At 31.0% G+C, this 54,584-nt stretch overlaps 2 protein-coding genes across 4 annotated transcripts; one reads left to right on the top strand and one right to left on the bottom strand.

Annotated features, from left to right (window-relative positions):
* Positions 1-5,964: 5,964 nt before the first annotated feature.
* On the bottom strand, positions 5,965-39,005 carry LOC118186823 (protein regulator of cytokinesis 1-like). Of its 3 annotated transcripts, XM_085822209.1 has the most exons (4): positions 38,870-39,005; positions 24,489-24,565; positions 15,253-15,714; positions 5,965-8,190 (listed from the first exon to the last, which is right to left on the bottom strand). In XM_085822209.1, exon 4 carries the CDS (start codon positions 8,137-8,139, stop codon positions 6,205-6,207), a length of 1,935 nt encoding a protein of 644 aa, XP_085678335.1. In that variant the 5' UTR covers positions 8,140-8,190; positions 15,253-15,714; positions 24,489-24,565; positions 38,870-39,005; the 3' UTR covers positions 5,965-6,204. The 3 variants fall into 3 exon arrangements, with proteins under 3 accessions (XP_085678335.1, XP_035212870.1, XP_035212871.1); XM_035356979.2 differs by lacking the exon at positions 15,253-15,714; XM_035356980.2 differs by lacking the exons at positions 15,253-15,714; positions 24,489-24,565; positions 38,870-39,005 and adding an exon at positions 10,176-10,671.
* A 320-nt stretch (positions 39,006-39,325) lies between these two features.
* Positions 39,326-41,749, top strand: LOC118186824 (leucine carboxyl methyltransferase 1). The gene has a single exon (XM_035356982.2). It carries the CDS (start codon positions 39,548-39,550, stop codon positions 40,481-40,483), a length of 936 nt encoding a protein of 311 aa, XP_035212873.1. The 5' UTR covers positions 39,326-39,547; the 3' UTR covers positions 40,484-41,749.
* Positions 41,750-54,584: the final 12,835 nt, after the last annotated feature.

The raw sequence follows: 54,584 nt of genomic DNA, 5'->3' as shown, positions 1-54,584 counted from the left end.
TCATCTTTTTAAAATTCAGATCAGAACCAAATTTTCCTCTATGATTCAAAATTTGAATTACAAAAATGTTTATTTGGTTAATTATGGTTGCCGCATTTAGCATATTTAGCTTATATTTTGGGAAAGTTAAATGAATTAAATTTAAGATCACAAGGACAAAGTGTTAATTTGTTTATCATTAGATATAAAATAAATGCAATGATTAAAATAATAACTCGAGCTAATAATCAAAGAATTGAACAATAATATTTTAGGCTTTTTACCACTTTTAGAAAGTTTTCTAACCAAAAATAATTTGAAGCTAAAAGAATTTACACCTGACATTAAAAATCATTGTTTTTCATTAATAAATAATTTCGACATGTATTTTCCCTAGAATTATGAAAAAGAAAATTGGATTAGAAATCCATTTTATTCAAATGTACCTGAAATTTTATCTCGTGAAGAAAAAGAACAATTGATAGAAATTTCCTGCGATCGAACTCTAACTGAAATTAAAAAAAAAAAAAAAAAAGAACACTTTTTAACTTTTGGTTGAACCGCAAAAAAGAATTTAAAGGCATTTCTAATAAAGCTATTAAATTTTTATCGCCTTTTTGCGCAACCTATTTGTGTGAACAAGGATTTTCTTCCATATTGAAAAATAAATACGTAAAAAAATTTTAAGTGGATCCTAATTTACGGTTGAAATAAGGCCAGACCCCCCCCCCTAAAAAAAAATCTTAAATAGGACTAATTTTTACACTAAATATTAGAATTAAAATATTACAACTTAGGTTTTGATAATTAAAATGGTAGCCAATTTTAACCCAATATTTTTATGTGTGCATGTTTAATGCATACAGCCAATAAGGTTGTGCAAATGACAAAACACATTTTTTTTTAATATTTCTATTGAAAAATTGAGAAATAATCATTGTAAAATGTAGTGGTGGTACTAAAGTTTTTCATTTTTTGTTTAGATGGCACACGTTGGTCAAAAGGTTGTGAACAGCTGCTCTAGAGAAACTGGAAACAAGTTCTTTGATTATAAATGACTGTTTCCTAGGACCGAAGGCTAGAAGATACTTAAATGAACGCTGTTACCCTTTCTCGAACACCAGATGATAGGGAATGGAAGTGCGTACACACATTAATTTGCAAGGTATTCTCAGAAAACATCATGAAATGCTTCCTTGCATTATCAGTCTTTGACTGGAAAAGGGAAGCAATCATTAGAGGCTGAAGAAAGAAAGAAAAAGCATTGATTATGCCTATAATAACCATGAAGTAAAAGGTCGACTAGACAGACGAAGGTGTAATCTTCCTGCTAGAAAGAAATAGGAATTCTGGATTTGAACAAATGACTGTAAGAAACATGTTTTTTACTTGCTGTACACGTGACTTGTAACATGTTGAAAATGCCTAAACAAAATTATGTAAGCCTGAAAGAAAAGAACGATTTGCTGAAATATTATGATACATTTGGTAAATGCAGCCAAAGAGAAGCAGCTTTTAAAATCGAGATTTCTCAAACAGCATTACACAATTTACTTAAACAAAGAAATAAAACTGATAAAGAATTAGTAAAAAATGCAAATGTCTCAAGAAAGCCCAAAAGGGATGGAAAATCGAGAGGTTGAAACCGCTCTTCTAGAATGGTTTCAAACTATGAGAGCAAAATTGTTCTAATTTCTAGAGCTCCTTTTGACGACAAAAGCTGTAGAATTTGCTAATATGCTATAAGAAAATTTTGTGCCAATTGATGGAAAGAGAGAAATAACATTTTTTATCAGAAATTGCATGGTGAGAAGCAAGAGGCAGGGCATCATTCGGCTGAGAACTGATTAACAGATGTTTTACCGAACTTCTGAATGAATACAAGCCACACGAAATTTATAACACACATGAAACTGCATGTTTTACAAAGCATTTACATATAACACGTTGATGTTCAAAAGTGAAAGAGCAGCTGATTTTAAGAAATTAAAAGAACGAGTTACTGTGTTATTAATGTGCAATATAAAAGCAACGATTAAGAAGACGCCATTGGTTGTTGGAAAAAGAAGAAAACCTCATTGTTTAAAAAGAGTTAAGAATTTACCTTTAACTTAAATGATAATAAGAACTCACGGATGACAAGCAATATTTTGGCTGATTTGCTTTTGAAATGGAACTTAGAACTGAAAAACAAAAAAATAGCTTTACTGTTAGATAACTGTGCTGCGCATCCCTATTAAACGTTATATTAGTGTTTCTTCCCGCAAATACGACTTCTATCGTTCAGCCATTATACCACGGTATTATAAAATCTTTAAAATGTAATTACAAAAAAAGTATTGTTCAGAAAAAAATTAAAATTAAATCTTGTAAAAATGTGAGCATTTTAGAGGAGATAATATGTGGCCCAAGAGGCGCATTAGTAAGTTAGATAATAAAAAATTAATCCTCTGCGAGCACGACTTTAAAACTTCATCAGGAATGTAATTATAAATAAAAAATAAACTTCCAAATTTTGCGATAGTTTAATTTTAGCATTAGTTTTTAATTAATAATTTAGATAATAATAATTATTAGATTAACTGTTAGTTACTATCTTACTAAATAAGTTCAAAATTGATACAGTTAATTTGCAACATTAAAATTACCATTTATTAAACTAGCCCCTTAATAAATTTAAATACGCTTGTAACGGAGATTTTAATAAGCAGGCATACTGTATTATTGTTTTTTCCATGCGAATTTCATGCCCTGACAAAACAAAGTTGTGGTCATTTCATTTATAGTCGATATCTGTTGCAGGCAATGCACTGAAAAACAATGCGTAGTTATGGCACTTGGTTTTGGATAAAATTCTGCTTCACTAAATGAGTGCAAAAGCTCCTAATAGCTTTTTCTTACAATGAAAAGTTTCAGAAGTTTTTAAGGCTCATTTTTAAAAGCAATTCATTAATGATAGCTTGTAAAGGAAGATATAATTCGAATTTGGACTTTTAGATGGTGTTGCTATTGCATTTATTTTCAAAAAATATGAAAGGAATCTAAAGTTTTGTCTAACAATAGTTAGTAAAAAAAAAAAAGCAACAAGTTAAATTATCTCCACATTTAATCAATACTTAGAATTCATTCCTTTTAGACTGAGCCAACTTGAATAAAATGTACAATTTCCTTTTTGTATATTAATTCCTTTCTCAGAAGTAACACACATATATAAAATTAAGCAAAAAAAACCAACCTTTTACTGGAGTTATTTCAACCAATTTTGAAGGAGAAATGAAAGTTGAGAATTTGTTGAAATAAGCTAGTATATATAACAACTTAAGATATACGGGGTATAATTTATTCACTAGATAGATATATGTTTCAAATAAACCAAAATAAGAGATGGGGAAAAAACACTAACTGAATTTTATTTAGCACTTCAAAGAATTTATATTAATACATTTCAACATCAGCACCATGCGTTGCCCAAAGAATATCAAGTCTGTTCTCAATTTCTCTCCAGATATTATTAAGCATTTGCAGTCATGGTAGTTGTTTCTCTGGTAATTTAATTTTTTTAATTATTCGATGGTACAAATCTTTGTAGCACAAACTCAGTTCTTTAGGTATCCCCAAGAAAAAGATGTCGAGTGGTATGTATTCAAAGAACAGGTTGACCACGACATTGGTCCACCTTTACCAATAAAATAACCCAGGAATGTTTCATCAAGGAAATCATGCACATGTGTAACTCAATGATAAAGGGCCTCCATCCTGCTACAAAAAAAAGTTTAACTGCATAAAGTCTGGGTGCCTTGCATTGGCATTTGCAAGCATTAATACAAGATTATCTAACATCTTATTTAGAAATTGGGGAGGAATGAGAGATCAAAAGAAAATCTCTCTTTAAAACAAAAGAACGCATTGATGATGAAGATTAATGATTTCATTCAAACATTTCTTGATGTACAAATTTAATCTAATTTAAAATAACAAGGAAAGAAAATGGTTATTTCAGTGACCATACCCAAGTTCTCAAAGATACTGCTTTATATTTTAGGTAAAAAAATAAAAGAAGCTTAAAACTGTTCTGTTACAACTATAAAAATAATCTATTCTGTTCTTTGATTAAATAACATTTCCCCCATTTCTTAATATTGAAAACACACATATAATTAGGCTCAGCCATATGATGTTAAAAATAGCTTTTATTGAACCTCAGTGATATTTTTCATTTTCAAACACACATGTAAAATAAATAAAATTTTCAGATTTATTATCAAAATGCTACACCTAGCCACTTAATCAGAATGCAGAAAAGTTTGTTTTCAGCCTAACAAAACAAATAAAGTAATCATAAAAGAACATAAGTTGACATATTTTTTAAACATAAAAAAATTTGACTTAAATACTCTATTATAATTACAATCATGCATTCTATATTTATAAAAATTAGGTCTTTATGTGGGCTTTTATTAGCATAGATTTATATCAATGCAAATTTTTATCCATGTGCGCTATTTATCACATGAGCAGTAATTAGTTTTTTTTTTGGGGGGGGGAGCTTTTCTCACCTGCACTTTCAAAGAGTGGGCTTTTATCAGGGAACCCCTTCTTCCTGAGGCAGTAAACAGTCATGCTATCTCCATAACTGATTAACTAACAAATAGCTAAATATTTTTAGACCATCAGACACCGTGTGACTAGAACTGTAAAACAATAATTGCTCATAAAATTTCCAGATAAAAAAATAGAACTAGATAACTTTCAAGACTTACCTCATTTGTAATGCAATATCAGTCAGTTATTCGTAGAAAATTCTCTAAGAGACATTTCTGTCTTTATGCAGATGAGACAATATATTTTGCATAATTAACAAATATAATTTAATATACAATCTATCTAAGCTGAGATAATATCAGGATTCCTGAATTTGTAATATGTTTAATTATTTCAACACACACAAAAAAAGCACTTATCTTCATTATTTTTATGCATTGTTTAAATGTGACCAAAGCATATATTTTATGCATGAAAATTCACTGAAACAAAACTTGAACAAAGCTGTTTTAACTTGACTGTATAATGCAATACAATCAGCTAATGTAAAATTATTTATTACTTTTAATTCATTGAAATTTTTTAAATTCAGATTACAGTTTTTGCCTGTTTGAAGTATTTATTTGTGGCAATTAACTTGTTTTAATGTTAAAATTCTGGAATAAACTGCAATTATAATCTCAGATACAATTAAAAAAGTTTCCATTCTGATAAAATTACAACCTGTATAGGTAACACAGTATTTACATATTATCCCACTGACTGTGAATGTTAGCTATCATCGAAACATGAAAAGTGATGAAAATCTCGCTAAAAGTGCACCAATCATACTTGCAGAATCTTGAAGCCCCTTTATTTAATAAACAATACGTATTCAACTTGTTAAGTTTTTGTGCTTCATAAAAAGGCTTTTGCAGATTTCTACTATTTTGTTAGGTCCTTTAATTTTACCAGATGCTCTGTTTAGAAAGCTATGAATACAAACTTCCCATAGTCAGTTGTTCCTATATATCACTATTTTGTAGGTTACATTCAGCTCACTATATCTTGTCCATTAATGCAGACATTTTTTCATGGTAGGATTCCATACCTTTGTTGTAAATAAGCCACTGCTTACTCTATGTAGAAGACAGGTCACAAATTTTTATCATTTTTTCAAAAGGTAAGTAAAAATACAGTAATAACAATTTATAGCCCTGTTCATAAAAATATGTGTTTTATGAATTTAAATTCTTTGAAATGAAGCTCAAACATATCTGTTTTAACCTGATTGTATAATGAAATACAGTCAGCAAATGTATAAATGATTAATTACTTTTAATTCATTGAAATCTTTTAATTTCAGTTTAAAGTGTTTACTTTAGTGCAAGTAAATATTTATTTGTAGCAAATAACTTGCTTTAATGTTTAAACTATAAAGTCAATTGTAATTATAATCTCAAATACTATAAAAAGTGCTTTTATTCTGACAAAATTACAGCCTTTATTCATACTAAATATTTTACATAATAAAAACATATTTCAAATTTTTAAAAACAAACACCAGGTTAATCAGCTGAAAGTTCAGTAGGTCCTAAGTATTATGAATTAAAATTTGTCAGTTATTATAAACTATTCTATAATTAATTTCTTTTACAGACATTTCAAAATAGTGCGTTTCCTCTAAACATTTAGTCACACATTTTATATCAAAAATGGTAAACCTAACTTTCCCCTGGCTGGGGTAAGTTTTGCAGATGTTCTTGTGGTATTTCTTAATGACATACCAAAAGATTTTGCAGCACTTTTTTTTTTGCTGCGTCGCTGGCTGTTGTTCTGAGATATACGAGTTCCACCAAGCTTTCTTGAAGATAATACAGAACTACGATGCTTATTTCTTGATGACTTGTTTAACTCAGCAGCAAACTGGGTGTATGTGGTATCATTCGAAGAACCAGACACTGCTGTTTTATCATGCTGGTTTTTTCCTTTCTGTATTTTTTTCTGGCATTTGGCTTGGACAATACTATTTTGAGATTTTTTATTATTAGCAAGTCTATCCGTTCTGGAATGTAGTTTTCCAACTGTGTTTGGAGTTGTTTTTAAAACTTTCACATTTGGGGTACGGAATACTGATACACCAACTCCTGACTTAAACAATTTACTGGGTGCAGATTTTGGAGTGCCAGGCAAAAGTCTCTTTCCAGGTGTTCTTAAAGTGGTTTCATTGCCAATCTGTGAACGCATTTTGTGCCTCATGATCTTTTCATTCTCTTTTTGATTTATTCTGTCTTCCCACTGCCTGTTAATAAACTCTCGAAAATCTAGTCCAAAATATAGAAATGGTTTGCCTTTCTGAGCTTCATACTCTTCTATGTCATTAAATATTTCATTTTCTAAAGCTGGGAGATCTCTCTGCAACCTTCTTCGCTCTTTTTCTTCCTGTAAAAGATTTCCCCCTCTATTTTTGTATCGGTTGGGATCTGATGACTTATTTTCAAAAGCTATCAGTAAATCCCATAACTTCTGCCTTTTTGCAATTTTATTCACAATATTTTCAGTGTCTTTATAAAAGCTTCTCCATTTCTCCACTTCCATATCATGTGCCTCTAAGATTTCATCATTAAATTCCATTGTAGTAAAAGGATGAAATTGCTGTCTTTGTGTTTCAGAAACAAAACATCTATCCCATAAGCCTTCCAGCTCTTTTCGAAGATTTTCAACGTAACTTTGTATGTTTTGTTTTTTTATTTCTTCATATTTTTGCACTTCCTTTTCAATAGATTCAATTGTTTTGACACGACAGTCTGCATGCTGTGAAAGAAACAGCTCTTTTTCATACTCATTTACATTTAATCTCTGCCAGAGAGTGGTTAATTTGTCCATCAATTCTTTTTTCCTAGCTTCTAGGCCAGCTTTTTTATTTTGGACTTTGCATACAATATCTTCCAGGGCCTTCATAGTTTCATCTGACAGTAAGATGCTATCTTCTTTACCAGAGATAATATTTTTTTCAAGGGATGTTTCAGGTGACATTTCAGTTGTCTCTAAAATGGTAGTCAATTCCTTTCTGAAAGAGTAGTACTTTTTAAGACGCTTATCCTTTTCTAATATCAGCATAGTTATGTGCTGCTGAAGTTCATGCATATCTTTTTCAGATGCAAGGCCAGAAGCTGTAGAAATATTTAGAGGTGGTAAACCCAATCTTTTGCAATATTTTGACTCCTCGGAGCGAAGATCCTTAAAAGCTTTTATCCTTTTATGTTTTAATTTAAATAAATTTTCCACTTCAATACGTAAACGCTCTTCTGTTTGAATTAAAGATCCTTCTACTACATCATTTGCTGGTATATTTAATAATTGTGCAAGCTCCAATATTTGCTTCTTATAATTTTGTATGCGCTGCTTTATATCTTCATAGAAACCATTTTCCTCCTCTATTATATCCCGTAATAAATTCTGAATGTGGTCACTTACTACTTTAGCACGTTGTGATTTCTGCTCACCATCAATACCAAATTCGTTCCAAATAAAGGACAATTTATTGAAAGAAGATTCTATTTTTAAGCAGAGATCATTTTTTATTTTTTCCAGTATTGTTTCCTCAGAGGCACTTCCAGCTACGGATGTACGATTCATATTTCCGAGTTCTAAGCATTAAACCTTGAATGTTGCTAAATCAAAATCCACCTTTAAAAGAAAGATTTATTTAAATAACAAATTAGGAAATCTCAAACGCAGGTGTATGAAAGGCAAAGAAAAGTCATGAAAAACTTTACATGAGAATAAATCATACATTCTAAAATTTACAACATTAATCCATAAACGAAAAGAAAAGCAATACATTGGGGGGGGGAAGTTATGAATTTAACACTAAAGATAATTATAATCAGTTATGAATATTAGACAGGGTTGCCACTCAAACAGGAGAATGAAATTCCCTGACTTTTCCAGGTTTTCCAGGTGCGTTTCAAGAAAATTCCAGTCTATCCGCGTTATGTACGTTGGCTACGCTAAGAGGTAAATTATGGTATTACTTGTATTGTGTAGCAAATTCACTTAATTATTCAATAAATCCCAGAGGACATTTATTCTTAATTATTCTTGGTATACTTTGTTTGATAATTTTGTTTACTTTTCCACTTAAGAAACTTAATAAAATTTAAGATATATACATTGGATAACAAATGTATGTTTTATTTAATTATTACTCATGATCATCACCAGTTCAACACAAGGCTAATCCGGTCCTTATAAATCACAACGCAATGCTAAATAGTTAGGTTAGATTTTAGGTAAATTTAATTTGTGTGAAGTATGTTCTTAAAAAGCACCTTAACACTGGAAAACACAAATATAATTATAATAGTTTTTGTTTTCTCCATTGAAGATTGAGATTAGAATCCTCCCAATCTGCAATAAAATAAGGCTTTTTTTTTTTTTTGCAGACATTCTGCAGCTAAACGAAACAAAGAAATCTATTTTAATAAATTGAGGTATTTTATATTTAGTTCGCAGCATACATAAGAAAAAAATATGTGAATTAAATTTCGTGATGGTATGTCATCATACTGCTAGAATTAATTTCAAGATTATGCCAGAGAAAATTTCCTGAAATTTAGAAATATTATTTACTAATAATTAATAAATTTAGAGGGAAGAAGCATCATTAAATTATACGAATAACATAAAAATAAAGATAATTACTTAAAAATTGAATTAGAATAATCAACGATATTTTAGCGAATATAGTTATATTACATGGTTAGCCTAGATGACAGATTACTACTTTTTATTTTACTGCAAAATGGCAAGGTATTTATTAAAAAGAAAAGTTTAAAAAGATTTTGCGGTAAAATTCTAGTATACGGTAAGGCTTTGGCACGATTCTGAAAATTGTCGCCAAGACCAAAATGACCCGTTTACTGCGCATCATCATGTCGCCAAATCCATACATGGAGATTATTTTAACCAAAAAACGTCTATGCAAAGAATCTCTAATTCTTTGGTCTATGTAAAGAAGAAAATTTTCCATACAAGTAAAATGCTATTACGCCGCTAGAATGCGGAGGGAAAATTTGCCAAGGGATTTGGCGACGGAACCTGGCGGCTAGAATTTCCCTCTCCGCGATGTGTACCTGAAATTGAGAAACGTGTTAAGAAGAAACGTTCTTTGACAAAAAGAAAGCTACGAAAATCCGTTTTTAAATTATTGCGAAAAATCCAAGAAGAAACGTTTTATCAAAGGACGTTTCTTCTTGGATTTTTCGCAATAATTTTAAAAACGGATTTTCGTAGTTTCCCCCTCCCCTGAAAATTACTAACCTAGGAATTAATTTACTTGCGCCAAAAAATATTTTCTTTTAATTTAGAGTTTAACTACTTGCGCTAAGACTAAACTTCACGGTTGCGGTGCCGTGCGCTACAATATAGCAAGTGGTAAAGTGTCTCATTTACGCCGCTCCGCATCTGCGAGTGCAATCCAGAGCTGTAACTCGAGAAATAAACAATCTCGTTGTTAGGCGACGTGTGCACCATGTTATTTTCATTTTTGCGATAAATGCTTATCGACGTGGTGTTCACGTCGCTCGCAGTTTGAGACAAAAACATCTCGAGCGCAAGTGGTTAAAGAAATTTTAAAGGATATTCATTTAATGAACTCTTGACAACGTGACCTTCGAACTTCGACACCGGTTTCCAGCTTTGGCGGCAGATACATCACGCATGCACAGCTGTTTCCCTCTATGATGGAACGGAGCCATGTCTGTTGCAGAGAGGTTTTCCTTCTTTACAATACATATTCTTTGATTCTAACCTCCATGGTACCGTATACTAAGATTAAACCCATTTTGTTTTATACGAGAACAGGTACTTTCTTTAGTTCATGCACTGCACATGCGATTCTCGAGAATACTGGAAACCAAAAGTTGCGGGAAACTTGCTAATTGGCTCTATGCCAGCAGACACTCACGTGATACGAAATTCGCCAAAAAAGTTATCTCTTCCGACGTCGGCGCAAAAATCGCTTTTTTTGGCGGGATCATTGTATGAACTTCCCTGACTTTTCCAGATTTTGACAAAAATACTTAAATTCCCTGACTTTTCCCTGAATTTTTTGGTCAATTTTCGAATTCCCTGACTTTTCCCGGTTTTCCAGGTAGCGTGGCAACCCTGATTAGAACAGCAAATTGTTAACAGTTCGAATTCAGCAATAATGAAGGTCAGCAGTTAAATGAAATACAGAGAAGTCTCTAAAGTTCTTAAATGTTACAGTAGATATTTAGTAAGACTTATAATAAAAACAAATATTTGTTTCAACATTACAAGGAATCATTTACTTATCGCCTCCTCCAGCATATAATATTTAAGAAAATTTAGATTGATTGATGTTATCTTCATTAATGCCTAATATACTTGAAAAAACTGCCCTTTTTACCCCTATGAAGAAACTTTTTTTTTTCATATATCAAAAAAAAAAGTATATTTTATTAGCAAATATTTTTAAGATGTTTATCAAAGATTCATAATATGCTGAATTATATTTCAATAAGCATAGAAATATGACCAAAAAAGGATATGGAAAACTTTTCGTAACTATGTTTTCAGTGTGATACTATGTGTTTTCAGTGTATACTATATGTTAGATAAATTTAAATTTAGACCTATGAAATTATTACTAAATATCTACGAAACAACATATGATGGAGTATTTACAAAGTTACAGGATCTTGGCACCAAGAAAAGTATAAAGTAAAGGGCACAATATGCAACTTTTTGAAACTGAATAAACAATGGTGATCAAAGTGACACATTCCTCTTTCATGTAAAATTTAATTAATTGCAGGTATAAGAATAAAGGAAAATGGTACATTTTTATTTTAGTGGCACCCAACCATATATGGCAATTTTAGATTTGTGCCAAGATCTGTTATAATTTCGCCAAGTTTGTGAAGCGCAAATGTGAAAATAAAGAATACTCACATCATTTTCTAAGAACATATTTAAGAATTATTATACTTATAATTTTATCGCATGAAACTGTTTCAGTCAACTGTAGCCCTTTCACACATATTAAGCTATTTGTTACACCATTTCATGGACGCCAACGCCTCTGCCCAAGAATATATAAATCTAATGGCAATGACAAACAATATTTTGGAACAAATGAACAAATTTCCAACATGGAGATTCTTCTTCTTTTTGCAATTTTTAAGAAAGCATCTCCAAATGGTTTTGCCGTTACATGTTGCGGCCATTTTTCTATACTTGTTCGTCAGGTAAAAAACATCTTTCTTGAAAAAAATTATACGGCATCTGCCTATCTGCCTCACTCCTTGGTAAATTAAAGATCATTAACGTCATACTCACCCCCCCCAAAAAAAACTGAAAGTTTTCAGATTTTACATTAGTACAAAAAGGGACCTTTTTTTAACCTGTGTATTACCCTTATTTATTAAATGTTCTTTTTGCAATTTTTAAAAAAGCATCTCCAAATGGTTTTGCCGTTACATGTTGCGGCCATTTTTCCATACTTGTTCGTCAGGTAAAACATCTTTCTTGAAAAAAATTATACGGCATCTGCCTCACTCCTTGGTAAATTAAAGATCATTAACGTCATACTCACCCCCCCCTGTGTGTATTACCCTTATTTATTAAATGTTCTGTGTATTACCCTTATTATTTACCCTTCTGTGTATTACCCTTATTTATTAAATGTTCTTTTTGCAATTTTTAAGAAAGCATCTCCAAATGGTTTTGCCGTTACATGTTGCGGCCATTTTTCCATACTTGTTCGTCAGATAAAAAACACCTTTCTTGAAAAAAATTATACAGCATCTGCCTATCTGCCTCACTCCTTGGTAAATTAAAGATCATTAACGTCATACTCATCCCCTACCCCCGAAAAAAAAACTGAAAGTTTTCAGATTTTACATTAGTACAAAAAGGGACCTTTTTTTAATCTTCTGTGTATTACCTTTATTTATTAAATGTTCTTTGCACTTAAACTATAAAATTCAATTTAACAGCAATATCGCAAAATAATTTTAAAACGAGCATAACTTTAGAATTTCTGATATACAGTCCTGCGCGCTCAGTTCTAGATCTCCCGTTCTACTGATTCGTTGATGAAATTCAACTTGCATTTGTCATGTCTCGAACGATAGATCTAGGATATATATTAGATTTATATAAAGCACTGTTCTAATATAGGTATTTTGACACAAAATCAGACTTTCTGAAATGACAAGCCAATTTTTTTTTCCATCTTTCAATCTACAGCTCATATTATGTCAAACTGCTAAGTTTTGTAAAAAATCGCACAAGTAGTTTTTAAAAAAATTAGCTTTCAAAATTTTAGCTCCTCAATCTTAATTGAATTTGGTATATATTTGTTAATATCTCTTTTTTTTATTAAACTTATTTGATTCTTCCTTTCACATTTCAAAATTTAAGTTAATTCTAAATAAAATTCGCCCATTTTTTATGATTTATTTTTAAAATTAGTGTTTTAAAATAATTTTTATAAATTAAAAAAAAAATTGAATTATAACCTACACACTTTTTAATATCATCTTAATATAGATGTATTTCTAGACACACCTGCAAAAAAATTTTTTTATTCAAAATTTTTTAAGATATACGAGAATTTACATACCGGAGCATTTTGAAATTTGGCATATTTTTTATAAGCAATAACAATGCCAAATGTGGTTTACGTACTTTGTTAAAATTATTTGAAAGTATAAACGATGACTTTTTTTTGGCTCATCTGCAATGAAAAAAAAAAGGAAAGGAAAATAGGTTATTATAAATTAAAAAGTTCATCAAGTGAATTATTCTTGGCGCAAACTGAAAAAAAAAATGCACGAGGTAAATTTTTTTATTTCTCCGTAAATTTTGCACTAAATTTTACAAAATTTAATATTTAGGCATAATTTGAGTCGTAGAATCGAAATGTGAAAAAAAATTGGCAAGTCATGTCAGAAAAGTCTGATTTTGTGTCAAAATACCTATGTTAGAAAAATGCTATATATAAATCTAATATATATCCTGCTGTGCTTTCGAGATACGAAAAATGCAGTTTGAATTTCGTCAATCGACCCAGTAGAACGGGAAATATAGAAGTGACCCACCCTTTTTTTGTGTGCAGTGTACGTTATTCAAAATTTGATGGCTCTAGGTACTGTTGTTTTATCACAATGCAAGAAACATACATACATTTATAGAGATTCTTCACTACTTAATTTCTTTAAATATAATACAGGGCTCTAATATTTGGTGGCAACAATTTAAAAAGTGATTCGCCATTTATAGTGAATCAACGCAAAATTCCAAAATGAAATTAATAGCCCTTTGGGCTAAAAAGCAATAAATATATTTTTAAATTACCAATGCAAATTTGAAACCTAACCAAAAATAAATAATAAAAGAACACATGGCGTGTGCAAAAATACAACATGAGGCTAACATACAATTATATGGTGAGGTGTAAGAACATGCAGCCAGTGCTAGTATATGATCATGTGGCAAGGTATAAGAACACACAGCCAGATTTTGGTGAGATATCTTGGTTGATTCCCGATTCAATCTCAGTGGTCACTATAACAAAGAAGTACCAGAAAAGATTTAGAAATGATGTATTTTAAGCATGATTGACAAGTTTCTTCCATGGCCTGTCGATAGCTCAGTTGGCAGAGCAAGGACTGTAGGGATAATGAATCTTCTTCCATGGTGGAAAAATTCAGTAGGAAGATATGTTTTATTTCTTATTCCATATTAATATATTTATATTTTAGTCATATATAAATCTGCTATATTACAAATCAATTTAACTATTTTATTATAAGCATATTTAACTTTATTTGTACGCTTTCTCCTTTCTTGGTAGCATGTATGTGATCCTAAATACTTTAATCCTATGAATTTCAATTTTTTTGCATTGTTGTAGTATTTTGTTTTGTTCCATTTTTTTATGGTTTTTAAAATGAAACTTTTATGATTTATTTTGTGTTTAATCTAATTTGTGGCCACATGTCTTGCATTTAAGTGCTTATTTGTTGCACAGAATTATAGATCTTTTAATTGAATGCAAAGACTTTGAAAGAAGACGAGATATACACAGTTTCATTCCTAACTGGCTTTGACAACATTTAATCATTTTTCACCAACTTGGCAAGTTTCTGGAAAATTCGTGAAAATACATTTTCAAAAAACTGCAAACAGTTTTTCCAGAACCCATGCTGTGCAGTAAAAATATGGATTAGAGCTCGAGAGTTCAGTCATGAATGAGTTGTAAATCAGCTGTGAAATTTAACAGTTAACCGAATTACAAATTAGGATTTACCCTGAGAGTGATCTGAGGAACTTTATGATTTATTTCATGTGTTAAGAAGGAATTGATAAATAGCTGCAATCTCCTTGAATTATTTCCAGCTATTATTAGGGTGCATGTGTGCCAGTGATTTTGCAAATTTTCCAAAAAAATTACGTTATTTTTTCCTGCTTATTTGGACTCATTACTTAATGAAACATCAACGATCCTGTCCCTCGTAACAATACATATGTATATACTATTTAGCTTTTCCTAACAGATTTGCATTTATACCAGTGAGTTTGGATAGATTTTGAAAATGAATTCCAGTTCATAACTGCAAAAAAATTGGAAATCAACATATTTATCATATACAGAACATATAATCTACATACAGAAAAAGAGACAAAATTTGAATTATTTATTAAAAAACTACATACCATATACGCTTTCGTAATGTTAGGGCTCATGTAATGTCCACACTCTAACTTTGCAGATAAAATTCATGTAAAAAAAACTAAAGAATTTCTTACTTTAAAATATATTTTTCTTAACATCACCCTTTTTCTCTTCAGTCAATAATATTAGTCAGTAAACATTTTTAAAGAAAGAATATATGCATTTGTTTTGTCTTTGGTTGATGCCAGGATGGAAAACAGAGACTTTCCTTGCATTCTGGTGCAGCTGTTATTCAGTCATAACATCAACATCAGCAATCCACTCGGCAGACACGATAATAATAAATGAAGGCAGTCCAAAGAGGTTTTCAATACATTGGCTTCCAGAAAATACTGTTTTGTAATGAAATTACTTTCTCCTCCTTGGAGCATTCACATATTTCAAGCTTTCTCTTTTCATTCATAGTATCATTTGGAATTTGTAGTAGCTAGCAAGTAGCATGTCTGAAATGGGAAAATACAGCAGCTATAAAGCGGCTTTTAAACTGAAAGGTTATAGAATTTGTGCAGGAAAACAGAAAAAGAACAGCAGCAAGAGCATATAAGGTGGATGAAACGTGTGTGTACAGTTGGAGCAAACAGCAAGAACAACTGGTGGCAGCGAACAAAACAAAATGTGCATTTTGTGGTTTGAAATGCAAGTTTCCAAACTTAGGAAAAAAAGTAGCTGCGTATGCTCGTGATACGCGTGCTTAGGGGTACGCAGTACACGGGAAATGCGCTAAATAAAATAAGAGTGCTTGCTGTAGCACAAGAAGACATTCTTACATTGCAATTCAAGGCGAGTGAAGGCTGGTTGCAGCGAATGATGAAACAAAATGAATTTTTATTTCACCAGTGTACGACAATGTGTCAAAAAATGCCCAGTGACTATGAAGATAAGTTGATGTCCTTTTATCACCTCATTATCGCAAAGCGAATCATTATTTAGCTTCACAAATTGTGAATGCCAATCAGACGCCAGTTTATTTTGATGCTCCAGACAATTACACTGTAAATGAACGTGGTGCAAGATCTGTACCAATACTCACATGCAGATATGAAAAACAAAGAGCAACTGTTGTGTTATCAGTTACTGATGACGGCAAAGAACTTCCGCCGTACGTGTTTTTTATGCAAAAAACAATGCCAAAAGAAAAACTGCCACCAGGATTTGTTTTACGAGTTCAAGAGAAGGGGTGGATGGACGATACTTTTGTTCAGGACTGGCTACAGAGTGTGTTGTATAAACGACTTGGAGCTCTATTGCAGCTACCTTCCCTTCTCATGTTGGAGAGCTTCAAAGCGCATCTTAGAGGCGCAGTGAAACAAAATCTTGAAACTCAAGAACTGATCTTGCTGTGATTCCAGGAGGTCTAACTTCCATTCTTCAGCATCTTTATGTTTGTATAAACAAGCCAATTAAAATGGTATTCAAACGGAGCTACCGTAATTGGATGACTTCCAGGGAAGGAGAGACCACAGCAGCTGGACATCTGAGAAGAGCATCCATCTCAGAAGTATGTGCATGGATTATTGCTGTATGGAAAAGTATATCTGACGATGTGATTGTGAAAAGTTTTGAAGTAACTGGTATATTAAATGCTTTCGATGGAACAGAAGACTATGTCCTTTGGAAGGATAACATGAATGAGGAGAACGAGAAAAATGACATGAATGAAGAAAATGAGGAAGATGTGAGCAAAGAAGGGGGATGACGATGATAACTAATACGTGGAAAAAAGAACAAAAGTGCTGGTACTACGTGTGTGTTGAAAATTGTTCGTGATAAGTTTCCAAAAACTGCTAAGAATTCAAAGTTTAGTATTTAATGTGTATACATTGTGTTTGTGTTAACAATTAGTGTGTGCTGATGCAATTGAAAATGATTTGCAAGGACAAAATAAAGGTGAGGTAAAAAAATGTTACTGATTAATTTATTTTCACTCATATAACTGAGTATTGTTCACGGTGCTTTTTCTTTCTTTCTTGCAGTAGCTTGAAATTAGAAATAATACCGCTCACTGATTCTCCACTATGTGGCTTCCACTAAATTGCCTGCACTGCCATCTTATGTATTTTTATGCTACTGTTTGCAGCAGAAAGATTTTACATCCGCACACATAGACATAACAACCAAACTTTTCATACACTGCATCAGAACAGATTAAAAAATAATGTGTGAAAGATAAAAAAAAAACAACATTTGTTTAATTTGTGTGAAAGTAAATATTAAAATTGCAAGTGTTGGTTAATTTGTGACTCTATATTGTGCTCCTGTGCAAAATAATACACGTCAACTGTTGATAACGTAAATGGGTAAATTATACGAGGGCCATCCAGGAAGTAGATTACGTTTCCGTCTGTGTCCGCTAGGGGCGGGGCTAGCGCGGCCATCTTGGGGTCAGAGCGTTGCGCAGCTCAGTCTGCATCTAGCCGTGCTAGTGAGAGGTTCGTGCTGTGCTCCGTTCAGATACTGTGACGGTTTGAAATGTCTGCGTTAATTGAAAATCCCGCGAGCTGCGAGGTGCGCTCAGTAATAAGGTTTCTGACTGCAAAAAACTGTAAACCGATAGAAATCTATCGGCAGCTTCGTGAAGTGTATGGGGACAACATTATCACTGAAGGTGGAGTGCGTCAGTGGGTCATAAGATTTCAAAATGGCCGAACCAATGTTCACGACGAAGATCGAAGTGGGAGACCCAGCATAGTGACCGCCGAACTTCTCGAAAAAGTCGATGCTAAAGTCCGTGAAAATCGAAATTTCACAATAACGGAACTTTCTTTGAGTTTTCCACAAATTTCGCGAAGTTTGTTGCACGAAATCATCAGCGAAAAGCTTGGTTACCACAAGTTTTGTGCAAGATGGAAGGCAAGAAGAGGTAACGAAGTGGTTGAAGGTGCAGGCGGCCGAATTTTTCGACGAAGGAATTTCCAAGCTCGTACATCGCTACGATAAATGCCTTAATTTGTATGGTGACTATGTAGAAAAGTAGTATTTGAGTGTGGCTTTCATCTGTATATAATAAAATTTGTTTCCTATACTTTGTTTATTTTTTTATTCCAAAACGTAATCTACTTTCTGGATAGCCCTCGTATTATATATGTGGATGGGAGAAAGTGAATTTGTAAATTTTAGATAGCGATTAGACAACTTTAAATTTGATACTTTTATTACTTATGCCATTTTTTTCCACTTAGAACTTAACTTGGCTGTTAGAAATGAAATTTAAACCCAAAATTACTCACGAGAAAAACCACGACATTTGAATGACCTGTGTAATGTCCGCACCTGCATTTTAGTGATGCAATTTTAGTAAAAAAAATTGTGGAACTTAGTAGAAAAAAAGTGTGGTTAAGTTTCACTAATTCAATACATTTCATTAACAAAGGTTGCTAGGCAACCGCAGACGATTCCAATCAAAAGTTTGATATTTTTAACCATAACTTTTTCAGAATATTTTGCCATTTCAGCATGATTTGTGTTGTTTACAGTAAATTGAAAAATTAATCTCGAGGGGGGGGGAATGGTATTGATTTGTGAACATTTTCATGCAGTTATTTTTCATAACTTTCGAAGTGGATTATCAAGATAAGAGTGCTTCGATGGACTTAATTCTTTATAAAGCGATAAAGCACCATCCTACAGCCCTGTAAAAAACTGGTATAATGAATTCAATTGTAGTTGATGTTCGCTCCAGGATGAATTCTGTGAAGGTCATCCATGTTGGGCAAGAAAATATTGATGCTGTGCGTGAACTGATAAAGCAAGATCACCATGTGACATATCCTAAGATCGAGGCATTTTAGGCATTATGACAAGCATCAATAAGATATTACATGAACGTTTGGCCGTAAAAAAAAGATTTGTTCGCACTGGATCCCACATAATCTGACAAACGCTCAAAAGAAGGCTTGAGTCAATTGGTGCAAGGAAATGTTAAAAAAATAAGTTCAAGGTGCATGAAAGGCTGTGTATAACATCTATACAGGTGACGAATCATGGATCTATATGTATGAACCTAAAACAAAACAGCAGTCAACTGCATGGGTCTTCGAAGACAAGCTAAATCCAACAAAAGTTGTTCACATAAGAAGCACACAGAAGCAAATGGTTGCCTGTATCTTCAGTATTACCGATTACGTGGCGACAGTGGTGTTAGAGCAACACAGGATGGTCAATTCTGAGTGGTATACAACCATTTGTTTGCTAGAAGTCATTGAAGGAATTCGAAAACAGTAGAAGAGACGAATCATTCTTCATCATGACAATGCGAGCTCTCGGACATCAGCTCAAACAAAGGAATTTTTGACGGACCAAAACATCAAATTGATAGATCATCCACCAATACAGCCCTGATTTGGCAAAGCAATGACGTTTTTTAAATTCCTGCACATCAAAAGTAAATTACGTGGTAAGCAATTTGCGACACCCAAAGAAGCGGTTAATGCATTCAAAATGCATGTTTTGGAGTTACCTCAATCGGAGTGAAAAAAGTGTTTCGAAAATTCGTTCAAATGCATGCAGAAGAGTACAAATCTTCATGGAGAACATTTTGAAAAACAATAAAACCAATTTTGATGATAAAATTTGTTTTTTCATTATTAGACCAGAAATATAAATAGCAACCTTTGTACTCCTGGGAAATATTTTCTTAATAAAAAGTGAAAATTTTAAACTGGCAGATTTAGTGATCTACTCAAAGATGAGAAGAAAAGCTGGGTTATATGGCAACTGTTAACATATTCTAAACGCTTAATAGTTCTAATATAATTTTAACTGGCTTTTTTAGAGAAAACTTTTTTATAGCAGAAATAATTAAACATTTACTTTTACACGAGTTAAACTGTTATTAGTAAATTTATTCTCTTTAGCAGTCCTACAGAGCATAATAATTTATTTCTTCTTATCTCTCTCTCTCTTTCTTTCCCCCGTCCTGGAAGAAACTGAACCCTGATATGAGAAAAGCAAAAATATTTATAAATGTTGGCTAAAATTAAAGACTTTTAATGACCATGCAAATCTTAATTAACCACATATTTTTTAGTGTCGAGATCCCATAACTTTGAAAGTACTCTACATGCTGTTTCATAGAAAGCAGGCCTTAAATTTTAATCATTTTCGAAAATGTGATGGGAAAACCTATAAACAGCCGTTAACTTGCATCCTCTTGTATAAAAACTAAACTGGCTTATCAAAATTAGTTGGATTTATATAAAACCACTGCAAAGATCTTATTATTTTTATGTAATATTACGTTTATCACGCAGACAAGCAGATTTTGCTTTCTGAAAAAGCATCATGATTTTGCTTATAGGAAGACCTGTTTCTGCAAGTAAAAGTTTCAAACTAGTTGAAGATAAGCAGTGTGTACACATATTTCAAAAGTTTCATTTCAGTATAAAGCAGCTATTCAATTTGTTTCAGTTCCGCACCCCTTTAAGTTTAGAACTTTTGCAAGAACAGTAATAAACATCAGGAAAATCATATGTATTTATTGGTGAAGAAGGTATACATTTTTCAACAGTTAAGTTTAAAAAATTGTGCTAAAAAAAGTACACTCCATAATCAATGTAATTTTTTTTAATACCTGCAACACTATTGTTCAATCCTACCATTACTAATGCAATGTCTGCACAAAGAGCTATACAGTTAACCAGAGGAACTCTATTTTCCTTCCCAGTTTTAATAATTGGCTGTTATATAAAAAGCCTTTAGAATTTCCTTCCAAAGTGTGAACACAAAAGGTAAATTTTAACCACTTTCTGAAGCCAGAAGATTAAAAAAACAATTAACTATAATTGAAACCAGTTCTGTATTTATACTACTGCTTCCACCTGCAGAAAAGCAAGAAGGAGCTGTTTCAATGCAAGCAAAAAACTGAAAATTACTTTTCATACCAACTTCTTTCATAACTGAAGTCACATTTATCCTTACACTTGAATATTTCTAATTTTTTCTAGCAATTTCAATATTAGAAAACATTTTTCTAAATAAAACTGCAGCATGATCAGAGACAATCAAACACCAGACTGCACACAAATAGACAGAAAACAGGCAATCTAATTGGTTCTTTATTTCTACAGAAAAATTTAATTTCCTTTTTCAATGTAACGTATGTTGTCCTTGTGTTTTAGTGTATATACATATTTTAGTGCATTTTCCAGTATGCAAAATTAAAAAAACACAAAGATAAATGGCGCACATTACAAGCATATTACATTTTCTCAACAGGAATTTCAGGAAAGAAATGATTTCAGGAAAATCATTTGCATACATTTTGTGAAAAGTACATGAGTAATATTTTAATTAATAACTAAGACAACTAATGATAACAAATTTTTAAACAATTCCAACAAGCATGTGAACCTTACACCATTTACCAAATTCAGAAATGCAAATGACTGTTTTACGCTTGCATACTCACTAGCTGATATTCTCCAGATGACATGCAACTGAGCATGATAAGCCCTGTAGAATTGGATAATAATGTTTTCAGTCACATCTGCAACATTATGCATAGGAAAAGCAACTTATAAAACTTTATATATATATAGGCAATGAAAAGAAAATGCAAATGTTTTCAGATACCAGAAATTGCATTTTGGCGTGAAAATAACAAAATATCAAGCCATTTTCAGGAACAAGGAAAAATTGTGAGAAGAAATGTCATAAAATTAGTGAGAGTGAAGTCAAAAAACAAGAATCTCCCACCTAAACTGGAAGAGTATGTAGAATAGCAATTATTTCTCCAGACTGCTCTAGACAACATAAAACTTTTAATTCTTATTCTATTTTATGTTAGAAATATTTTTGCCAGTGTTATGCCAAAAAGTCCATTTCAGAACATTAGAAAGCAATAAAAAAAATCATATGTAATGAACGAATGAATTGAAACTTTCTCATTGGAATACTTTACTTTAAAATTATAATTAAGACTATTATAAAAATCAAAAATATTTGACAGTATCTCAGTGTCAAATTTTCTTTTCTGTCCTCCTTTAAGAACCAAAACTGCCCCACAAAAAAATATCTAAAAATCAAACTTCATCAAAACCATCAATATTCAAGATAAGAATGCTAGCCACAAAATGAATAATCCTAGAAATCCTCCTCCTGACAAGAAAAAAATAGCTTTTTTCTAACAGAACCAATTCCAAATTTAACCTTAAACCTTACAGTCAAAATCCGATTCCGAAACAGTTAATACTAGTGCCCAGAAAAATTTCAGGAAATTTTTTTTGCACAATGAGGGATATTGAAAACATCTTCAGATACACTAAATTATCCTAATTAACATATCTTATTAATAACAGCTAAGAAGTGTTGAAATCCTAATGAAGAAAATGTACATTTGATTCCTAATCTTTAAAAAGTGAGTACATAGCAAAATATTTAAACCTATACAATCAAAAATGTGGCCAACATTTGGGAAGGTGACCACTAAGACTTGCAGTGGGCTTACTTCTCTCCTAAATTTTTGGGGGTTATTTTCGATAATAAAAAAATGTTGCATTTATTTATGTAAATATCTAACAAACATTTAAAATAGCAATTACATTAAAAAATTTGAATAATAATTATTTATGAAATATTTAGGTATGAAAATGAATAATTATGAAATGAAAAAAAAATCTGTCAAATCAAAAAATCACGTCAGTTAAAGCATACTGCAGAACGAAAACTTTAATTGTAGTAAAGCCTTTTGTTGAAAGAATATTATATAGCTCTTGAGAACACCTTTAGTGGTATCTAATAGAATTTAGGTATCTAATAGAATTTCGTATCTAATAGAATCACTGTGGTAAACAAAAATGTTTTAAAGCTATGTTAATACCAACTGCAAAAATTATATTTAAGATCCCTGGTTCTATATGTAAGAAATACATGCAAGTATAAAGAGCAATTATGATCTAAAGAGTATCCAAATTTACAAAAAAAAAAAAAAAAAAAAAAGCTTAATATTTATTTGTTTACTTTATTAAAAATTTTTTTCAATGTAAGTTGTTTAAGTTGCTTCGTTTTTATGCTAATATTTTCTCTTTAATTCTATAAACAGACATAATTTCTTGTTTAGTTACAAAGTTCCACTGTTCAAATCCTGTAATTGCCATGTCGAGAATACCGACTAACTTTTCAATTGAATTTTTTTCGTTTTCAATAACCTTTCTGTCACTTTCTTCAATATCGGAAGCAACACGTGCGTGCTCCGCACATTAAACGCACATCCATAAAACATACAAAAAAAAGTTTGTGGCTTTGAGGTCCGGATTATAGATCATTCCAGATAATGGACGTCCGGATTACGGACTTTGTACTGTAATAGTATTCAAATTTTATTCCCTATTGAAAATGCATAAATATTTACTAGAAAACCCAGCGGTCATATGAAATGACCGCTGTTCTAGATATTATAAATTGATGATTATAAATTGATTATAAATAGATGTTCACATTCCCCCTGACTTGCTCAATTTGCGTTTAGTTGTAAACCATTTCAAAAACAGATGATTGCTAGTCCAAACAAATGTTCACATTCCCCCTGGCATACTCAATTTGCATTCAACTGAAAATTCAGTTTAAAATATGTCAGAATAAAATTGGGCAAAATTTTAAACTCTTTACGTGAAAGGATATTTAGCATAGGAGTTTGCACAAACCTATCTAATGAGATGTACTATGCGCAACTTGTTAGTTGGTTTCGTCTCCTTTAATTTCTCAACGTTTGCAAGTTTCTAGGTAATTCATATATAAATATAGTTAAATGTATAATAAGCAACAATTGCATGAATTAAAAACATTTAAATATTCTTAAATACCATGATAATTTAATTAAAACGATAACTGCATGTATGGTATCAGTGTATATGGACTATTTGAATGTCGCGGCAATTTCATCCCCATTTGGCTAGTACACGAAAGCAAACAAATAAACTATCGATGACAAACAGACACTTAAGCCACTTATAATAAAGAAGTGCAATGCAGTTTTACTAAAACCTGTCACAAAAGAAAAATTCTGGCATCTAAAAAACCTACAGTATTTGATTCATTTCCTGTATTAAAATAAAAATCTATGACCAATGTTTCAAGAGAATATCTCATTTAATTTTATTAATGTTGAACTGCATTGATTATAATTTTCAACTAAACACTGCAAAATTTTTATACAGTTTTGAGACGTAGTAAGATATAAGATACAATTGAGATGACATAAAAGAATGACTGATGAACTTACTCATGGAAGGCATGCAATTCAAATTCTTAGTGGTCTATATCAGTTAGCGGTCTTCTGTCAGATTGTTTATAAGAAAACTGTAGAAGTGAATATAAAAGAAGAGATTATTTATTTTAAATTTAATATTCCACAATAACTAAAAATAAAACATTTTGATACAGCAATTTTTAAATATATTTAAGCAGAAAAAATTAACTATAGAAAAAAAGATAGATGAGAAAAGTTTTACCAATTAAAAACTTGATTTTGTAGAATCCATAAAAATATTTATGACAGAATTTTAATCAGTAAAAATTTTACTTAATGTAAAAATGCTTACATCAATAAGCATTTTTTTAACTAATGCAAAAATATACATATGCACATACCTTCTAAGAAATAATCTTTCATTCTTTAAAATGCATTTATACAGTATCCTTTATTTAATAAATAAAAGTACTTGCATATTATTATGCATGAATGGAATAAATATATTAGCTTCAGCTAGGTATACCAGGGTCGTTGGTAACTACCGTCATTGGTTTTTGGCATTTAACTTTACAATGATTTAATTGGAAAACATTCCACTCATTTTTCCTGCTAGGCACAACATTTTCATAGTCACAGCGACATGTTTGAATGTTATGATTCCTCATTTTTTCAATTTTCTCTTATATACAAGCTTTGAATTTTGGGTAAAACTTTGAAGAAATAAACCACAATGATTTATATTTAAAAATGCGTCCTCCCCCCCCTTCATTGATTTAAAAACTGTGGTGCACTTTTTACAGTAGGAGTGCCACGTTATTCAAATTCATAGATGTGAATACTATCAAAATTTTGATGTTTTTTTTATTCAAGTAGTTATAACTCATGTTCTAGAATTGTTTGAAACAAAATTTGAATAAATTTGGAAAGACAAGAAATCAAGCTATTATATGAGAATCAAATCAAAAATACGATAATTTGATCAAAAATCGTCTTTAAACACATTCAGATTTCTTACGAGATACTTTGAAGAACTCTGAAAATAGATTTAGAAGACTTGAATAATTTTTGTAGGAAAAAGGAGCCATTCAGAAGAGTGCCGCTGAATTAGGGATAGACATGGCTAGGCAAATTTTGTAGCGCTACACCACTTTATGTTCATGTGAAGGTGTTGTAACTGCATATATAGAGGACTATGGTTGTCATTAATCAATTGTTTGAATTGTCAGTATGGATAAAACTTCTAATTCATACACCTTTGATTGCCGATAGATAGTAAAATATACTAGGTACTATGCTTGGGCCATTGAGTTACTGAAATCCTCAAAAGGCTAGGATTTTCAAGTTTGAAAATGTCAAGAGTTTACTGAGAATACGCGGATGGTGGGTGGGGAGTAGTGATCGGGCAAATTGCAAAGAACAGTTAGCCTTGAACAAGCATGGTGTGAGACAGCTCAACTGTATTGTACATAGCCAGTGAAGCCAAATATTAGCTCAAATTACTACCTAGCTGAATCAGGGTGCCAGTTGTAAAGTCAGTAAATGGATCAAGCAATGCTCGTTTCACAATATGGGTTTTGGGAGCCGTTGACACACGAGGGTACCACTGTACAATTCATGCCATCGAGCGGTACATCTTGTCTGGACGAGAGAACACAGATAATGGACTGGAAATGAGTAGGATGGAATGATAAATCTCGATTCAAACTACTTAACACCAACGTGAGCCTGAGAATATGGTGTCAGGATCATGAAGCCATGGATTGGAATGCATGCTAAATTGGAATTGGAATTGTTCATCGCCACAGCAGCTCAATCATGTTTGGGGAGGGTCTCTGGCAATGTTTGCGATATTTGGCACTTGTACCAACCTCTGTCAATTATGATTCGAAATGTAGAGTTGCTGGGCAATCCTCTCCACCTATTTATGTTGTCCTGCCATTCATATGGAAATGGAGTATTCCAACAAGATAACTGCACTTTTCACAAGTCCCAGTTGGCTACTGCATGTTTCGACAATCATTCCTGTAACTTCTCTGCCATGAACTGTCATAAATCCTACTAAACACCTTTCGGATGTTTTGGAGAAAGGTGTGAAACCACATCACACAACACTAGCCACCCTTCCTGGGTTATGGACAGCTCTCTCCGATGTTTGGCAAGCATTCCCGTAGAATGCTTTTGTGAAACTTATTGAATCTATGTCTCATCTGCGACAGCCATTATCAAGGCCAGGAAGCCTAACCTGTTATTAACTTGCTATCCCTAATTTAGTGGCACTTCAGTGTATTTAATGCCAAAAGACACATCTTGCACACAAATTTAAGGAAATGCATATTATAAAAGGAAAGTGACAAGTGAAAAGATAATATTATGAACAAGGTTAATTTATTCATTTACACACATTCTTTACATTACATTTTTCTTTGTTGCTGAGAATAATAGTTTCACAATAGGCAGACTATCAAAATTTATCAAAATTCACACAGAGATAAAAACAAGTTTGACACACATAAAAATTTCTTGAAGAGAAATTAACTTAAATATGAAATGAAAGTGCTAAAAATTTCGAAACTTAACAGATATATCAGAACCGAAGTAATAAAGTTGTTTGATTTCAACATGCAGGAGGAGAAAAACAGCATTTTTTTTTTTTTTTTAAATTCATTAATTGTTTGCTAAATTTGATATATTATGAAGCATTTGCAATTTTGACTATGAAAATTTTTGCAACAATAGCTAAACACTGGCAATTCGACTCGAAGAAAATTCTTGCAAAAATTGCTCAGAATTTTAAACCTTAAAACCAGTGTATTTTGTTTGAAGTCTTAACTTTACTTATACTCTTTTTAAGAACAAATTAAGAGAAAATTTATTTACAATAAATGGTCCAACAGCTCTTCTTATATAGCATTTAGTGAAATACTCTTTCTTATATAAATATAACTCCTTGCTTGCTACCTTGAAATAGATGCCTATAAATTTGAATCTGTAAAGAGCTTTATCTGTTCGATATCTATTATTACTACTGATGACAGAATATCTCCCGAGATCCAGAATTGGCTATACGAGGGTCACTCTGAAATTTTTTAGATACACATGGGTTTTTAAAACTTTTTAAACATAAAACTATAAATATACATAACTGTAAAATACTTTTAAACATAAAACAATATTTTTTAAACTGTGAAATTTTAGGTATTCAAAGTAGTGTCTCCTTCACCATCAATGCACTTTTGTAAGTGAATTTTCCAAAAATTAAATGTTACAAGTCATATATTTCTTAGAATCGATGAAAGCATGCATTTACAGGTTCATCAATCTCATCTTTGGAATGAAAATGACGTTCATGCAAGTTCATTTTGAGATTAAAAAAGAGCCAAAAGTCATAACCAGATCGGGTGAATACGATGGATGTTCTGTCACTCAGATATGTTTTTGCTCAAAAAGCTCAACTGTCAATCTCGCCGAATGAGAAGATGCATTGTCATGTTGCAGCATGAGTCCTCTAACATTCACTTCTTGAAGAATTTCTGGAAGACACTTAGTGGTGACTGTCTTGTCCTTCCAGCTAGCTGGCTTTTCTGAAGAAAATGGCATATTATTACTTTTTCATGGCACGTTACCTTTTCACCATTGTGGGTGTGGGATCATATTCAAAGACACAAACTTTACTTTCATGACGTGTTAGAACGTCAAAAAATTGTATGAATGTTTCATCACCAGTTACGATTTTAGAATTGGTAGGTGCAGCGATTATCATCAATTACCATTTTTCATATAGCAGACACATTATCTGGGATTATTGCTTATGCCTTCCTGTGTGTTCTTCATCCTGAAGACAGTTGTGACTTCCGTGATATTCAGTAAACCATTTGAATACAGTAGCATGAGATGGACCTTCACTTTCAAATGCTAACTGTACATATTGAATGCATTCTTCTTGATTTAATCCCATTTTAAAATCATAGAAAAGCACGATAATGTTCTTGCATCAACTCTTTTCCCTTCTGCCTAAAATTTATTCTATGCTAAACTACTTGCAACTGGTCAATAAAAAACAATATACTATGCTAAAATAGCTCAGATTTTTTCCTCTGTCACTTATTATCTGCGCATTCAAAAATTTTAGACCTTCGTATTTGGAAAATATGACTTTCTATGGATTAAGATGGTTTTTCAGATCGAGATTTCTTTCAAGAAAAACAAAGCTTTTGATTTATAAAATGCTTTTCAGACCTGTTTTGACATATGCTTTCAAGCCTCGGGTGATGACAAGCTGGAAGAGAATCGTACTGCAACTTTTGAAAGAAAAAATCTATGTAATGTTCTTGGTGGTATAAATGAAAATAATATTTAGAAAAATAAGATACAATTTTTATTTTACAAGACATATGGACAACCTGCTATCTTAAAATATATATAAATTGACAAAATGAATATGACAGCTTGCATGATGCGAATGTGAAATGGCAGTGTTTTAAAAATGTACTTCGTATTTGGAAAATATGACTTTCTATAGATTAAGATGGTTTTTCTGATCAAGATTTCTTTCAAGAAAAACAAAGCTTTTGATTTACAAAATGCTTTCAGACCTGTTTTGACATCTTTATTTTTCTTGAAAGAAATCTCAATCTGAAAAACCATCTTAATCCATAGAAAGTCATATTTTCCTAATACGAAGGTCTAAAATTTTTGAACACGCAGATAATAAGTGACAGAGAAAAAATCTGAGCTATTCTAGCATAGTATATTGTTTTTTATTGGCCAGTTGCAAGTAGTTTAGCATAGAATAAATTTTAGTACCCTCTGGAACCCGAGAGTGGCAAGAGCCATGACTGTGATAAATTGATTCAGTGGAGTCAGATTTTCTAACAATGAATGACAGGAACTAGTGATCGAAGCTGACCAACGAGTCGTTGTGGTGAAATCTTTAAAAGCAAGACATTGGCCCAAAATTCGCTGTCTGGCCATTTATGATAATATTGTAAATATAATAAATGCAATTTATAAAATATATATAAATACCTTGTAAACATTTAATTTTTGTGCTGGACATACTTTACACTTTTTAGAAGAATTTTTGACCTTGCAGTACAGGAAATTTTAAAACAGCACTTTTTTCTCCAATTTTAATTTTTAACCCTCTCACTGCGTACTTTTTTATTATCAAAATAAGTTCAAAAATTGTATATTTTTTTAAATTGCATATTTCAAACCTACATATACTTTAGAGTTAAAATATACAAAAATTTTTTTTGTAAAAGAATTTTTTTTTTTTTTTTTTTTAATATAGAATTAGATCATACAAAAGGTTGCCAGAATACTGAAATTGAAGGAAAAGTGAAAATTAATATTGGTTAAATTATGATTTAGTTTATAAAATACAAAGGTAAAACATATATACAGTCAAAAGTCGTTAACCCGGACTCGTTGGGACTTCGGCGATTCAGGATTATCGATTTTTCCGGATTATAGATCATCAGTTTAAATCTGGTAAAATGGCACGCAGAAATTACAAAATTAAAAATATGAAACCATAATTTATGAAATAAAGAACAATTATGATCTAAAGGGTATCAAAATTTACAAAAAGAAAAAGCTTAATATTTATTTGTTTACTTTATTAAACATTTCTTTCAATGTAAGCAGTTTAAGTTGCTTCATTTCATGTGATAATACTTTCTCTTTAATTCTATTAAACAGACATAATTTCTGGTTTAGTTACAAAGTTCCGCTGTTCAAGTCCTATAATTGCTGTGTCGAGAATACCGACTAGTTTGTTAATCAAAATTTTTTCGTTTTCAATAACCTCTGTTACTTTCCTCACTATTGGAAGCAAATTATAATGACGAGGAACTTTTTTTAAATCATATCAAAGACGGAGTACATCGAGATGAAATACTACCTTTGGTAAGGAATTATAAGCCAAATAAAATAAAAACATCTGCCCTGAAGATAAGGATAGTGCTGACAGATCAACTTCCAATTCATTGTGCGCCGCGGCATTCCACCCTCCGAGCAGCGTGAAATTGATAAACAGATTTCGGATTTCGAAACATACTTTCGCTTTAGATCCTTTACATATTAACGATATATATCGGAAATTCTATTTGATATAATCGAAAGTTTAAGCTTACTTTTATAAAATTGCTCTAACAGTCTGCAAAAAATAATAATCCACATCGAATTCGAAGATTAAGGAACAACGCAATCTGCAACATTAACTGAATTAGATAATTTTAGCTTAGCTTACACCAGGGATGTCAAACTCATAGATACACTTGGGCCAAACAAACAAGGTTTAACTTTAGGCAGGCTGCAAAAAAAAAAAAAAAAAAAAAAAAAAAAATTCATAGAAACGTAGATTTATTTTGAATAATACAATGATAAACATATATATATATATATATATATATATAGAAAAGAACAAGAAAAATTTAATGTTTACGTCCTGATACTTGACATCTCTTCTCTGCTATTATCTTTCCTATTTCGGGAGAAATTTTGTTTGCAGTGATAACTTTCAACGCTGACCCAAGGTGAGGATCATTAATACGGTTTCTAATAGGAGACTTATTACCTTTCATGACTGAAAATAACTGCTCGCACGGATAAGTGCTACCAAATATGGAAATAATTTCATATGCGAATTTTCGAGTATTTTCAAACCTGGCTGGTAAATATTTGTAAAATTCAGGCACGCCCACTTCAATGAATTTTGCTTTCAAATTTGAATTGCATTGAATCTCGATCACCTCCATTTGCATATGGCTGGATACTGAGTCAATACTTATTGAGAGAATCGAAGAAAACAAAAAAAAATGTGTCTTCGAGGGAACTAAAATGATTAAACCTCATTTCAAATTCAGTTGTTAAATTTGCAATTTTTTCTGCATATTTTTGATATGAACAAGTATCATCTAAACTTGATTTCTTCATGCTGCACGTCGGGAAGTGCGTCAAATCTTCATTTTTAAGTTGTTTTTCCCAAAGAACTAGTTGACATTTAAATGCTTTAACTATGTCAAACATGTTCGTAATGATATGATCTTTTCCTTGTAGCGATAAATTTAAATCGGTTAAGTGTTTGGTTATATCAACCAAGAAAGATAAATCTTGTATCCATATTGGATCGTAAAACAAACTTACATCTTGATTTATCGTTTTTAAAAACTGACATATTTCTTCTTTCAAATCCCAGAATTGTTTGAGAATCTTGGAGCAAGATGACTAGCGTACCTCGGTATAGTAGGACAAACCCGAATATTCACTATCTAACTCACTTAAGAAAGCAGCGAATTGACGCTGATTTAAACCTTGAGATCTTATAAAATTTATAACTTTTTTTATATATGACAAAACATTCTCCATATTTATTACTTTCGTGCATAGAACTTCTTGATGTATAATACAATGCATATGATGAATGTTTGAACCGTGAATTTCACTAAGTTTTTTCCTTAGTAATGCTACGAAGCCCTTGTTTTTCCCGGTCATTGATGGAGCGCCATCTGTAGCTACAGAATTTAATTTTGCCAAAGGTAGATTGTATTTCTGAAGAAGTCCAAAAACACAAGTAAATATATCTTCTCCTGTGGTAGAACCAGGCATCGGTATTAGATCCAGTAATTCCTCAAAAATGTTAAAATTCTTGTCACAAGAACGAAGAAATACTGCTAATTGAGCTTTGCCACTAATGTCCGTGCTCTCGTCACAGGCAATGCAGAAACTTTCGAAACTAGATGATTTTGCTTTGATCTGATCACTTAAATTCGCGGCTAAATCAGTAACTCTTTCCGCAACTATATTTCGAGACAATGAAATTGATTGAAAAGCCTTCACATTTTCAGGACAAACAATTTCTCCAGCTTTCATTAGGCATTCCTTGATGAAATCACGGTCAGTAAAAGGCTTCGAATGTTTAGCTATCAACTCGGACAAGACGTAGCTTGCATGTACCGCCGCTTCACTTTCTTGCAATACTTTACTAAACATGGACTGTTGCTTTTTCACTCCTAACTTGAGCTCTTTCAACTTTTCTTCTCTCATTAATCCTTCGTAATTGTTATATTTTGATTTGTGTTGTTCGTAATGAAGTTTAATATTATATAACTTTGGTACATTAATAGTATTATTACATATCAAGCAGATTATTTTATCTTTTATTTCTCAGCAAAAATATTCTAATTCCCATTTTACTCGGAATATTCTATGCTCGTCAGCGATTTTTCGTTTAGTTTTACTACCACTTGGTTTTGATATAGACATACTGAATACAAAGGGCTGGAATAAACACGGTTAACGTTAAAAAGTTAACAAAAATATATTCTTTCCACAAGAGATAAATCAAAATGCTGAAATATTTCTTCAAAAATATTCTAACAATATCACAAAATGTCAAACATTTAGCAAAAATCAATTCAAAACAGAGAAACTAATTCTATCTCACAGCGAAATCGCAACAAATCAATCACAGCATTAAGTACACAAACAGTTCGCTACAACTACAGCTACTACTGAGATGAGTTGTTTGTTCTCGGCTTTTATAAGCTTTATAATTAATTTCTCGAATATACTGGAAACATCTATAAATATCTGGATTTTTGTGAATGGCAATGGCAATTACGAGATATTTATTTATTAGGTATTAAATGCACGCGCAATTACGAGATATTTATTTATTAGGTTAAAAATGTAATATTTTTAACCTTCCAACGCAGCTGTCTTTTCAAAAATCGTCTGCGTTGCTAAGGCAACATGAAGCAAATCTAATTACAATTCTAAATAAATAAATAACTATGAAATCCGTAACAATATGAATTAATAATTAATAATAAAGCAAAGTGCATGCACCAATATATCGTACAAAACTATGATTGGAAAACTGAGACCATGAGTTTGGCCACATTCGGCTATCGGGGGATGCGTACAAGTTCTGAGTGCATGTGTCCCCCAAAAGCCGAAGGTAGCTGAACGCAAGCTACTCACACGCATTTTTAATTTAAGTAGTGTGTGTGTGTCAGCTCGCTGTGAGTAATCTAACAACACTGAATAAATTATCGTTAATTACTTAGCATTAAACATTTCATTTTTTTCTTCGTCGATATGTTATTTTATTATTATACATTATTATTTGCCGATATATTGGCCGGGCCGCAAAAATACTTGTCGCGGGCTACGACTTTGACATCCTTGGCTTACACCATCCGTTATACATTACACGCGCATGCGTAAACGTTTTATGAGCATGTGCACAAGCATATTCGCAGCCGTAAAGGTCTTATGCGCACGTAAACGCCTCAATGCGACGCATGTGCAGAAAGTTTGTAGCTTTGAAGTCTGGATTATAGATCATTCCAGATTATGGGTGTCCGAATTAACGACTTTTGACTGTACTAATGAAAATACTTGCATAATGTAATATTTTGCACCACTGTCGAATGTTTTCAATAAAAACTGAACTTGCAGATTCCTCACTATCTGTAGAGGAATCCGAGAAATTCTCGTCAGTTTCACTATAGGTATCTTCAATATACTTGAAATCAGAGTCAGAACTACTATCAGTGTCGGAAATATCGTTAGGAATATAGGTTATATCACTCGCGAAACACTTCCTGCCAGACATCTTTGAACTTTGAAAAGCGCGCGTAAAATGCTACATTACATATTTTTGTATATTTGGCAGAAATCTGGACAGCTAATGCCATCTATTAGCTCACATCTAAATAAACAATTAAACATCACAAAAAAGCTGAAAGGAAACCTTGAACAGGGAAAGAGTAGGTTGCACAGTTAAATAGACGGCAAAAAGTCATTCCCGCGGAAATCGTGTGTTGCGTAAATTTTGCTACTTTTACATTGTCCATGGAAATCGCAGGATGCGCAGCGAGAGGGTTAACAATGATATAACAGCTGTTTCATCATTTACTTGCCATTATGACCATTTTTCACGGACATTTAACCGGATATTTTTAGCTGACAATGAGTACATATAAACAAAAATACATGCAACAATGTTTTAGCAAAATTTCTCCATATTTATCTGGGGAAGCGGCTGTTTCCAAGAAACCTAAAGAAAAGGTTTGTGAACAAGTACAGTCGTAATCCTGACTCATTGGAACTTCAGCGATTCCGGATTATAGATCATCAGTTTAAATATGGTAAGATGGCAGTCAGAAATTATAAAATTAAAAATATGAAACCATAATTTATGAAATAAAGAACAATTATGATCTAAAGGATATCAAAATTTACAAAAAAAAAAAAAAAAAAAAAAAAGGCTTAATATTTATTTGTTTACTTTATTAAAAATTTCTTTCAACGTGCGCATGCGTAAAGCATACATTACGCATAGTCGAAATTAGAAAATTCCCACCAGAAATCTATTTGATGTGTATTCGTGATATTTATAATGAATTTGATTTTAAGTCCTATAAAACAGTGCTCCGCAACCGGTGTGCCATGAGTAGGATATAGGTGTGCCGCAATCAAATACATGTATTTGACATTTTGCAATTTTTTATCATGTATTTAATACACAACGACATTTTTTTTTCCTTAATAATGTCTATATTAAATGTTTTAATATATTTCACTGTTGTGTGGTTGTGTGTGTGATTGTAAGTGTGTCAGCATTTGAATTTTTTCGGCACTTCCTTGATAACTCGGAACTCAAAAATATATAACTTTTTTTAAGCGCAGGTATCACATTGATAATTATTATGATTGCATATAAATAAATATGTTATGGTTTTATAATTGTATATTTTTCAAATTAAAAACAAAAATTTATTGTAAATTTTGTGTATAAATCAATACATATATACATTAGCTTTTGATGTGCCACGAAATTCCAGAAAGATTTTTTGTGCGTCGCAGGTGAGAAGAGGTTGCGGAGCACTGCTATAAAAAACAGAGTACATCGAGATGAAATACTACATTTAGTAATGAACTATAAGCCGAAAACATCTAGCCGAAAGCTATAATAAATTAAAAACAGCTGCCCTGAAGATATGGATAGTGCTGACAGATCAACTTCCAGTTCATTGCGCGCCGCAACGTTCCCCTCACCCGAAAAGCAGAGTGAAATTGATAAACAGATTTCGGAATGGTTAGAAAAACAAAGGATATGCCTTTATCCATTTTTTGCAGCAATTTAACTTTTTGTTTAATGGACTTCGAAACATACTTTCGCTTTGTAGATCCTTTACATATTAGTAAATATATATCGGAAAATCTATTTGACATAATCGAAAGTTCAAGCTTACTTTTATAAAATTGCTCTAACAGTCTGCAAAAAATAATAAGCGGGATCCAATTAGAAGATTAAGGAACAACGCAATCTGCAACATTAACTGAATTAGATAATTTTAGCTTAGCTTATACCGTCCGTTATACATTAAACGCGTATGCGTAAACGTATTATGCGCACACGCACATTCGCAGCCGTAAAGGTCTTACGCGCATGCGTCAACGCGACGCATGCACAGAAAGTTTGTAGCTTTGAGGTCTGGATTATGGGTGTCCGAATTAACAACTTTTGACTGTACTAAATTTTTCACCTAACTTAGTATTAAAGAAATTTTGGATTTTAAAACTGGACACAAAAGCAAATTTGTGTGGATTTTGAAATCAGTTTCGAAAATAATTAGACATTGGTCTCTATATTTCAGAGGTGAGAAAGAAAATTTCAGCGGTCGGAAAAGTGAAATAATTTTATATGGAAAGAATGAGTGGAATAAAGTAAACACAAATGCAGCGTAAATTGGATTTCTTTGAACCCTTTCACATTTACAAAAATATTTTCTTCTTTAGTAAATTACAATTTTTTAAAGCTTTCAATATTCTGATAACTTAGCTTTTATTATTTTTCACGACTGATCACATTAGATTTGTTTTTGCTTTGCTAATACTATTTCTTTAAATAAAAAATCATTTCACTTTTTCGATTGCTGCAATTTTCTATCCCACTTTTGGAATATAGAAACCGAGCTCACCAACCGCTAAAGTCTCTGAACACTTGCAGTTCGGTCTGGTGTTTGAATCCAGCAGATGGGCTGGCTGCATGGGTGCTTTCCTGGCTTTCCCCATACATAATGCGCATCTGAGCCATTTTACTCCACGAAGGCTTCCCTTAGGCTGATAGCCCCCGCGTGTTTTTTTGCAATCAAATAAACCAAACCAAAATATAGAGACCTATGTCTGATTGCTCTCGGAATCGATTTCAAAAACTTCACCAAATTAAGGTTGCTTTTATGTTAAATTTTAAATCCAGAGTTTCTTTAACACTAAAATAAAAAAATATGGTAATTGCACCATTCTGAAGCAGGAAGAAATTTGATGTAGCCAAAAGAGTTACCATTGCTTCCAAGCACCGTCCCAAACTCCTAGAAGGTGTTGAGAAGCTGTTGTTGGTGTGGATTAATTAGAAGCAGTTAAAAGATCAGTGTCAGAAGCTAACATAAAAGTAAACTATGGTATATTATTTATCAGTGTTATTTATTGGAAAATTGATTTTTATGTTAATATTTTTGGAGCTGCAGAAAGAATTAACTGGATTTCCATTATTTTCAGTGGGGAAGTTTGTTTTTAGATATGAGAAATTCGCTATACGAGGTCAATGCTGGAAATACTCGTATTCCAGCATTGACTCGTATTCCAAGGTTCCACTGTACTTTTAATCGCTTCAAAAAAATGACTAGGTATCAGTTAACAACTTCTGAAATCAACTGGCCATGCATTAACATGATGGGAGGAAGCACCAGCTACAGAATGGATGCAGGCATTCGAGCAACCTGCCGATGCCTGAATGCACAGGCATTTCGGGCGAACTTCGCTGTGAAAAGTTTAAAAGGAAAAAGTGTGAAAAGTTAAAAAATTAAATCTTGCACTGAAATGAAAACATCAAGACATTTCTTTTCTATGGGTTTGCTAATATTCTAAAAAATACTTGTCAAAAATCAAGGCAGATAATAGCATTCTTTACTTTATCAAGATTTTGGACAATTCTTTTAAAGTCTATTCCCAATTTAACGTGCAAGGGATGAGAAATTTTGAATGAAACATGAAATTACGAATTCTGATTATTTTATGCAAAAGCTCCACCATGCAGAACAAAATTTTTCGATTAAAATAGATTTTAAGTTTATATTTTATTTGAAAACTATGTTATCATAATAGACAGCATCAGCCAACAGCTCCAAGATAAGGTATTAATGATAAATTTGCTTTATAATTTACTAAAAGGCAAAAAATACTTTATCGCAGATTTATACTACAGTACATGCTTGAAACTGAAAGGATGATAATAAAAGTAAAAATAATAAATGAAAAATCAAACTATATAGTTGTAATTTGGCCTTAATAGTCAGCGATAACCATTTTAATATAATGACCAATTGCCAAAAACCTATAAATAAACTTAGACTTAACATACTTTACATGTTTATGGGCACGCCATGCTACTGAAAGTTTCAAACAATTAAAAAGGGAATAATGACATGGTTGTATTCTTGGCAAAAAATTAAAAAAAATTCAGAAAAAAACTTATAATTTTGAAAAATAGTTTGAAAGACAATAACAAAAAGACATGCACACAACTTAATTCTAACATGAGATATGTGGTAAAAAAGGTACTTGCAGTAAATTGGTAATTCAAAATGATTATAAGCCTATCTTAATAACATCTTACTTTTTTTTAATAATTGATTTTACTTTTTGGTTTTGTTTCAAATACATTTCTTGAGAATGCAATTTAAAAATGATCATTTTAAAAACTAAACTTGGCAATAAAAATTAACTTGTCACGCAAAAAGCCATGTCAATTTTGCATGGCCAGCAAATTATGAAAATTAAGTAGTTTAAAGAAGTGCTTCAAAAATTTAAGAAACAGATTTGTTTTTCAAGTATAATTTATTGCTCGACTCCCTTCGAAAAAAAAAAAAAAACCTTTTAAAATACACATAAAAAAATAAATAAGATAAAAATTAAAAACTTAATTCGCGTGCCGGAGCCAAAAAATGAGTGCCTGCCCTGCTTAACACATTAACGTTAATATTTGTTTTTAATTTTTCGTCCCCTCTCATCTTTTACATTAGACAAGTGCTTTGCCTAACGCTTTTTTTTTTTTTTTTTTCAATAATAAAGAGTAGAAACACTTATATGTTAGAGACAAGCGTCTAAATTTAAGAGCTTGAAACAAATACACAAAATTTTACTTTTACAAAAAACTTCGAATTTTCAAACATGAAAAATAACTTATAATAAACATTAATTATATAATTTCAATAACTCATGATCAGGGCATGAAACTGATATACACTAAAACTGGAAATATCATAAAAACAGTCATGAACCTCTAAAACGATGTGCATATATTTACAAACAAAAGTAAAATAATATAGAAATCTTACCTATAAAACAAAACTAATAACTATCCCAAATGAATAGCCAGTGAATAAAAAATTCACAAAACGGCAGTTACTGACACAAAACATCTTATTTGAAAATTGAAATGCGCGATAGCGCACTTCACTTCAGTTACAAACGCAACGTATTAATTTTAACTGGTCAATTTTTTTAAATTTAAATTTATTTCTCTTAAAACTTCATTTTAAATAATCTCAAAATTATATTACATATTACAGATAAATATGCAATGAATTTATATCTCATGCATTATAGCAATGATAATACTACATTGCAATTGTTTATATATTTTCTGAAAATTTTAATGCTATTATGTCTATAAAATTAGAAAATTTCTATTTTGCAGTGTTTGTGGTTTAACTATGATATGTAATAATCAAATTTTAAGATTTCAAGACTTTGAATCCACAGCATTTGTCGTACTCAACGCAACTCCCATAATAAATATAGACTACAGACTAGAAAACTGAAATTCTCCGTCTCATATCCGTAATTTTTGCGTTTAAATTTCTAGTATTCGTTTTGATGTCTTTTGTATTATCATGTAATATAGCCTTTGTGAAACAGATATGTGTCACTAAGTCTCCAGCTTACCAACACACTTCTATAAAGAGCGATATGTCTACATCTTAATCCGTACGTTTATTACTAAAGAAAAAACAATGTGTGAAGATGATGCAGTTATCGCCACGAACGATGATGCAGCTATATGTAAACGATATGCTGTACATACGGGATACTGGGTAGATCCTCACATTCAACATTTCATAAAATCAACCTCTGATCGTAAAGCTCCGGAGATAAGTCGTGGTTATTACGCTAGAGTTATGGGTATGAAAATATTGCTTGATCAATTTCTTACAACAACTAACTATAACTGTCAAGTCATAAACATTGGAGCTGGCTTTGATACGTTGTATTGGAGATTAAAGGACGAAAATGTGACTGTTAAGAGTTTCATAGAAATCGATTTGCCTCCTGTAACTTCGCGGAAATGTTACTTAATAAGGAATCGAAAAAATCTGCTGAGAATGGTAGCTACGGAAGATGATGATATTCAATTTTCAAGCTGTGAACTTCATGGAGGAGAATATCATTTAGTCGGTTCAGACATCCGAAATATCAGTGAATTAGAATCAAAATTGTTGAATGGGCTTGTTGATACCACTGTTCCTACTGTGTTTCTTGCAGAATGTGTTCTTGTTTACAATGAAGAGCATCTCACCTCTGCTTTCTTGAAATGGATTGCAGAAAAATTCCGAACTGCTCTGTTTATCAATTACGAGCAAGTCAATATGGGTGATAAATTTGGTAACGTCATGATCGAAAATCTTAAAAAAAGGGGCTGCAATTTAGCTGGTGTATCGGTTTGCTCTGATCTCGAATCTCAACAGAAGAGATTTACCGATGCTGGCTGGGAAGGAGCTAAGTCATGGGACATGATGGAAGTTTATCAGCATTTGCCCCAACAAGATGTTGAACGTATTGAAAGCTTAGAATTCTTAGATGAACAGGAACTTTTGCAGCAGCTGTTGTTGCATTATTGCATAACTGTTGCTTTTAAGGGAGAAAGTTTAGAAGATATTGGTTTCAACTGAATTCTATTTTTCTTTGTGTTAAACATTGAAGTTGTTACCGTCACCATTGCTGATATAATAGCTATGAATATCAGCATATAGCTAAGCTTACCACGTATGTGATTGAATATGTATTTGATGCCAAAAAGCTAAAAGCTTAATACTTGTATGTATTGCTGTGTTGAAGTAATGGTTAAGTATAGTGAATTGTAAATTTATTTATTTCAACATGTGATCCTCACACAAATGTGATATGTTCTCATCTGCTTTATTATTATTCTCCCATCCTAAAACTTCTGTTACAGTAAATGTATGATTTGTTTGAAACTCAAAATAATTGTTTTTACAGTTCTGTTTTAGGAATTATTATTAAAGTGCCAAAGTTATTGCACTTAATTATCAGATAATATTTTTTCTTCTGTTGAACAGTGAGTAATTTTTTAATCATTTTTCTGTAGCTGTTTAGATATTGTGTATTTGTAATATATAAGCATCTATATATTTTATGAAAACTAATCTTTGAATATATATGTGTATCTTCTTTCGTATTCCACCTACTTGATAGTGCAATGTATGTAGGTTTAAAAAGTCTTCTTTCAAGAACAACAGCTGTGGCATAGTGGAATTTTAAAAAAATGTACCTGTGAAATAAATTGCAAAAGCTGAAATTTTTAAATTTCATTGCCTATATGTTCAAAAGTTTTACTGTGTTAAGTGTGTGCTTTGATTTAATAATATGTATTTTTAAGATCATATGACGGATATGTTATCTTATGTAGGTTTTGAAAAGTCTGCCATTCGGTGTAAGAAAAATAATTATAACTATGGTAGCATAAAATGCTGTAAAGCTGTATTTAAAAATTAAAAAAAAAAAAAAAAAAAACCTTAAAATTTTTAATAATGAAAAGTTTTATCTAAACTAACAACTTGTAAGTTATGATTCTATTTTAAACTTTTTGAAAATAGATTGGAATAGAATCATTAAATAGGATGTGTAATTTTTTATGATAAACAATGCAATAATAATATTAAGCAATACAGTTTTATTAAATTTGAAGTGATTACATTAATCAGGTATCCCAAATTTTTTATGATCTTAAAAGGATAATATGAAATTTTAGAAATATAATAATATATTGAATAGACTTATGATGGAATTAATTTCATTTGTAAGTGTTGTATTTTTGTCAGATAAATAAAGTATTTGAAGCCTATCAGCTTTTATGTGAATTGACAGGTGCTTTATATGAGCAAAGGCAGTGATATCTAATAAAGTGTAATTATTTAGTTTTGTGAATTTTTTATGTTTTAAATTTGAAATATAATTTCCAAATCTTGCCCCACCCCCCCAAAAAAAAACTAATCGTAAAACATGATGTAGTGGTCATTCTATGTAATGTTTTCCATTAAAGTAAATTAATTAATTTTAAAAAGTTATATAGTTCAATTTTAAAAGTATTTGTATCAATCACAGGTATCAACTATCAAGCTTTATGTCAAGAACTCAAGTTTTTACTCATACTTCAGAAATAAGAACTGTTTTATTTTTCACACTTGGTATATTAAATCATATCAAAAGGCATTGAACTTCGCAACTATTCCTTCTTATACTAAACAGTAAACCTCAACCATTTTTAAACATAAATTTCGAGTTAAATGCCCCAATATAAGTTAAACTTCGATTTGCTAAATTATCTGAGACCTGTGATAAAATTTGCTAAATTGAGGTTATTTGTACAACTAAAATAGTCTTTCTAAGGCTGATTGCAAATATAGGTGGTTTGGGCAGCTACGCCAATACTTTCCAAATACTGATTTGGAGGGTATTGGTTAAGCATTTTTGGTACTTCCTTAATATAGTGGCCCTTAAGATTGAATTACTGATCAACTAAGATATCTTTTTGAAATATTGTCATGTGTTCTTATACCTCACTACATGTAACATCTCGGTTGTTTTAGCAATTAAATTTTGAGGGACACTATGATACGGAAGTACAATGTTTTTTATAAGCAACAACTAAATAGAGTTTTATTTTACCTTGAATTATTAGTGCATTACAGAGTCTGAGATCCAGGATCATCTGGTGTTCAGATTTTAGATCATAGTTTAAATCAAGTAAGATGACATGTAGAAATTATAAAATTAAAATTATGAAATAATGAAGCATATATAACCTGAAAGGAGTTAAAATTAACAAAACAAGTCCATATTTACTTATTTGTTTTATTGAGCACTTCTATCCGTGTAAGTTATAATAAGCTATTTCCATCTTTGGCCTAATACATTCCCTTTAATTTTATAGACAAACATAATTTCTTATTCAGTTACAAAGCTCCGTTGTTCAGATCTTTTAATTGCTGTATCAAGAATTCCAACTAAACTCTTAGTCAAAATATTTTCATTCTTGGCAATCTCTATCAGTTTCTTCATTATCAATAGTAATATGTTCTGGATTTTAAATTGTGTTACAGATTTTGTCATATATTATTTAATTGAAGATTGCTGCAATAGAAAATTTTTTAGCACCTTAATTAGCATTTATTTGCATTTCTTTCAAATTCTATAGAATTCTTTTCCAATTGTGGCTTATTTTTGTTATGGCATATTTCCTCAGTGCATTGCCAGTTTAGTTTCATTTCTTTCCTGGTGTAATCGTGGAAAACTTATATTATATCATCTTAATTTATTATCACTCTCCCGTGTTTCTTCTCAAATTCCATTTACTGGGAGATGGAAAATTTCGTATTTTACTTGTGATATCCAAGAACCTTCATATTCGCAGCTCTCAGCATCACCTTGAAGTGTGGTATTTTTTTTTTTAATATTTACAGACATGTCTTTCCATAACCTTGCAATGTTTCACATAGTAGATTTTATATTATTTCAAAAATTCTTAAATTATCTTGCTACTGTTCAGAGAATTTTACATATATTTTAAAAGGCTACTTTACGTATTTAAGCACAAGCAGCACTCTGGTATTCATTAGCTGAATGATGGATATACAATTTGGAAAAAGAATTATTTTTATTAAAACTTTAAGTGAAATGTAAGCAGGACAGTTTTCATGTTATCTAGATAACTACTCGATTTCATATATTGGTGAACCTTGGGTATGAAATGATTTTCAAACCAATCATTCATTTATATCATCCCTGCTGTTTTATTTTAATGCTAGAAGATGGGTAAAATCTCTCTTCTTGGGGGTCATAATTTTTGTCCAATAATGAAAAATATACATTTATGCATTTATTCCATAATTGCATATACCAAAATCGTCCTCGTTGACATCAGTTTGGGCTATTCTGCAGAAGTTGACAAGTATTAGGAGACACATATTCTCATAAAGGATCAGTTTCATAAGTTCCTCATACTGTGGCGATTTTAAATTTAGTTAACCAAACTGTCAAATATATGTTTTCAGTTTTTAAGTCCATTTCTTTACAAAATATTTTGACTTGAGCACTGAACTTCTTCATGGCTTGCCCTTACTGTGTCTCTCCCATTCAGTCGTCATGTTTAGCATTACAAATTATTTTTCTGTTTTCTATTCCACATGAATGATTAGAATCTTAAAGAAATCATTTTCTGTTTTTTATGTCTTATACTGTTGATTTTCTAGTGACATATCCCATGCATAATTTTAAGATATATATGCCTTTTTCTGTTTGATGCAGTAATTACACTTTTTTCTTAATTCATGTTGAAACTTACTTTCACTTTGCAGATCCTGTTGCTGCTTCAGAATTAAACATTCTCTTCAACATAATTAAAAATTCAAATTTTAGTTTTTCCAAGGTAGCTGTAATAATATAGCATGCAAAAAATATTAAGCTGTTTCAAATTAGAAAGTTTATGAAAAGTGCCATTTGGTATGTTAACCAAACTTAAATTCCTTGGAGTCTATTACTTCCTCCCTTCCTCGTTGCTATGCTAACAAAAGAAAATCAGTATGAGCAACATCCCACTCTAAACAAATATGCTTTATAGCTTCACTTATTGTATAGATAGAAAAGTGCTAATACAACCACTCAAGTACAGTGACAATCATTATATTGTCATTGAGTAGGTTAAAATTTAGTGTAAAATGTAGAAATTTAAGTTTGTTGGAAGAAAAGATGCTCTTACAGCACACCTTCTGTTTTATTTATTTATTGTTATATTCTTCATTTTTAGTCATTCTAAAGGGGGAAAAGTTGCTGGTGGTTCCGAGCTCCGGATTTCAGATTTTGTACTGTGTCTTTAATTTATATGAGATACCAGCTGTACTGATCACCTAATGTGCTAAAAATGCTCCGATTTCTTCATGCACATGAGTAGTAAGGTATGAAAATTATATCAGTGTGGTGATATTATAATGGTATGATAAATAAAAGAAAAGTGTGATATAATTTTAAAATTATTATTTAAACAAATTTAAATTCTTAACAAATACGTATAAAAGTAAAAAAGCAAATTTAAATTCTAAAAAAAGGAAAAAAGCCAAAATAATTTAAAATAATTTTTAAAAAATGTGCAAACATGTAAAAGATTTAATTCTCGAACTAATCTACAGTATCATTTAAATTCAGAAGCATAAGCAAATCAAGTGCAATATCTATTCATTTAATAAATCTACTAATCTACTAATTTAATAAATTAAAATTAAATTAAACAATTTGTTTAAAAAATGCATATGTGAATGACCGTAGAGTAGGCAGGAGACAGACTTCGGTCATTCACATATGCATTTTTAAAAAAAATTGTTTATTTTAATTTTGATTTATTAAATTAGTAGATTTATTTTCATGGATAGATACTGCACTTGATTTGCTTATGCTTATGAATTTAAATGATATTGTAGATTAGTTCGAGCATTAAATCTTTTACATGTTTGCAAATTTTTTTAATTATTTTAAATTATTTTGGCTTTTTTCCTTTTTTTAGAATTTAAATTTGCTTTTTTACTTTTATACGTATTTGTTAAGAATTTAAATTTGTTTAAATTTAAATTTCATTCCTTGCAGCAATGGCGCAAAGAATATTTAATTAAATATGTATTTAAATTTAATTTTTTAATTAAATTCAATTTATTCTTATGAAACAATAAGATTATTATTTTATATAATAAATTACTGTACAAAAAGTAAACTTCACTGCAGTGCACATGTTGCAGATTTATATGTTAGAGCAAGCATGGGCAAACTTTTTCAGTCGCTGGCCAAATATCGAAAAAAAATGTTTTGCCGGCCAAGATACATTTTTTAAAAATTTTAAAAACAATATACAAGTATTACAATTTAAATATGTTAATAGGATGAAGGAAATTGCAATTTCATTTTTAAAAGTTCCTTATAGAGGTTTGAAGTGAGATGTACTGATTCTAAGAAATGAGGCTAAATGCTCATCTATCAGTCTAGTTCTGAAATAATTCTTTCTAAGGTTCATAGTTGAAAATACTTGTTCGCATATATAAGATGAAGCAAGCATAGCACTGAATTTCTGATAAAAAAAGTAATCTTGCAGTCATAGTTTGGCATACAGTTTGAATATAACTCAATAATTTCGAGAGCAATCAGGTCCCTTTTCTTCTGGGGAAAAAATATTTTTTCCCCTTTCTCCTGAATAACAGGGACTTGTTTCTGGTCATCCTTGAAATCAATAGAGTTTTATTCAAAACCTATGACAAACTAAAGTACTACACTTTTCTACACCCTCGGATGTATGACATTGTCAAATGTAGCGATATGTGTTCTGCACTGGTTTTGGCACGATTGTGTGTTCTGTGATGTTGTTTGTATGGCAAGCCTTTTGACATTGAAACTTGGATTTTGCTTGAGTGATTTTATTTGCTGGTTAGTTGGTTTGATGGGTGTTTTAAAGTGGCTTATGTTGCAATGAAAGATGTGATGACAAAATTTCAGTCGCGTATTTTGGATTGTGTGCAAGTAGTATTAAAAGTATTATTACAGTCAAAAGTCGTTAATCCGGACTCGTCGGGACTTCGGCAATTACGGATTATCGATTTTTCCGGATTATAGATCATCAGTTTAAATCTGGTAAGATGGCATACAGAAATTATAAAATTAAAAATATGAAACCGTAATTTATGAAATAAAGAACAATTATGATCTAAAGGGTATCAAAATTTACAAAAAAAAAAGCTTAATATTTATTTGTTTACTTTATTAAACATTTCTTTCAATGTAAGTTGTTTAAGTTGCTTCATTTTTTATGTGATAATACATTCTCTTTATTTCTATAAACAGACATAATTTTTTGTTCAGTTACAAAGTTCCGCTGTTCAAGTCCTATAATTGCTGTGTCGAGAATACCGACTAATTTGTCAATCGAAATTATTTCGTTTTCAATAACCTCTGTTACTTTCTTCGCTATCGGAAGTGAATTATAATGACGAGGAATTTGATTTAAATCATATCAAAGATGGAGTACATCGAGATGAAATACTACATTTAATAAGGAATTCTAAGCCAAATAAAATAAAAACATCTGCCCTGAAGATAAGGATAATGCTAACAGATCAACTTCCAATTCATTGCGCGGCGCCGCGAGGTTAAAGATAAACAAAGTTTAGATAAACAAAGGATATGCCTTTATCCATTTTTTGTAGCAATTCCACTTTTTGTTTAATGAACTTCAAAACATACTTTCGCTTTGTAGATCATTTACATATTAATACATATATATCAGAAATTCTATTTGACATAATCGAAAGTTCAAGCTTACTTTTATAAAATTGTTCTAACAGTCTGCAAAAAATAATAAGCCGGATCCAATTCGAAGATTAAGGAACAACGCAATCTGCAACATTAACTGAAATAGATAATTAAATAATTTTAGCTTAGCTTATATCGTCCGTTATACATTAAACGTGCACTCGTAAACGTATTTTGCGCACGCGCACAAGCATATTCTCAGCCGTCAACGCGACGCATGCGCAGAAAGTTTGAAGCTTTGAGGTCCGGATTATGGGTGTCCGAATTAACGACTTTTGACTGTATTAGTATTAAAAGGTACAGGCGAAATTTTGTTCACAAATGTATTCTGGACTTTGTGTGCTCTGTGTCTCAGAAGATGGGGGGGAAGGATAAAGTGGTGGAAATTGATGAGTTTTTTCTGATGTTTGAAATTGATATTTCTTCTGTTTGAAGAAGCATTCACAATGGTAAGTGCATTTTATTTTATTGTTGTTCTTATTTTGTAGAATGTTATGTTCATTGTTTTTTGCTATGAATTTCTATCATTATTATTTTTTTTTTTTTGAATTGTTTGTAATTTAGTTTATTTTGTTGATTTGTGCGCTATGCCTAGACTGTGCAGTTCATGGATTTTTTTAAAAATTAAAACAGAGCGCTGTGTACATGGTATTGTTTGAAATTTACTGTTGTTATGTTAGTTTATTTTAGCAAGGTGTGCGTAATTCCTAGATTCCTACGCTGCATAGATTGTGCAATTCTCTGATTTTTTTTTTAAGTTAAAACAGAATGCAGTGTACATGGATTCTTGTCAAATATTTTTGGTTAGAAACTTTACGTTTTTGCTATCTAAATCGCACTATGTAAGTGCAGAATCACCCACTTACACGGTGTGTATTGATATATACATAGACAAAGTCAAGGCAGTGCTCAATGCCAAGTTTATGCAATTCTCTGTTGTTGTTTTTAAAGTGAAAATAGGTCGATGTGTACATGGATACCTCGTTTATGCAATTCTTTGACTTGTTATTTTCAAGTTGGCTATTTTGAGAAACGCACGAAGCAGTAGGTGATTCTGCATTTTCCCCAATTTTTTGTTTCGGATTTTTGGCATAAAGTATGTGTTAAAAACGTGGTTTTTGCAGACATTTTAAGCTTAAAGTTCAAGATGTAGACAAAAAATTTAGGTAGTAATATGACGCTGTGGAGTTTTTCGCGAAAAATGTTTGGCGAGAAATTTGTCGCCTACCGAGGGCATGTATAAGAGTAGTTTCTAAACTAAAATTGCTTTTTTGCCCAGCTATACATTTTACATTGCCATGTTTTTCTTCCATTTGATTAAACCTACTGTTTGCATTATTATCATCATGTTATACCAGTCAGTAAATCAGTATTTGTATTTACATAAACTCAAAATTTCATTCTATATTATAGCAGAATTTTCCTATTCTAATAGCAAGTAGATTATACTTTATTGCTCCGCGTAATATTTTTTAACTAACAAAGTGTTCGAAGTCATTTTATTCCATTAATCTTAGGTAGAGCTCATCAGTCAAGAATGCTGAGTTTAAGTGCTGTAATGGAAAATTTACTTTTTACATTTTTACATAAAATAAAGAACATAGCTTTCTGTTCTTTGTTTTAGATTATAGAAATGCTTCCACATTTGAAGTTTGTGCTTCAGTAGTACATTTTGGTGGAACAAAATAACTTTGTGTCTCAGCATTTAAAGTAAAGATAAGTCTAACATGCACTAAGTTTCATACAGTGTTTAAAAGTGATACCTAAATTAATTCAGTCATTTCCTTCCCTCCCCCAAAGTATTTAGAAATGAAAGAATATCAGAAATTATTTTATTTTGTTAAATTAGAATAAAATATTTGATAAGTTTGTGTGTGATAATTTAATATTACATTATGAAGGAGAAAATAGTGTCATGGCATGCATTTTTATTTTATTTTTTGACATACATGCCTCAGTTGGTGCTCGATTTTTTTTAACAGATTTTATGTTTTTGTGATATTTTTGCACTGACTAATAAACAGCAAAATAGAAGGAATGTGTACTTTCCAAATGAAGGTTTGGTTAAGACTAATTTACAGTTTCACTCCATTTTGTTTGGTTAATTTAAATTACAGTTCACAGATATGAATATGAGGATTGCCTAAAGTGTTATGTATGAGGCTATATTATCAGCATTATGTCAGAATCATGTACAAAAGATTAATTTTGAAATTACATAGTTAAGAATAATTGATTATAAGCAGTTATTGTTTTTAGGCTGGAAAGAGGAAACAACCAAATTAAAAGGGATACTCAAGAAGCTATTGCATATTAGCGTTTGCATTAGCGTGTTTCATTTCCATTTCAATATTTTATATGCTCTGTACTTTTATTTATATATGTTATTATATATATATGTATATATATATATATATATATGTTCGATAAAAGTATGTAAATCAAATTTCTAATTTTAATTTACAAAAGACCCTTATACTATTCACTTTAATTTGGATATTTTCCCTTCCCATTCTTTACATAATGATGATGGTGTAGCTAACTCAGAATTTAAACTCAAAATTTCCAAACCAAAGTTTTTGTTGTAAACTAAGCCTCTATGTTGGATAACTGCACTTTCCTGCTTGCCTACATCAACACGTCACTGATCGCTTCTGTCTATCATCCATTGTGTTAAAATACACTAAGCTTCCCAAATGGAAGTACATATTACAACTGTGATGATGTGTGGATCAGATTATTGTTTCAACCAGAAATAAAATATGTTGAATGAAGGGTTACATCTGTCTGCAAATGTCATCTTCATCTATGCAGTGAAGCCTTTTTAAATCATTGTGATGAACTAACCTCTAAATCTCTTATGTAAATATATATGTGTTATTAGGATTTGAACATATTTTAAAATAGAAATGGTATGGTCTTACTTTCTAAGCAACAAATTTTTGAACTTTATTCTCTTATCATATTTGGCATGTTATGCTATCTCTTAAGGTAGTGATCTCTAACTGGTAGCTCACAAACACATTTCAGTTATGTGTTTGTTGTAAATATATTGCCAGAAGTCTGTAATAAGTTTATGGAAACATTGTTACTCTTGTTTATTGTAATTTTGTCCATGGACGAACTCTGAATCTTCAAATTTGTTGCACTGCTTGAAAAAAATTGAAAATAAGTACAGAGAAATTATTTAATATAACAACATTTTGAAATGCTGTATTAAAATAGTTTTTCATTTAATAAATTAAACATCAATTTTCATGACACAAATAAAATAAATGAATGCATTGAGAAGCTGTACAATGATAATGATGGATAACAGATTTAGCATTGCAGTTATTGGAAACACAAATTTAAAATATTTAGTACATTTCCTACATTTTAAATCCTACCTTATTCTTTCTTATGAAAAATCTCAAAAATAGCACTTGAAGAAAAGTGTAATGATATGTGTTTCAAATAGAGCTAATTAATTTACCAGTGTTATACAAATCTGATTCAAGGATTTGAAGTTACTGTTATGGTTTTTGTATTGAATTAGGTATTTTTGAATAGAATTAACTAAAATTGTTTTATATTTCTGTGCAATGCAGCACGAGACTTATTTGAAGAGAAAGCTACGCCGAAAAAATTAAAAATACAAGATCACAGGCATTTAATAACTAGATATCTCATAATTGTATGCTTTTGCTTTCTGGAAAAATTGAGAAACTACGAGAATTTTCTTGTGCATTTAAAAAGCTTATGAAAGCTGGAAGAAAACATCTCATTTCGGTTGTTTACTTATTGCTGTTAAATGATTGTAGCGAATTTGGGGTAAAATCTGATTAGCTTTCTCTGTTTTGAATTAAGTTCTGTTGAACATTTTAGTAGTTTAAAATATAACTAATGTGAAATATTGCAATATTGTATGAATATCTGAGGAAATTTAAGCATTTTGTTTTATTTGTTGTGATACTAATAAATTTTATTCACTTTCATTGGAATTGTGCATTCAAGTTATTACGAACTCGTACGCACATAACAGTACAAATTTGATTAGCATTCATACTTGTCAGTTATGAATTTTTGCAAAAGCAATAATTGTTTTGTTTAGGAATAATATTGTATTTTGTAACTGAAAGTTAGTATGCCTAAGCAGAGCCATCCCAAGATATTTTTTCATCTGAGGTAAAAAGATAAATGTGTGCCCCTATCTCTACATATAATAAAACAAAGAGTCTGTCTCTGTGTGTGTGTTTCGTTCGCGCTGCGCGTAAGCTAATAGACCCACGGCTACGAAATTTGGTACATAGATGCATCTAGACAAGAGCCAGTGCACCTCGAAGCCATTTTTTCGAAATTCGAATTTGAATTTTTTTTTATTTTATGTTTTGTGACGAAATCGTGTCATTTTGAGACATAATGGGCTATAGGAAAGCGAGATTTTACTCTACGCACTCCATTTTCACATTGTCATGAAACGTAGGCACTTAGCTATTTTACGAACTTAAAATAAATTTCGTGTTTCAATAAATCGATTAAATACAAATTTATTTAACAAAGTGATCTTAACACCTTTTCAGCAGGATTTTTTCTAAAAAAGTTTATGTTTAAAAGTGTACAGTTTATTTTTCTTTGATTTTTTGACACGTTAAACTTTCATCCTTGCGACTGCTTTTACAAAAAGAATTTTGGAAAAATGATAATATTTTGTATTTTTAAAAAAATTTTCACTTCCGAGTACACTTTTCACATTTCACATCTTTAAAAATGTGATTTTGGCAACAATTTTCCTTATTGTTGTTGATAGATTTTGTTGAAATCGCATAATTTTGAATAGTTTCATTCTTTTAGAAATATGGGTTTGGCAACAATTTTTCATCGTATTTCTTATGTCACTGTTTTTAAGAGATTGGCATATTTCATTTTATTATTTTTTTTATTGTCATTAATTTTTTTTTGGGGGGGGGGGTAGACGGTTGCACGGATTATGCCGATTTTTCGTTTGGCGAGTAATACGACTTATGGTAAACCCATTGCTGGATAAGTTATTTATGGTAACCGATACTTTGTTGTCATTTTATTTAAAAAATAATGCATTTTATTATGCATAAATTCAGTGTTCTAAATATTATTTATGGCTTTTAAATATTAAAAATCAATTTAATTTTGCATTTTTATTTGAAATAAAAATTTTGTTGTTTATAATATTTTATATAATTTTATGTTGTGGATGATGTAATCAATGATGTCACCTTACTTAAAAAGTAATTGGTTTTATTAATATTTATAAATTTAATCTAATGTTTTAAACATTATTTATGGCTGTTAAGTATTAAAATACAATTTAATTTTGCATTTATTTTAAAAATGATTTTTTTAAATAATTTTATTCTATGCGTGATATAAGCAGCTCCCTGATTGGTTACTGAATATTTGTGCATTACCGCGCCATTTTAAAATTTTATTATTCATTACTTCGAATTCTTCAAATTTCAAATGGAATGGATATGTCCGTTTCGAAGATGAATGTTGTTATTGGTAATTACCAAGAATTATTGGTATTGGAATAAAGAAATTGCCCTTTGAAACCTTATTTTGTCCAACCTGGCTTTCCTACACAACGGTTTATTTATAAATTGTCAATAGCGTCAGAGGAAATTTATTTTAAATTTTTTGGAGAAAACCTCGCTAATTGCTTCTTCAGTGAAGTGTGAGAGATGTAGATCACAGATGAAGATCGTTAGAAGACCCCCTTTTTTTTTGTGTGTGTGTGTTACTTATAAATATAGGACAGGTAAAATACGCTAACAAAATGTAAGTACATCATTTTCTTTTACTTTACAATTGTATTCTTCAACTTTTATTAAAAAATTAATACAATGTTTTCAAAAACTCCTGAAATATTTATATTATGCCACATATGTTTTAATGTTAAATAATTAAATAATATAAAACTTATTTTAAAGTATTTAAGTAATATTTTAATTCTTTTAAACGTTGGTATGATGTTTTTAATTCGATATTCAATTTAAGTAATATTTTAATCCAATTAAATGTTGGCGCAATGTTTTTATAGCGGTGTTTTTATTCTATTATATGAAAGTAATAATTTAACCTTGCTTTAGCATTTTATACTCTTAGTAAATGTATTTATTTACATTTGCCAGCCATCTTAAAAAACAACGTTTTCAACAAAAAATTAATCCAATATATTTTAACGAAATTTATTTTTTTTAAGTTTTGAATACTTTACTATCTATATACGTAAAATATGTAAAAACAGCATTTTTCAAAATGGCTGATGACTGTATAAACCGCGCCAACAATTGCGCCAATGTAAATCGCCGAAAATCCGTGCAACCGTCTACCAAAGTAGCACCTAATTTTTTTCTCTTGAAAATATAACATAAAATATCATTAATTATACTTTGCTTTTCAGAATTTTTTGTTTTTTGTATTCTTTTATGTTATTTATTGCTCATTTCACTGTCTTTAAGATATTGAAAAGTTTTGAGTGTTTTTTTTTTTTTTTTTTTTTTTTTTTTTAAGGAAACAAAGTTCTTAACCTCCTTTATCCCATTTGAGTTCTTAAGATTTTGTAAAGGGAAGTTGGTTAATTTATTTATTAGGATAATTAATATTTGTATTAAGGGATATTGCTTATTTCATTGTAATTTTGTTATACGTAATAACTTTTTTTATGAAGTTTTTCTGCAGAGTAAAATTCTATGCAGGTTTTAAATTTAACGTTTGGTGTTCCCTTCAGCCATTTTTTCGGTACATTTAAAAGCCAGACGAAGGCTGGCAGCGAAGCTGCTAGTATATATATATATATATATATATATATATATATATATATATATAGGGGCATGCATTTATATATATACCAAAATAGCTATATTTGTATTAAACAAAAGTAACAGTATTAGATCAAAATATCATAATTTTTATAGCCCAACTGTACCATAATTCTTAAAGTATTTTTTAGTCGTAGTTTCATAAATTCTGAAAAATAATGTAGCCAATTATTTATAACTTTTAAATGAAAATATTAAAAAATTCTTTTTTGATAAATAACAAATAACATTGAACTGCACATTGGATTAATTTCCAGGTTTTCTTGCAATTCTTCCTATTGTATTAATTTAAGTTTGACGAAGCCTATTTCCCCTAGCAATAACTGACAAATTAAAAAATATAATTAAAGTAATTTTCGAATTCATATAGCAATTTGGCGCTTCTTCTAATGATTCACCCGAGGCATGTGCCTCACTTATCTCACCCTCGTCCCAGCTCTGTGCCTGAGAGAAGAATCTAATTGGCCAATGATCATCTGTAATCCATGATGAAGATAATACTACAGTACCGTAATCCTGACTCATCGGGACTTCGGCGATTCCAAATTAGGGTTTTTCTGGATTATAG

The sequence above is a fragment of the Stegodyphus dumicola genome, chromosome 8 (genome assembly GCF_044657685.1).
Source record: "Stegodyphus dumicola isolate Sdum_Otavi_A_Nest chromosome 8, ASM4465768v1".
Taxonomy (NCBI): domain Eukaryota; kingdom Metazoa; phylum Arthropoda; class Arachnida; order Araneae; family Eresidae; genus Stegodyphus; species Stegodyphus dumicola.
Note: the sequence above shows the minus strand (reverse complement) of the source record. Positions and strands in the feature narration are given on the sequence as shown.

Bases quoted from the DNA above. Each gene is read 5' to 3' on its own strand.
- LOC118186823 (XM_085822209.1), bottom strand. From the start codon at position 8,139: ATGAATCGTACATCCGTAGCTGGAAGTGCCTCTGAGGAAACAATACTG.
- LOC118186824 (XM_035356982.2), top strand. From the start codon at position 39,548: ATGTGTGAAGATGATGCAGTTATCGCCACGAACGATGATGCAGCTATA.